This window comes from Apium graveolens, chromosome 10 (genome assembly GCF_009905375.1).
Source record: "Apium graveolens cultivar Ventura chromosome 10, ASM990537v1, whole genome shotgun sequence".
Classification (NCBI taxonomy): Eukaryota; Viridiplantae; Streptophyta; class Magnoliopsida; order Apiales; family Apiaceae; genus Apium; species Apium graveolens.
The window spans coordinates 168,590,690-168,662,778 of NC_133656.1; the positions used below are offsets into that span (position 1 = coordinate 168,590,690).

Here is a 72,089-nt window from a genome sequence, read left to right on the forward strand (position 1 = left end):
GATTCTGATGTCATGCAAATGGCCGCATTGCTGGTTAAGGGCTTCAGGAGGATGCAATTCAGGAAGTCTAAGAACAACAGAAGCTTCAGGAAGAAGTTCATTGGAGCTGAAAGGAAGCCAACTGTGAGAAAAGATGGAAAGGACTCTAAAGTTGGGAAGGTAGACTGGACAAAGATCAAGTGTTACAACTGTGACGAACCTGGTCACTTTGCCTCAGAGTGCAAGAAAAACAAAACATGATAAAAGAAAGAACAAGGCCTTGATCACCTCAAGCGAGAATTTGATGGACTCTTCTGATTCTGAAAATGATAACACATGCTATGCACTGATGGCTGGCTTTGATGATCCTGCTTCCTCTGAGTCTAAGGTACAAACGCATTTCTTCTCTTTTGATACTGAGAATATATCCGAGTTGAAATCTATTCTTAAATCTTTGCATGGTAATTTTAAGAATAAGACTCCAGAAAATGATAAACTTATAACTGAAATTAAGATCTTAAAATCTAGGAATGAACAGTTAGAGTCTGACTTAATAAATCAGATAGATTTGAAGGAAGAATTTGATAGAGCTAAAAATACAGTAAAAATTCTTGAGGCTAGATACAATATGTTAGAAGAAGATCTAGAAAATGAGAGAAAAACCATTAAAGCCTGACTAATTCAGGCAAAAAGGTTCATGAGATAATCTCAAAGAAAAACTGGAAAGAATGTCTAAGCTATAGAGATGGAGTTAAGGATGTTGACACTGAAAATAAAATTACTCTTAAAACTCCTATTAAGTTTATCTCTTCAGAAGCTGATGAACCCAAATCCACTTTTGAAAAGGGTTCTACATCAGTATCACAAGAAAAACTGGTAAGTGATAAAACTCAAAGAAAGGAAAGCAAGGAAACCATTAAGTCTGTTAAGAAAGAAAAGAACATAGGAATTTTGTCAGCAAGACAATTGAAAAAGAAATTATCTGAGGTTACTGACAAACCTCAAGTAAAAAGTCCTAAAAGAAACATGAATGGTGAGCAAGGTATTTCTAAGGATTCAAATTACAAGGTTGTTCCCAATGCTCCTAGAAAAACTTGTTTTAACTGTGGAACTACTAATCATCTTGCTATTGATTGCAGGAGGAATAAGAAAATGAAAACTGCTATTCCTGAGTCTGATGTTAGGGGTAGATCAGTATTTTATAAAATACAAAATCCTTGTTTTTATTGTGGTGGTAGATGACATTCGATTTATACTTGTAGTTCTTATCACAAGTTGTATTAAAATTATTATGAACATTTTCCTAAGTTTAATAAAGTTGCTTGTATGCTTATTTCTGTTGGTTTTACTAAATCTGCTTCTGACAAGACAAATCCTGACAAAGGAAAAACTGTCAAAAGTACCCCTGACACACAAAGGCTTAAGTTGTCCAAAAAGAGGGCCCAACAAGTGTGGATCCTTAAAAATCCTTCTAATTGATTATTAATCTAATTGCAGGATAACAAGAAAAATACACTTGTCTTGGATAAATCCCTGCTGTCAGAATTTGAGAAGAAGGATGGCCCAGATGTATCTTATGGAGATGGAAATGTAAGACACACTCTGGGATATGGCAACTTGATAATTGGAAAGGTAGAAATAGAGAATATAGCTCTGGTGGATGGACTGAAGCATAATCTTCTGAGCATCAGTCAAATCACTAACGGAGGTTATCATGTTGTATTCTATGACTCACACTGTGAAGTTGTTCATAACAAGTCAAAGAAAAATGTCTTGATAGGATACAGACTTGGTAACATTTATGAAGTAAGGCTACATGAAAGTCTTGAAAAGGAAGCTACTTGCCTTATATCTAAGACATTAGTAGATGAGAGCTGGAACTGGCATAAGAAGCTCTCACATCTCAACTTTAATTCAATCAATGAACTTGCCAAGAAGGAACTTGTAAGAGGATTGCCAAACATGTTATTCTCATCTGATGGTCTTTGTGATGCTTTCCAAAAGTCCAAACAAATAAGAGTATCTTTCAAAAGCAAAACTGAATTCTCCATTTCTGAGCCATATCACATGCTACATCTGGACCTCTTTGGTCCAGTGAACATAATGTCCATCAACAAGAAAAGGTATACACTTGTAATTGTTGATGATTTCACTAGATATACATGGGTTTATTTTCTACACAGGAAGGATGAAACTCCAGAAATTCTTCTACATCACATAAGGCAAATTGAAAATGGATCTACTCATAAAGTGAAAATCCCGAGAAGTGATAATGGCACTGAATTCAAGAACTCAAAGATGGAGGAATTCTGCAAGTACAAAGGCATAGAGCAACAATTCTCAGCTCCTGGTACACCTCAGCAAAATGGTGTTGTTGAGAGGAAGAAAAGAACCTTGATTGAAGCTGGCAGAACTCTGCTAGAAGAAGCATAACTACCAACTTACTTTTAGGCTGAAGCAGTAAACACGGCATGTTATACTCAGAATATCACTTTGATAAACAGACATGGTGTTACTCCTTATCAAATGCTAAAAGAAAATAAGCCCAGTCTCAAACATCTTCATGTATTTGGATGTAAGTGCTTTGTTTTGAGAACTCATATTGATCAGCTTGGAAAGTTTGAATCAAAGGCTGATGAAGGAATCTTTGTTGGATACTCACCATCAAAAGCATACAGAGTGTTCAATCTGAGAACTTACACTTTAGTAGTCTCCATAAACGTATCTTTTGATGATAAGAAGATTCCTGGTTTTGAAGAAGACAATCATGAAAGTTAATCTTTGCAAATGAAAGTGCTTTGTTGGAATCTGGATCAAACTCTAATGAACTGTCAAATCCTGACGATCCAAATCCTGACACTCCTTTAGATTCTAAAGAAAATCATTGTACTAACGAACCTGTACATGTTGAGGGGGAGCAATAGCAAGGGTCAACTGATGGTACTAACACTGAAGAATCATCTCAAGGAGATAACACAACAGATTCAGGGGGAGCCTCAAATGTATTTGATGAGGCATACAATTCAGGGGGAGCATCTAGCTCCAGAAGGACACTTCTCAGTGCCAGAAAATGGACTAAAGATCATACTCCTGATCTGATCATTGGAAATCCTGATGATGGTGTAAAGACAAGAAGTGCAACTCAGAATGAATTTTTATACCATAATCTACTTTCAAAAGAAGAACCAAAGAAAGTAGAAGATGCACTTAAGGATGCAGATTGGGTCATGGTTATGCAAGAAGAATTGAATGAGTTCTGAAGAAATGAAGTATGGAAGCTGGTGCCTAGACCTAAGAACAGGTCAATTGTAGGCACAAAGTGTGTCTTTAGACACAAGACTGATTCTGATGGAACAATCATCAGAAACAAGGAAAGGTTGGTGGCTAAAGGATATTCCCAACAGGAAGGTATTGACTATGATGAGACATTTGCTCCTATTGCTAGGCTGGAAGCAATTAGAATCTTCTTGGCATATGCTGCTCACAAGAAGTTTAAAGTCTTCCAGATGGATGTCAAGAGTGCATTTCTCAATGGAGAACTTGAAGAGGAAGTCTACGTTGAACAACCACCAGAATTTGTGAATCCCAAACATCCTGACTATGTTTACAGACTTGATAAAGCACTCTATGGACTGAAGCAAACACCTAGAGCATGGTATGAAACCCTTGCTCAGTTTCTACTTGAAAGTGGATTCAAAAGAGGTACAATAGATAAAACCTTATTTTATCTGAATAAAGGTAAAGATTTGCTTTTAGTCCAAATTTATGTGGATGATATCATTTTTGGATCAACTAATCAAACACTGTGTGATAAGTTTTCAAAATTGATGTAATCAAGATATCAAATGAGTATGATGGGTAAGATGGGCTACTTCCTAGGCTTGCATATTAAACAGATTGATAATGGCATCTATATCAATCAATCTAAGTACATAAGAAATCTACTGAAGAGGTTTAATATACAAGAAAGTGCAACTGCAAGTACTCCTATGGCAATTGCCACAAAACTTGATCCCAATGAAGGTACAACAGTTGATGTCACAACTTACAGAGGCATGATTGGGTGTCTATTATACCTAATTGCTAGCAGGCCAGACATTATGTTTGCCACGTGTTTGTGTGCAAAATTTCAGGCAAATCCAAGGGAGCCACATCTTATTGCAGTAAAGAGAATTTTCAGATACCTCAAGGGTACTGTTTCACTTGGACTTTGGTATGCAAGGGAAGCTGATTTTGCTTTATGTGGTTATTCAGATGCTGATTTTGCTGGATGCAAAATAGACAGGAAGAGTACATCAGGAAGCTGTCAGTACTTGGGAGGCAGATTAGTCTCATGGTTCAGCAAGAAGCAGAAATCTATTTCTACTTCAACTGCTGAGGCTGAATATATTGCAGCTGGAAGTTGTTGTGCTCAGTTGTTATGGATGAGAAATCAGCTCATGGACTATGGATTATCATTTTCAAATATTCCTATCTATTGTGATAATCAAATTGCTATTACTATGACAGGAAATATGGTTTAACACTCTCTTACAAAACACATCAGTATCAGATATCACTTCATAAAGGAGCATGTCATGGAAGGAACCATAGAACTTCATTTTATTCCTACTGATCAGCAGCTAGCTGATATCTTCACAAAGCCATTACCTGAAGCAACATTTATAAAGCTTGTGAATGAACTTGGTTTGGTCAATTGGGACAAGTAAATTTATATCAATTTATATTTGATCAAATCCTGATGTATACTGATCAAATCCTGATATGTCCTAAATGCTGTGTTTTTCGATAGTAATCCAGAAATATTTGATGTATTTCATTTTTATATGCATGATAAATTAAGTGAATTTATTTGCTAAATGTGCATGTATGAATAAATATATCACTGTCATTATTACACATCAGTCTTGAGAGACGCGCCTTCAAAAGACATCTTTTGGTTAATTCATTAAGTTAACTCTTCACTTAATAATTGGTCAATCTTTTAGTCTCTTGATATTCCTTCACTATCTCTCTCGGTTATTTAAATGACCTTTGATCCTTAAGTCATTTTACCTCCTCTCATACTCAACCAAATCTCTTCACTTGTGATTCTCACATACAATGGCGAATTCAAGCTGGTTTTACTGCTACGGCACAAGTAGTGTAACAATTTTTCGAAATAGAATCTGAACTCAATATCCTATCAACAACATTCCAAACGACATCTGGATTCAACTTCCAGACGTCATCAAAAATGAACTTCTGTTTTTCCAAAGAGAATTTCATCTCCACAATCTTAAACAGTAGGAGAAAATCATTCGTCTTGTTGTTCTCTTTGTTGAAAGTAGGAAGAAGAATTAAACATCCTCCATCCATTTCTCTTCACCATCAGCTTTTTCAGGCTTCTTAGACCAAGGCTGTTGATGTTCACCATCTTAGACTAGGACTTTCTTGTAATCTTTTACATGTAATCAACAAATTTCATGAAATGTACTCTTCTGATATATTAATGAAATTTCTTTTGATTGCAAGATTTATTCTATGCTTATCTCGTATTGTATGCATGTGAATGTTCTTGTTGAAGCCTGTTAATCTTTACATCATCTACTTAAATTGTATTTCTTGATGATTGTTTTGATTAAAATTGTGGTTTGCTAATAATTTGTGCTATCTTGATAATCAATTGTTGAATTCGAATTGACATATCCTGAGATTATCAAATCCTGACATAAGAAAGGTTTCAAATCCTGACGACAGGTCAGCATGTTCTAATTCAGATTATTAGTGTTAATTAATCTCAGAGTAAGTTTTATTGCTACAATTAAGTGTCTCACTTAATTAATGATTAGTGGTGGATTATCTAATAAACAAATTTCTACAGTTGTGTCTTAACATATCTGTATGTATTTTGTCTTTACTTCCGCAATTTACTCCATCGTTGAATTCTTTTACTCAGTAATTGTTCCATGTTCGAATTCAAATTCACTAAGTTACCTTCTTCATACGAGTGTGTTATACCTATTTCTGAATAGTGAAGCCATAAAACCAGAAGAAATTATGTGACACAATTCATCATACATGTAGTTTCACTGTGCACATCTCATGTTTACTCTCTCTCACAAGCTATACACATCATGTCAATGTCTGAAGTTTCACCACTCTTCAGCCAAACCACAATCATTCATGGAAACACATTTGGCACTAACAATTACTTAGCTCTGCTCACACATCAGCAGCTACCATCATCTTTTCATGATATTCAGGATTTTCTACTTCAAAGTTCATTTGGGTATGCGCTTACGAATCCTGTTAATGTGTCATGCAGGGTTGTCATGCAGGTCTGGAATACAGCTGTGGTAAATTCAACAAACATTGGCTTCTTCTTTGAATATAAGGGCCAAAGATATGAAGTTGATGCTGATATTCTGCTTCAAGCCTTGAGATTGGCTGCTCTTGATGGTGCTCCTGACACTCATACCACTGAGCAGCTGTTTAATATGCTAAGGACTTTAGGCTATCAAGAAAAAATCACAACCATTGGAAAATTGGCCAGGACTAAACTGAAAAGAGAGTGGAACTTTTTCTTTGACTGCATCAGTAGATGTTTCTTGAATAAGACAACAAACTTTGATGCTCTTCCATCCATTTATCTGAGAATTGGGTACTCTCATCTTTACTCTGGTAATTTTAATTATGGTAATACTATATTACAGTTCATAATTGCTAGGAGAGTAGATGCTTCAGGACTAATAGGGTATACTAGATTTTTACAACTGATTTTCAATTATCTATGCCCTAATGCTATTTTTGATGATGATGAGTTACTCCTTGTTTTTCAAATATCTGAAAAAACAATCACTGATCATATTAAAAGGGATGAAAAGAATAAATTTTCAGGACCGCCCTTTCTTCCTAGAGAGGTCAGGAAATTTCTGTTAAGAAATAGACCTACTCCTACACAAGTGCCTACAAATTCTGATGCTGGTACCTCTGTCACAGTTCCTGATGCTGAGAATCAAGAAACCACCCATCTTGTTTCTAACCCAAGCATTTTTTCTTCCAAACAGAAAACACATCAAGCTCATAAATTAGCCTCCTCTATTGTCTCTCAAAAGACATCAGTTGTAACAAAGAAAAGGCTGTTTAAGAAATCTGTCACATCTGGATAGAAAGCTAAACAAGCCTCACTGAGTGAGAGTGAGAAGAAAGAAGACTGCTTTCCAATTAGGAAAAGAAGACTGAAAATACAAAATAATTCTGACTCAGATGATTAGATGCCAATAGGATCCTTATCAACAATCTCCTGATGACTTGATTGACACTACTGGAACCAAGGAGCCAACCGCTGATGCTAGTGCTCTTCCTGACAAGCTTCCAGTAATTGAAGCAACTGTTGAACACAAGAAAACTGTAAAGAGCCAGTTGAAAAGAAGAAGTGAAGAAGTAGTTCGATATATCAGAAAGAAGAAGAAGACTCAACCTCTTGACATGGATGTTAGTACACAAGAACCTAGGTCTCAAAGGGATTTAGCAAATGCAACACATCTAGTCACATAAGAACCATCTTCTCAAAGGGAAGATGCAGACACTGAGGCTGCATAGATCATTACTAATATTGCTCAGAGTGATCTTCTTGCTGACTATGTTCAACTACTACAGGAAAATCAAACTCATCAGGAGATACTGTCACAGGTGGATGCAATCATCAATGATCCTATTTTTGAGAAGAGCACACAAGAACCTTCACCAAGCATTGCTGAAGCAGCTCACATGTCTCAGACTCCACAAGAACCATCAGTTCAAAGTACTGATGATGGTCTTTCACCTTCTCCTGACAAATCAAATCCTGATGTTGCAACAGCTCCTACTGAGAATCATCCTTCAACTACACTAGCTACGATTGATGATCCATTACTGGTTGCTAGTTTGAAAAAGCATCCTGATATGCTGTTTGTTCCTCCACTTTTATCACTTCCACTTGAGGACTCAACTTCAGGTATTGCTAACTTCTCATATATTCTCATGTTTGTATGATTATAAATAGTCTCTTCCTTGAGGTTACCTCTATTTATATGACAAGCATACAACTCTTCTCAGCCATCTCTTATTTCTTTGCTAAATGTGTGATTGAGACTTTCTGTGAGACTGTGTGAAAATATCAGATTAAAAAGAATTTTGAGTGGCAGTCTCCTGTACTGGCAAAAGGAGAGGTAGCTTTGAGACAAGAATCTTAGAAGTTTTTCTTTACTTATAAAGTTTCTTCTGTGAGAATAATATTACTCTTAAAAGTAATACATTGTGTGAGAAGTGATGAGATCACTTGAAAATAACAGAGAGATTTAGGTGTTACCTTATTTCTGTTTCAGGATCTCATCAGCCACAGGCATCTCTTGCAAAGAATATGGATAAAAAGCAAGGCAATTATGCCTGATTCTGCAAATTCTTCTGACGACTTGTCTGATTCTGATAATTATAGTGATCAAGATGATTCTGACACAGCTCAGCTTAAGACTGCGATTGATGCATCTAAGAAGTCCAATATTGGCTCTTTTTCGCAATTCAATGAGAATCCTTCTTATTACAATGCTGATGTTGAACACTTTAGACAGACAGAGTGGGAATATAAATGGAGACTTGCAAATACTTCTATCTCGTCTGCTGTTGGCCTGCAACATATTCATCGTGCCTATGATGAAATTCAAACTCCTGATCTGAAGTTGCATCTTAAGGCCACAACTATTTCTGTTAAAGGAATTCACTCTGATCTTGATGAAATGAAGAAGTCTCATTTTGGTGTCAAGGAGAAAATTGATGGATTTTTGCTGCACACACCTAACTCAGCTGAAATCAAAAGTGTGAAAAATACCATCATAGATGTTGTTAAATCTCAAGACAGCATGACCTCTAGACTTTCCTCCTTAGAAGATAAGGTTTCTTCTATAGATGACAAACTGGATGCTCTGTTTTCTCTTCTTTCAAATACTGATGCCAAAAAGGGGGAGAAGATAGTTGCTACAAAATGTACACCAGATTCTATCCAGACAAAAGATAAAGATATTGATGATGATGGTGATAAGAATAATCCAGTTACAGATGTTCAAATTGCTTCTACTGCTCAACAAACTCAACATTCCAAGAAGAATGATCCTTCAGGACAAAGGAAGTCTACTGGTGCTTATAAATCCAAGCACAAGACTACTGATGGTGCTCCTGAGAATGATGATGTTACAATCTCTAATTTAGCATATGCTAAGGGGTTGTTCTTTCCTTATAGGAATAAGGAAACAGGTGAAGAGATTTTCTTGTACTACGAAGACAAGAGGTTTGAGCAAAAGAATGCTAGGAGTACTCTTGGGTATATAACTGAAGAATTTCCTGATATAACACCTGAAGAAGCGGTTATGCAACAAAAGGAGCTTTTGTCTCAAATTGAAGCTGAAACTAACACTTCTAAGGGAAGAGGAAAAAGAGGTGGTAGATCTGCAAGAGCAAGAGGAAGAGGAGGAAGAACTTCTAAATCAAGTCAAATGACTGCATTCAACTCTACTTTTCTGAATTTTCTATCCAGAGAAGGTTATGTTCCCGTACAAGGAAATGAAGAAGATAAAGAAGTTCAGAATCCAGAAGAGTTGATTATACCAAGGAAGAAAAAATCAGCCACTGACATTGATCAAGCTGATACAACAAATTAGAATGTAACTCCTGATACAGACACAAATCCTGAGGTAAAAGCAGGTCCTGATGCTATGAACCTGATAACTGATTTTGACTCTGATGAAAAAGTGATCAAAACATTAAATAATTCAGCCCTTACTCCAGTAGTCACTCCTCATACTTCAGAGGTTGATGAAAAAGAAAAGGTTGATAGGAGGAAAGTTGATCAAACATGCAAGGAATATTTGCAGAGAATTTTAAAATCAAAGAGAGAGCTATGGCATAAAACAAAAGGGAAGACTAGTGAACTGTCTACAAGTTATGCTCCCCTCAGCAAGAAGGATAGAAGATGGAAATATATTCATACATTCGATTATCCTAAAGGGTTCAAGCATGTTGAATTTGTGTCAGCTGGAATAAGAGATTCTATTTCAGAACAAGAAGATGTTGATAAGTCCATCAAGAAGCCTTCTTGGGTGGAATACAATGAAAAACTGAAACTTATCAAATCTAGAACCAGAGGAGGCATTGGTCATTCTAATATGGAGATTTTAAGTTTTGATCTGCTGGATACAAATACTCTGATAGAAAATCTTGGTGAAAGAATTTCTCCTTCACATCTTGAGAAAGTTGAAGCTGTGAAGATTATTCTTAGAAAGATAAATGATAATGATGTTAGAAAAGAGATTCTGTACTTTTTCAGGGATGGTAAAGTAAAAAGCTTTACATTGCAGCAACTCTTAATGAAGACTGTGACAGAATTGAAATACATTCACTATCTTCTTAGAGTTGAGAACAGTGTCACCAGATGCTGGTCTTCTATGATACTTGAAGTCATCATAAGAAGAGTCATGACAAAAGGTGATAAATACAATGGTGATTATGTTCCTGAGTACAGAACTTATACTGGTCAAGAAATGCAGATGAAAAAGGGAGCTGCAGTACTACAAGTTTTTCTCAACAGTCCTCAGTTATCCTTCAGTCCTGATCATGAAGATGTCAGTTTAAGCTACTTGTTGATTGGTGATCTTGAGATAAGCAAAAGCTCAATTTCTAAGTTGAGATCAGCTATCTATCAGCTTGGAGAAGACACTGAAGAAAAGAGAGAGTTGAAGAAAAAGCTTGTTAAAGTCCTACGAAACAAGGAGGAAGAAAGATTGAAAAACTTTCTTTGAACAACTGTCAGTTATCTGAAGATACTGAAGTAAGCTTTACTCCTTGTATATTTTGTATATTGGTTTTGGCATCATTGAGAATGGAATTTATGCTTCATTACATTAAGCATAAATTGGGGGAGATTGTTACATATTGAATTCTTAATGATCGGAAGAAGCTCAGGATCTGGCTGTTCGGGTGTCATCAGGAACTGATGTGTCGTCAGGATTTGGCATGTCATCAGCATTTGGATGTCATCAGTATTTGAAGACAGTCTGCTTAAAGGATTTATTCTGTTCCTTGTAATGTAGAGCAGATATCTTTTACGTCTGAGTTATAGGACTTTATCTATTCAGTTGAAGATATGTATCAGTTTCAGTTAGCTTTTGATAATGCATATCTTAGATTGATTTGTTGTAGCTGTGTAGTATATAAACACAATTTAGGTCATCACTTAGTGTATCGATCTCGGGTATCATTCGACCTAGTAGCTCTCAAGAACATCAGTATTTCTTGAGAGGATTTTGTAACAGTTTTTATCAGAAATATAAAAAGCTGTTATATTTTATTACTTGTTCGAAACATTTATAGAATTGTATCCAACCCCCCTTAAATAATTGTATCTTCACTGAGCAACAATATTTTACACCAGTCATTGCAATCTTGCCATCAGACTTATAGACAATTTCACAATGTTCCTCATAAAAGTTTATGTGGTAACCTTTGTCACAGATCTGACTCACACTGATCAAGTTATGCTTGAGTCCTGCAACCAGAGATACATTTTCAATGATGACATTCCCAATTTTGATTTTTCCATATCCTAATATTTTTCCTAAGTTGCCATCTCCATAAGAAACACTTGGGCCAACCTTCTCCTTAAACTCTGATAGCATGGATTTATAACCAGTAATGCGTCCTGAGCATCCACTGTCCAAGACTAGAGAATTTCTCTTGTTACCCTGCAATCAGTATTTAAATCAGTTAGTGTTTTTAAGGACCCAGAATTGCTTGGATCATTTGGCCTTTTAAGTTTGTTAACATATGCAGCAGAATACTTCATATCAGACTTTATGTTAACATTCTTACTATCAGTATTTACACATGCAGAAATAGATTTTGCTTTATTTAAAGAGGGTTTTAGTTATAATAATCATAATATAAACTGTGATACTTTTTACATGTATGAATAGAATGCCACACACTATCACAATGAAAATAAGGATTCTGTGGTTTATATCTAATTGTTATACTCTTAAACTCTAATTTGGGAGGAACATTATTTATCTCTTTATTCTTCCTGCAAGAATTAGCAAGATGATTAGTACTGCCATAGTTCAAGCGTGCATTGGGAGCAGTTACATAATTACCATTTTTATTAACACATACTTTACCATTCCCGTTTGTCCTAGGCTTTTTCTCCTTGTCTTTCATGTGAATTTCTTTCAGCTTTTGCTTAAGCTGTTTCTGAGTCATTAAACCAATATTCACCGATTTTATGTGAACTTGTTCACTCTTATTAGTATTTAAGTTTGACTTAGGTGTTGAGCTTGAACATACCTCAAAAACTGACTTAACAGCATCATCACTTGAATTAAACTTAATAGGCTTCATCTGAACTTGTTCAGTATAACCTTAGTATCAGTATTTACTGGTTTAGTTCTCTCAGTTTCCTTTCCATTTTTCTTATCATAATTAGATCTATTCGCATATCCTAATTCTGATCCCAACAGCCATTTTCCAAATTTTCCTGAGTTGTTTTTCCTGAGTTAGACCAAAGCTTAATAACCTCTCTTTCTTTAGCTAACTCCTTTTCTAGATAAACATGCTTTTATAACAGTTTTTCTTCAACATAAACAACATTATCTCTTTATTTTTGAATTTTTAGCATGGAAAGTAACTCAATTTCTAGGTGATCAGTACCCCCTTTTATTATTCCAGCCTTTTCTTCGCTTCGGTAGTTAATCACCTACTAAAAAAAGGGGCAGGCCTGCACGCCGCGGAGTTCAGGAGCGAGAAAGACTATTTCCTCTTATCATAGTTTGAGAAACTGGAACCCTTCTTGGAAAACCTTTTCCCTTTCTTGAAGTTCTTATAGACCATATTCTTAAAGCTTTTAACCAGTAAAGCAGTCATTTGTTCCATGTCTTCATTGTTGTCATGATTACTATCAGTATCTGATTTATTATCAGTATTTGAATCATCATCAGAGTTTGATGACTCAGTATCAGACTTTGCAATCATAGCTTTTCCTTTGGAGTATCCTTTTCTCCTAACTTTCTCCTTTTGCTTCTCTTCAACTTTAAGTGCAACTGTTCTAGTCTTTGATCCTTTTCTCTTGCTTCTTTAATCCATATCTAATTCATAAGTCTTTAACATGCCGTATATCTCATCTAGAGATGTTTCATTAAGTTCATAATTATCCCTTATTGATGTGACCTTAAAGTCCCACTTTTCAGGGAGTGCAAGTAGAAACTTCAAGGTTGAGTCCTCCAAGTCATATTCCTTGTCAACCAGAGATAAGTCATTCAAAGGATTTTGAAATCTATCATAGATCTCAGTTAATGAATCATTGTCTCTTGAGTCAAAATGCTCATATTCCTGAGTAAGTATTGTCCTCTTGTTTTTCTTGATAACAGTAGTTCCTTGGCACTTTAATTCTAAAGCATCCCAAATTTCCTTTGTTATTTTATATCCAATAACCCTATTGGACATAACACTATCAAGACTGTTATGCAGTATATGTCTTACTTTTGCATCTTTTATAATGGATGAAAGATTTTCAGGAGTATAGTCCTTCTTATCCTTATCAACCATCTTTTATTATTCGCCTACAACAGCAACAACTACCTTCATTGGCCTATGTGGACCATCATAAATCCTGCTTAGATACTCAGGATCTCTTGATTTCAGACACATGGGCATCTTTAATTTCCAGATTGGATATTCATGAATCTTCTAGATTGGAACTTTGATAGCCTCATATCTACTCATATTATGTCTAATGGATTGATTGGTTGATGGAGGAGGTGGGGGATGATTTTGTTGTTCCTCTTTGTCTGCCATTAAAGATTGAATTTTCAGATCTTAAAGTGTTTGTATATCAACAACAAGCTTTGATACCAATTGTTAGGTCCGTAATACAACTGTAGAGAGGGCTGAATACAGTTTATGCAAAAAATTCGATAAAACTTAACAGAATCAACAGTTTTTTATATTAATCTGATAAAAACTGTTGCACAATTACTCTCTCAAAGGATGAACAATCATCCTTGAGAGATGCTAGGTTATATGAAAGATATAACAATTCGTAACACATATAGTGTAAACCTAATATGTGCTTATATAGTGCATAGTTACACGATCAATAAGGAATCATATTCTATTACAAAAAGAAAACCTAATACATATCCATGTATGATTGCTTCTGAAATAAGTTATTCACCGCCTTGAATTATGCAATCATTTTCTTTATCAAATATCTACTAAAGTGACTAAATCCCGATGATATCAAATGATGATTATCAAGTACTGATAAACAAGTACTGATGACGTCATCTTCAGTAAATACTGATATTAAGTCCTGATAATAAACTTTGATAGTTTATATCCTGATATCATCAATTATATCTAACAAAATAAATAAAATACACTAGTTTATAATTCGTATAATATATATATATATATATTCTTATTTTAATTTTTTAACTAAATATTTATATAAATCTAAATATATGCATGTAAGTTTAATTTAGTGCATGTTTGATAAATATTTTAAAAAATAAACTTGAAGCTTAATGAATAAGTGTCATATAAGTGAAGAGTGATAAGTGAATGAATGCTTATAAGTTAAAAAAGTATTTGGATAAGTTTACTTATAAGTTAGTAAAAAAAATTTATGAATTAAATTTAAAAATATTATTAAATATAATTATTTTAATTAATAACTTATATATCAAAGAAAACATTAACAAACATATATGTTAAATTTTAAATTATTAGAAAGTAAATAAAGTCGAGTAATAAAAAATAAGTTGGGACGAAGGTACTTTGTAATATCTCACGTCGAAAATTGATAATAATAAGAGAATATTTGTGGTATTTATAGAAACAAGTTAAATATAGTGGATTTTTGGTTCTGGTATACATTCGGTTGCTGGCTTGGATGTTATTAGAGCTCTACCCGATCGAAAGTGCAAAAGCATTGTATAGGTTCCGTATTGTGTTTATAAGCTCGACGAGGACGTCAACCCTATAACAGGTGATGTTTGTAACATCCCACATCGATAAAAATAAGAGTATTTACGGTTTTCATAGAAAAAGTTCATAAACAATATATACCAAATCGCTAATTTTTGCAGAATGACATGTGCGGCGTTGTTCGGTCATGTATATATTCATTTGTGCCTTGGATGTTTAGGCTTATAAGTTGGGTACATAAACACTCACAATAAGTTGTTATGTACTTATAAGTAGACATAACAATTCGGATAATCGGATCAGATTAATTTCAAATCGAAACCATTTTCATATCATGATATATCTAGAGATCATTCAAATCGAATTGGATGTGATTCATTTGGGGTCTAAATCGGATGAAATTTGGATTAAGATTGGACAAACTTTCATTCATATCAAATTAGGTTCAGATATTTTCAAATCATTACTTATTTATGTTTTTTAATTTGTGAGACTTAAAAAATATTTTTTATTAAATATAGTATTTTTAATATAATATAACATAGTGTTACACAAAATTATGATTAAATAATTATATTATCTTAACCTAAAATTATTTTAAGTAAGAATTTTGCTTATTTCAGGTCATATTGGATTTCGATAATATATTTTTTGATTGAACTTAGTATTTTGGATAATTTTTAGTTAAATTTTCAGTTTAGATAATTTTTAGTTTAGATAATTTTCAGATAAATTTTAATTAATTTTTGGATGATTATCAGATTATATGATTCGGATATAGAATCAAATTTTGATTTTATGAATTTCCGTTCTATTTTTTGGATTCATTTTGTCGGGTCACCTATAAGCCATAAGTTGAAAAATGGTAAAACAAACATGCCCTCGTGTTACTCCCAGAGTCCCAGTCCCAGTCCCAGTCCCAGTCACTCATTGAATGATCCATTGAAAGCAGCCTAATTATTTGAGAGAATACGTACGTGATGCATGAGGAAAGGGTAGGAAGTTTATACAAAATATGAATGGTAACACGATTCAACCAATCGTAACCATCCTGGTAAAGCTCTAGCACTGATATAACATGCTATTTTTGTCCATTCTCCCCTCTTTGGGATTTGTACTGGGAACTGCAGTGTGGGTTATTCCATAAATAATGACCAACCATAAATACAAATCGCTTGCTTCATCTAAATGCGCTCAAATCTTGGCCATTTTTAAAGGCCACCTTAAACACAACATTTCATACGAATGTGCAAAAATTATAACCACATTTACGGCCTCAGATGAAAGCTAAGTGAAGGCAAACACAAATAGAGTAATATGCTATCCCAAATTTGTTCCCAATTTTTTTTGAAGAAAATGGCAAGACATTTATCATATATTTATGAGTGCATATATATATATATAAGTGCTCAAATACAAATTAATATTAAAATAAAAATTAAAAACTAATAATGGGCACATGTTTAATTCTCTTTTCTCCTTACATGTGCACTATGTATTCGTGTATATATTTTTCCTCTTCATTTTTAATTTGACTTTTTTCCGTTAATTGGTTAATTTTTTTAAAAAAATAATTTCACCGTATTTTTCTCCATTTTCCACTCATCAATTTGCATAGCATATTTGCTATGTTTTAACAAAAAATCAGTATTTAAGCTTACCTGAATCACTAAACTGAAATCATTATTATTTCAGCAACCACTAGATTGTGATTCTCGTACAAATAATTAGTTATTTATCACCGAAATATATCAAATATGGTATTCATACTGATTGTTGGAGGACGTAGAAAAATATAGTGAAGTTAGATTTTAAAAAAAGTTCACCAATACGGAAAAAATTCAATTTGAAATATAAGGAGTTTGATAAAGTTGTATGTGGGAGAGTATATTTAAGTTAGGTATGGTATATTTTGTAATTTTTATTTTAATTTAATTTCTAATGGAGTAAGTCATACACACCAAGATTACACTTCATTATCAAGGAATATACGAAATTTGGGCCTTACGTATTTGTATTTGAAATTGATTTTATGTAGATTATGGCATTTCTCGTAATTAACAAGATTTTCATACATTTTTAAGAAAAAGGAGCAAATGCATAGCACTGAAAAAACATTATTACTTTTCATTTCAATACTTTATGCTGCATAAATTATACCTTCTCCCTTAAAACACAAAACAATGAAGTAAAAGATCCGAAAATGTACACCTTTTTCAAAATGATTATCCACGAACTTTTCCAGGTCAAATGAACACATTCGGTGTTAAAAATAATTGTTATATAATTTCAAAAAAACTGAAAAGTAAAGTTTACTGAAGTCTACATTATATTTTGATTGTATAAATATTAAAAAAAAATCAATCATAATATGTATATAAATTTCATTGAGGTGAATTTAACTTGAAAAACAGAGGAAGGAAGAAATATTTGTGTTTGGCATTTTCAGCTCTTTTTAACCGATATTCTGCGTTTAGGCAGGCAAATAATAAAAAAAATCTGTATATCAATATGCTATTGGATTTACGTACAAGCGAATGGCAAAACTACAATGCTCCTCAAGACTCCGATACACTAAGAACACTATATAACTAAACGGACTAGATCACTAAACGCGTTAGCATAAGTTTTGTCAAATGTTAAAAATAACTAATAACTGAGCTCCATCTTTTATGAATACGTTGTTGAGGAGAATACTAGTATATATATATATATATATATATATATATATATATATATTATATGATGAAACAATGAAAAGACTAAATAATTATAAGTGTTGGCATAAGATTTGTCAACTTATAGTAATAACTGAATCACATCTTTTATAAACACATTGCTTTGTCTTATGGACTTGTATGTATTGTTAAATTAGTATTACTTTCATTTCAACAGATGCACATATATAACAAACAACATAAGAAGATGATAGGGAACAACGCAGCTGAGAAAACCAGTGTCTAGGACTTGTATGTTTGGATTTGTGTTATACTGTTACAGACACATTCCATACGGTTAAACAAACCTTCTCGAAGAATTCTTGCCCAAGTTTATAAATACTGTTTTGTCAGTAATTTTATATTTTGAGTTCTGTTTGTTAGCCTGGTACCAAAATTTGAAGTCAATCCTGTATTTTATTTCCATCTCATTGTTTAGGTTATGTAATTTTCGTGCATTTGACTTGTGCCGCACATTCGTTCTGAGGTATATCCTTGCAGTATCAGTAGGCTCCTAGTCTTTTCCGATGATCAGCCACAATGGGACTAATACAAAAGGTCGACGGACTCTTCTAATCAACATGTTTAGACTTCAATTATCAAAACTTTACATTTGTGCAATGTAAAAACAGTTAATTAGCATTTTGATCTATAAATTAGAGAAGACATCAATGCTCAAATGATTTTAGATGATGGACTGATTACTATAGTCTAAGCTCGTGGTGGAACCTTTCTATGACACCTTAAGGTTTTGGATAGATTGGTTATTTAACATGGTATTACAACTCGGTTTAGGGAGTGGTTGGTTTTAGATTGGCCGTAAAATGCAGTTGCATGTCTGCAAATATTTAAGTACTGGATCCTCTAGTTTTCCTTTGTTCATTTCATTTTTCATCGAAGTTTTAGTGTAAAAACAAAATGAACCCACTATACTACTTTAACTGATCAACTGGTGATTAGATACAATTATAGGAATAAAATTAAAAGTAATTAATCATTATAATTAGCCGGCTTCTGACCCCTTCTTTGTAGAGACCGGTTAAACTATTGCATCACTTTTTCTGATTTTGAGAAACCAATGTAGGATGTTTTATACAATTGTGTTTAGTATAAAATAGGATTAAATATTTTGTATAAATACCTGCTCTGTTAGCCGCAGCCAACACAGAACCGAGAGCTGAAATTTTTTAACAACCTTTCAACATAATGGCTAGTCACATTTCTACTCTGCTATGGCTACTTGTGATCAGCTTCACTTGTACAATACTTATCGGCTGCAATGGAGCTTCTAATGATGATCAGAAGGCATACCTCTAACGCTGTTTTACTATGATTTTAAAAGCAAAATAGTTAACAGAACAAGATTTTATAAAAACGCATTGCAATTTTCTGGCTTGCTAAGTTATCTGCAACAATCGTCATTTCAGGTATACGTTGTGTACATGGGTGATCTTCCCAAGGCCAGAAGTTTCTCCGCAACTGCTTTCCACACAAACATGCTACAAAAAGTTGTGGGCAGGTTGTTTATATATTTAGATCATAATCGTGTAGTTCGTTTTATAACTCATCACTCATGGTTTCCTATCATACTTGGTTAACCTATTGGTAACTTAAAACTGTAACATCACACAATATATGACTTCCGTAAGGTGACCAAGATTGAGTTTAGTTATCAAGTTACCAGCATAAAATGTTTTTCGTCGTTGTTATTTACTAGCTAAATTAAAAAAATAATTTCCTGATCATATACTCTATGTGCAATCAGCAGTAGGGCATCCAAGTCTTTGGTCCACAGCTACAAGAGAAGTTTCAATGGTTTTGTTGCGAAGCTGACAGAGGAAGAGAGGAACAGACTATCTAGTAAGCACCAGATACAATTTGAACAGCATGAAGGATTTGATTAATTAAAATATTGAGTTTGTTATTTTTTTTTTGTTTGACTTCTAAACTAATTTCTACTTCTAATATTTCCCAGTCATGAAAGGTGTAGTGTCGGTGTTTCCTAGCACAAAGAAACAGCTGCATACAACAAGATCATGGGATTTCATTGGCTTTCCTCAAGAAGTTGTGCGTGCAAGTTTAGAAAGTGATATTATTGTTGGGATGCTAGACACTGGAGTTTGGCCTGAATCCAAAAGTTTCAGCGACGAAGGATTTGGTCCACCTCCAAGCAAATGGAAGGGCAGCTGTGCATCATCTTCTAACTTTACTTGCAACAAGTAAATATTTCAAAAAAATTCTTCAAATTTAAATTTTTAAAACATGCCTGACACTGGACCTTGCTTATTCAGCATTAATTAGTTATCAAACAATTTAGCCTTCATTCAGAAAGGCTAATCCGTATAAAGTTTTCTCCAAGTGCCTCCTTCATTTATTATTATTGGAATGCAGCAAAATTATAGGAGCCAAGTTCTACAGAACTGACGGGGATTTAGATGAAGCTGCTGATTTCAATTCGCCTAGAGACTCAGAAGGACATGGAACACACACAGCATCCACAGCAGCTGGAGGCGTAGTAAGCCAAGCAAGCTTGTTAGGCCTTGGCTTAGGAACAGCTCGTGGAGGGGTTCCCTCAGCGCGCCTTGCTGTGTACAAGATCTGTTGGTCTGACGGTTGTTCAGATGCTGATATCTTAGCTGCATTTGATGATGCTATTGCGGATGGAGTTGACATAATCTCTCTCTCGGTAGGGGGGTCATTTCCCATAGACTACTTTGATGATCCAATTGCTATTGGAGCTTTTCACTCCATGAAAAATGGGATCCTGACATCTAATTCTGCTGGAAACTCTGGTCCCGAAGCTGGATCAATTACCAACTTTTCGCCTTGGTCACTATCGGTTGCTGCAAGCACGATAGATAGAAAGTTCATAGCCAATGTACAATTGGGTAACAACAAAATTTATGAGGTGAGAATGTCTATCATATATTTTTTAAACATTAACCCCCATCGTTGTGTTTCATATGTTCCTGAGCATATATTTACATGTAGGGTTTTGCCATAAACACTTTCAATCTCAGTGGAACATACCCAATAGTTTACGGTGGGGATGTACCAAATAGTGCAGCAGGTTTCACTGGAGCTGACTCTAGGTACTTATAAAAATAAGAAGCTTATAATTGTGACAACTCAAATAATTAATGAAAAACTACTCGGTAAATTCAGGTACTGCTCACTTGATTCATTGGACGAAACTTTGGTTGATGGAAAAATTGTTCTTTGTGATGAGCTGAATGATGGGGAGGGCGCATTGCAATCAGGGGCAATTGGTACAATTATGCAAGATGGTGGATTTAAAGATGATGCTTTCTCCTTTCCTTTGTCAACTTCCTATCTAAGTTTAGAAGATGGCAAAGAAGTTTCAACCTTTATCAACACAACTAGGTAATGAACAATTCTCTATAGTTTCAGTTATCCCGAGCTTAAAAAAATAATACCTATATTTGAATGATCATGCAGTAACCCAATGGCAACCATTTTAAAGAGTGTTGGTGCTAAAGATTCATTAGCCCCTTTTGTAGTATCCTTTTCATCAAGAGGGCCAAACCCTATTACAGCTGATCTTCTCAAGGTATATATAGTATCATGATTACCTTCATTTTTTCTAATATGTTTTTTCTCCACTTCATCCCATTCTTTTCAATTGTACAGCCCGATTTAACAGCTCCCGGTGTAGAGATTGTGGCATCGTGGTCTGAAGCTACATCTGTCACAGGAATAACCGGAGACAAAAGGGTTGTTCCATACAACATAATATCTGGTACATCCATGTCCTGCCCTCATGCTACCGGTGCAGCTGCCTATGTCAAGTCATTTCACCCGACATGGTCACCAGCTGCAATTAAATCTGCACTTATGACAACAGGTACTTGTTTTTTTAGTTATGAACTCCCAAATATATAGCGGCATTGACACAGAAATGAAATGTCATTGAAGCATCAACTTTACTGTCTTCCTCTGCAGCCTCCACTTTAAGTGCTGCTAAAAACATTGATGTTGAGTTTGCGTATGGGTCAGGACAAATAGATCCAATAAAAGCTGCACAACCCGGTCTAATATATGATGCAGGAGTGGCAGATTATATCTCATTTTTATGTGGACAAGGTTATAGCTCCAAGTCTTTGCAACTCATAACTGGTGATAACAGTACATGTTCAGCAGCCAACAATGGCACAGTTTGGGACTTGAACTATCCTTCATTTGCTTTATCCAGTGTATCAGGCTCTTCCCTGCTCCGTACTTTCCACAGAACTGTAACAAATGTTGGGTCGCCAGCGTCCACTTACAAGGCCATTGTGAATGCTCCTTCAGGACTTAATATTACAGTTGAGCCTAGTGTGCTTTCGTTCAAATCCATGGGCCAAAAACAGAGTTTTACGGTAACAGTTGCTGCAACAGTTGGCACCAAAGTGTTGTCTGGTTCTTTAGTGTGGGATGATGGGGAATTTCAAGTGAGGAGTCCTGTTGTTGCGTATTCTGTTTCATCCTCCTAGTTTTACTCATCATTTACATTGATTTCTCGAAAGTTTGATATACATCATGTGATTAAATTACTACAACATTATACTTTGTAACTTGTTTCATTATAATTTTTATAAGAAATGATTTGATTTGAATCAAAACCATACAAATCAACTGCAGAAAGTGTTGTAGCTGATCTCAGCATCGTTTGTAGCATTGTGTATACCTCCATTCTTTTCATAACAAAGCGCTTGAGGATCTATGTAGGCATATTCAAATATCCGCAATTGGACATTACCAAGAAAGAATGAAGGAATGATGATATCAAAACAATTAAACTTCACACAGCTCACATATACAGAAAAATTCATCACTAGTAAATTTCAAGAAGGTAGAAATACAAAAAGTATCTAATTACACTTTAAACTTGTCTTCTTCTATCATTCATAGTTCTCAAGAGTGTTGCAATGGCAACCACAGCACCGTCATCGTGTTCTACTTTATTTCTGCAGTTGGGACAACTTTTATTCCTTTCAAACCAAGGTCCAATACAACTGCCATGAAAAATATGGGAGCATGGCAATCTATTAAACTCCATCCCTGAGGTCAAGTCTTCGAGACGCACAGAACAAGTAATGACTTCTTCTTTGCCATCTCCTCCACTATATCTCCCTTTCTCCACACCTTTAAACCTCGGATTCACCTCCTCATCATCCATATCATCCTCACCATCATTCATTTCATCAAATAGCCTGTATGGTGCAAGTTCCTCTTCATCCGCAACTCGAAAATATTATACATCTAATCTTGCATCGACAACAAAACCAAGATTAATATCATCTTCGCCGCATGAAGAAACCAGGTTCATCACGTGCTCAACTATTGTCTCTACCAAGTACTGTCTCGTAATAGGGTGCATACAAGGCTGCAAAACAAAAAGTCGTTGTTGGAACAAATGGTAGCACCTAGTCGAACGAAGGCTATCGAAAGACAAAACAATACTAGGAATCGAGTATTCTTCAGGGTAGGCTTCCATGTCGAGTAGTTGAAAATCTCCAGGAGACACCTCTGCTTGGATACTATAAGTTTCTGAGACTATAACATTCACTGCACACATTTGTGGGTGGCCTGGGACGGTGTATGTGAAATAGCGATTGAATGTTCCATATCCAAAGTACTAATGGAGGTGATTTGTGTATACAAACTAAACTACGGGCAGGTACTAATGTTTTATGTAATTTGTAGTGCAATCTTGTTGAATACATGGGTTTGTCTTGTGCAATGTAAAATATATACAGACAGGCAGCTTGAGTTACCAGTTTCAGAATCTGGTTAGGATTGAAAAATTAAGCTTATAGGTATCATCTACTTTCATCTTTTTGAATTTGAATCGAGTTAGGATGTCTAGTTTCGACCAAACAAAAAAAAAACTCATTATTTTTTAAGCAATCCCAATTTCGACTTGAATTCAAATAACGTGTAAAAATTAACCTTTAATTTCATAAAAAATGCTTTTAAAAAAATTCCATCAGTAACACTATCCTTTAATTTAAAAGAAATTCCATCGATAAAACTATCTATCTGGTGGGGGTCTTGTGAATCAAGTCTCTGCCTCTTTCATATGTCAAAACATATTGTTATCAACCTTGAGGACATCCAATATAAACTTGTCCATGTTTATGAATTCTACATTTCCAGCAGTTACGTTTGAGATTATCCAGCAAGCTTTCTTCTTCGTTCTCGTCTCGTCTTATAGTTTTACAGCTTTGTTAATCTACATTCCATCCTGCTGAATCAAAAACCAAGGGAACAAATACCTCACCATATTTCATAACCAGTCCAGGTGCCAATAAAATTAGTACTTCCCTGCAGTTTGGTCGGTTATATATACGAGTCAATTTGATGGCCCAAACTCCATTTGGTTGGTTTTGAAATTGTCAACATCGTTTTATACCATACCAAAAAATTTATTCACTGACACAGACACAATTCTTTGTTTTTGTTAAACACCAACTCCTTTCTATGTCTTGATTCCTTTTTTATTCAGTCCTCTGTCACTTACAGTTAACTTCTTCATTACGTTCCTCATACGCGGATTCTTTTCCCTTTTCCAAAGTTTTAAATCTTCAAAGATAATTATTTAAGCTTAAAACTAGCTGATACTGGAAACTCTAACTAGACAAAATAAGTATCAGACTCGCGTGTGAGTGTCTGAATAGAAACTTCCAAGAACAATGTTGTTTATCTGGATTACCATAGTGATAAGGAAAACAAAGAGGGAAAATTACTTGTTCTTGTACCTCTTGTATAGGATCACATTATAATTAAGCATACAATCAATTATTTTTTTAAGCCGGCTTCTATCAATTTCTATTTGGAGACGGGTAAAACATTGCATATTACATATCTAATCTTGAGAAACCAATGCACAATGCTATTTATACGACATGTGAATATATAATTGAACGAAAAACTTGGTATATATACCTCATCTGTTGGCTGCAAGTCTGCAACAAATACACAACTTAAAAACTGTCGTTCGTTATCCACTTCTTCCCTACACAATGGCTTGTCACATCTTTTCTCTACTGTTCTTACTTACCATCAGCTTCACACATACCATGCTTATCGGCTGCAGTGGAGCATCTGATGTCGATCAAAAGGCATACCTCTAACTCTTTTTTATTGTTTTGGAAAGAAAATATTTATCAGAGCATATACTAGTAAAGTTTATGAAAAAATCTAATAAAATAAGAGTTCTCATTTGTTATTCAGCTATTAATTTTTTTTATAACATACTAAACTGTCTGCAATACCAATCATCGTTTCAGATATATGTAGTGTACATGGGTGATCTTCCTAAGGCTAAAGGTTTCTCTGCAACTGCCTTCCACACCAACATGCTACAACAAGTTGTGGGCAGGTTGTTTACTAATTTAGTTTCGATTGTGTAGCTGGCATTCTTGGTAGTATTTTAATTTAATAGGTGCTTAACTGTTGACAGATTAAGTTAAGTGAACTTATGACTTGTCACTTAGAACTTAAACTAGTTATATTATCTGGCTGTAGAAATTTGTATTAATTATTATCAAAATATTTTGTCGTATTTATGGGTCAGCTTATATATAATTTCTCTAGTCTTATTCATCTAGCCTAATATGAATTTTGCATTGACCTGTAATCAGCAGTAGGGCATCTCAGTCTTTACTCCACAGCTACAAGAGGAGTTTCAACGGATTTGTTGCGAAGCTGACAGAGGAAGAGAGAAACAAAATGTCTAGTGAGTACTGCATACATTTAAACGACATAAAGGAGCTGATTACTATATGGCAATAACTATGTAATCTTTTGACTGTTCTAAAATCCAGTTTCTAATTTGTTTCCTCAGCAATGGATGGTGTAGTCTCAGTTTTCCTTAGCAGAAAGAAACAGCTACATACGACAAGATCATGGGATTTCATTGGCTTCCCACTAGAAGTTGTGCGTGCAAAGTTAGAAAGTGATATTATAGTTGGGATGCTAGACACTGGTGTTTGGCCTGAATCTAAAAGTTTCAGTGATGAAGGATTTGGTCCACCTCCAAGCAAATGGAAAGGCAGCTGCCAATCACCTTCTAATTTCACTTGTAACAAGTAATGTTCTTGCCACATTATCATTCAGAAAAAGAGATCATACCTGAGACTGACCCTATTGCTTCAACATACCAGTTAAAACAATTTAGTCTTTACTCATAATATTTTATCAGTCAGAAAGGCTAATAATCCACTATTCAGCATTCTTTATTCAGTTTAAGAAAAAACCTGCTTAGTTTATGATTATTGGAGTGCAGCAAAATCATAGGAGCCAAGTTCTACAGAAGTGATGGAGAAATAGGTGAAGGTGATTTCAGTTCACCTAGGGATTCAGAGGGACACGGAACACATACTGCATCCACAGCAGCCGGAGGCTTAGTAAGCCAAGCAAGCTTGTCAGGCCTTGGCTTAGGAACAGCTCGTGGAGGGGTTCCCTCAGCTCGCCTTGCTGTGTACAAGATCTGTTGGATTGATGGTTGTTTTGATGCTGATATTTTAGCTGCATTTGATGATGCTATTGCAGATGGGGTTGATATAATCTCTCTCTCAGTAGGGGGCTTTTCTGCTTTAGACTATTTCGATGATCCAATTGCAATTGGAGCTTTTCACTCCATGAAAAATGGGATACTCACATCTAATTCTGCGGGAAATTCTGGTCCTGAACCAGAAACAATTACCAACCTTTCACCTTGGTCTCTATCGGTTGCTGCCAGCACCATAGATAGAAAGTTCATAACCAATGTGCAATTGGGTAACAACAAAGTTTATGAGGTAACCATGTCTGTCCACCTCACGAATTCTCTAAATATTAATCATCATTTATTCTTTTTCATATTTTCCTAAATTTTTCTGTATGTGTAGGGCATTGCTGTGAACACTTTTAATCTCAGTGGAACATACCCAATAGTTTATGGTGGGGATATACCAAACAGCGCAGCAGGTTTCAGTGGAGAAGACTCTAGGTACTTATAAAGATGAGCAGTACTATTAACTGTGACATGTCTAAAATTAATGACAAAATTCTCGTAAATTCAGGTATTGTTCGCTTGATTCATTGGACAAAACTTTGGTAAATGGAAAGATAGTTCTTTGTGATGAGCTGAATGATGGTGAGGGTCAAATCCAAGCAGGAGCAGTTGGTACAATAATGCAAGATGGAGGCTTTAAAGATCATGCTTTCTCCTTTCCTTTGTCTACTTCCTATCTAAGTTTGGAAGATGGTGCAGAAGTTTCAACCTTCATTAATACAACTAGGTATGTATTAATTCTCTAAAGTTTCAGGTTATCTTAAACTTTAATTAAAAATACCAATTTCCGAATATTAATGCAGTAAACCAACTGCAACCATTTTCAAGAGTATCGGTGCCAAACAATCATTAGCCCCATTTGTAGTTTCATTTTCATCAAGAGGGCCAAATCCAATTACAAGGGATCTCCTCAAGGTAATTTATATAATGTTCAGTGATCACTTTCTTGTTGATCAACTGTCTGTTTTCACTGCTTCATCTGAATCTTTTCAATTATGCAGCCTGACTTAACAGCTCCTGGTGTGGATATTTTGGCATCTTGGTCAGAAGCTACAACAGTAACAGGATTAACCGGAGACAAAAGAGTTGTCCCGTACAACATAATATCTGGTACATCCATGTCATGCCCTCATGCTACTGGTGCAGCTGCTTATGTTAAATCATTTCACCCTACGTGGTCACCAGCAGCAATTAAGTCCGCTCTTATGACAACTGGTATTACATTTTAATTTTTTTTTGCTTTAAAGCCGAGATAGATAATGACATTGACCTGGAAACGACAATTTAGTAATGCATCAATTTCCTTGTCTTCCTCTGCAGCCTCAACTTTAAGTGCTGCTAAAAACACTGATGTTGAGTTTGCATACGGATCAGGTCAAATAGATCCAATTAAAGCTGCACAACCCGGTCTAATATACGATGCAGGAGAGGCAGATTTCGTCACATTTTTGTGCGGGCAAGGTTATAGCCCCAAATCACTGAAACTCGTTACTGGAGATAACAGCACTTGTACTTCAGCGAACAATGGAACAGTTTGGGACTTGAACTATCCTTCATTTGGTTTATCAGCGGAATCAGGCACTTCATTAATCCGCACCTTCCAAAGAACTGTAACAAATGTCGGATCACCAGTGTCAACTTATAAGTCCATAATAAGCGCTCCATCAGGACTTAATATTAAAGTCGAGCCTAGCGTGCTTTCGTTCAAAGCCATGGGACAAAAACAAAGTTTCACAGTTACAGTTGCTGCAACAGTTGGTACCAAAGTGTTGTCTGGTTCTTTGGTGTGGGATCAGTGGCGGACGCAGGAATTTTTTTAAGGGGGGTCCAAAAAAATTTTAGAAAATCATTCTAAGAAGATTTGTATCCATCAAGGGGTCACCATGATGCATCATCAACTGCTCCCCATGATTTATATACAGACTTGCATAAAAAAAGAAGAAGTAAATATAGAAGAGACATATAGGAAGGAAAGTTAGAAAGATAGGGTTCGAACCCTGGTTTTTCATTAGAACCAAAACAGCAACAACCAGCCAGGCTACAGTCACAAGTGATGAATTTTGCATACTACCAACTTATATTTGGAAATTTAGGGGGGGCCAGGGACCCCTCTGGACCCCCCCTAGATCCGCCTCTGTGTGGGATGATGGGGCATTCCAAGTGCGGAGTCCTGTTGTTGCATTTTCTACTTCCTCCTCCTAGTCGAATTCATCTTCTACATTCTTTTATCACGAAAAAAGTCCTATAAACGCGATGTAATTCAGGACACTAATGCATTTCCTTCTGTAATTTGATTTATGAAATTTGAATAAGACATGGTTTGTCCCAAGCATGCAAGTTAGCTAAGCCTGAAATGGTTAAAAATATAATATGATCCAATTAAGTCATCCTCGTAACACGTTAAGGTTTTCGAAAACGGACCATATTTCATCGTACGTGTCAAAATTGAAATCCTGCGAAGCCATTTTATATATCTTACCCTTTCGTAAGATAAAGGGTCATACGGCCCCCCAAAGTCTACTAGATATTATGTAGGACGCCGTGACCACCTTGCTGCATACATTGGTGGCCTTGGTATCATTGTACAAAACAAACTAGAGTCGTAAACAAATTGAACTTGTATGAACTTTTAACAAACTCGGGCAAAAATTTTAATGAATCGAACATTATTCGATAAATTTATCGGATTCGAACTCGAGTTCGGTAATATTCGAACCGAACACGAACTGTTCGCGAACATGTCGAAACGAACCGAACATGAACGAACATGAACTGTTCGCAAATATATCGAAGCGAACCGAACACGAACTGTTCGCGAACATCATTTGTATTTTTTTAAAAAAATAATTTTAAATTTTATTTTAGGTAAAAAAATTGTATCAAGCTATTAATTATATATTTTTCACAAATAAAATATTTATTTGAAATAACTATAAAATATAATTAATATATACTATTAATAATACATATATTATTTATACATATAATATTATAAATATACCATTTTTTTCAACCGAACTCGAGTTTAATGAACGAACCGAACTTGATCCGAATACGAATCGAACTCGAGTCGAACACCTTAAAAATTCGGTTCGTTAAGATTATCGGACAAAAAATGTTGTTCGAACTCGAGTTCGATAAGTTTATCGGACGAGTTTATCGAGATCGAATTCGAACGAACCGGACGAGTTTAACAAACAGTATGGTTCGTTTATAATTTGTTTGTAAAATATCTTCTTTTTTACATTTTGTTCGTAATTTTTGTTTTTGGCTTGTGTAGTTTAGATTCAGTAAAGAAAGTATTACGAGAAATTTATTAGTCTATATTTAGTATTAGTTTAGATTTAATCAAGAAACTACCACAGCAACTTCAAAGGCGGGGTTAAGAAGGGTGTCCACGCCATGTGACATGACGTGGCTTGGCACCTTGGTTAACGCTTCATTAGAGTTGTTGGGATATCATGGGATGCCAAGTGAGATGGCATGAGGTGCCAAGAGTGTCAAAATAAAGTAGGGTGTCAAATTCATTTGTGGTTTTAATGCTGAATAAACTATTATGACAATTTAACTTGTGATCCAAATAATGAATAATTTATTATATTTCTAATTTATTTGTATTACACATTTTTTTTTGTAATTTTAGTAAATTTGGCATCTATAGATGTCAATTATTGGATTGTTTTGTGAAAAGATTGCCAAAATTAACATGGAAGAGAGAGACAATTAAAAATAATATTTTTTATTATATATCTCTTCAAGGGTGCCAACTATTGGAGAAATTTATTTTAGTTTGTCTAATGTGTGTTTATGAATTGATTTATTGTGATTGATGTGAATTTTTTTCATGAAAAGAGTCCGTTATTATTAATGAGAGAGATAATCGTGAACTTACTCGTTAGTGTATGCTTGTAGGCGTAGATTAGAAAAATCAATATATAATTTAAAGCAAATTTTATATTCTTGTGAGAACAGTTGAAACTAATGTTTGTTAGCACGAAACCAGCAGTGTGAGGATGTTTGAATAATGAATCTCTAATAAACAGTTTTGGGCATATGGTTATCATGACTAATTATACAGCATTAGTAATTAAACAAGTTGGAATGTTGAATGAAGAGGGGTATAAAATGGGGTGGGGGGGGGCCATATCCGAATAATTTCAACTTGGCAGGGAGACAAAGACTACTGCCCCTTATCTATTTATCTCCTCCTCTTCTTTGGGAAAGGGACTATTCTTTGCGCCTTCCTCCTCCTGTGTGTGTATGTTGTTTGATGAGTTATTCTTTGTACATGAACTAGAAAAGCCTACATAAATACTTTCAATAATTTGAATTTTAGATAATGGGTATTTAACTTGGTTATCCATTCTCGATCCATATATCAAAAGTGTCGGTTAAATTTTTCACATTCGACCAGCTCAATATGTTTATAGTTTTATATCTCACATCAAAATTAATTTTAGCTGTACAATAATATGACATTGAAAATTTGAAAATATATATATGCAAAATGCACTCATTAAAAGAGTGCATAGTATTTGATATCACTTATAAATTGTTCTCAATCACGCGATCCTTGTTTAAGTTTCTAAATATAGATTCAGTTCTCATGTTCTCTTTTCATATTCTGGGAGCTTTGGTCAGGAATAGCGTGCTATTCCCGTTCCCGATTCCCGAATTTAAAATCGATCCCCGAACGGAAATTATTTTCCTCCCCGAACCCCGCCCCAAACGGGGAACAGATATCCCAATGGGAAATCAAAGAATTTTTTTACTTTTTTCATTTAATAAAATTAAATTGTAAATAATATTTTTCAATTAAAGTTCACATTGTAAATCATAATATATAGATTTTTTTTTTTAATTTAATATAATTTTTTAACCTTAATTTGAATTAATATTTATTTCTAGTATCAATAATAAACAAAAATAATATTATTGTAATGAAATAATACCACGATAAGTAAATTTAAATCATTTAGGAGATAAATATTGAAGGTAATAATAAATTATATATATTTCAATATTTATTTGTGGTACTTATATATATATAATATTATTTTTATTTAAAATACGATTCGGGATCAAGGATCGGGGCGGGGAGACACTAATCCACGACCCCGCTCCAATCACCGAATATTTCACAAATACCTCCTAATTCTCACCCTGTATTCGAAAAAATTTCAAATTCCCCGCCGGGTGGGGATCAGATCGGAATCGGACAGGGCGGTGCGGGGAAAATGCTCACCCTAGCCTTGACAATAATGCGTTGCTCATATTCAGAATGAAATGATCAACACATGCATGGTTGGAATTAGGTGTGATCGAGGTGAGTGTGGTACGTTTTTTTTAAACCGCATCTGCAACACGTAATTTCTAAAATCGCATGAATTATATCACGAAAATGCGGTGCGGTGCGGTTTGTGCGGTTTATTTATTTAAAAAAATAATATTTATATACAGATATAATAAAATAAAGCTAAAAATAATATATTTTTGATTGAAAATAAGAATATGTCGGTAATTTGTCATATGTAAACTAATATTTGTAACACAAAATTATAATAAACAAAAAATATGTTTATAATATATATATATATATATGAATATATATATATATTATAAATATTTTTTTATGTATATAAAATGTCAAACCGCAAACCGCACCTCGCGGTTTGTCAAAAACTCAAACTGCAACCTTATCATAAAAATTTAAAAATCACATTTTAAAATCCATTATGAAACAAAACAAACGGTTTATGTGATTTAAGTGATTTTATGATACCCGTGGTCGGAAATGAGAAAACCTTGAAATAAACCGCTCACGAACATAAATCTATATTGAATCTATTTCCCCCACAAGTTTCATATATCTACAAAACATATACAAGTTTCATATATCTACAAAACATATACGAGGCAACTTGCGGTATCCGAGAAGGACATATGGCATAAGTTGATTGGACCTAGAAATATGTGAATTTGACCAGCATCTGTATATTTGATGAAAAGTTAGTTATGGGGAGGTTGATGAACGCACATGGGTGAGTAGTGCACCATTCTTTTCAGTTACTACATCTTTTTCTTTGGATTATAAATACCCATCACACCTATTCATTTTTCTTCATAAAACAACCCCTGCAATCCTTCACGTGCTCTGTCTCTCTCAGTGTCTCTCTGCTCTCCTGCTTCTACCTCTGCCCTGCAAATCTTATCTTCATTTCTCATTTACTTTTGGTCGCTGTGTCGTTTGGTCGTTGGTTTGGTAGTTGCAAAATCTTTCTATAAATTTGAGGTAGTTTTGTTAGTTTATTGACACCACCACCACCACCACCACCACAACAACAACAAAGAAGAGAAAACTACTACTACTACTAGTACTATTATGGAGCATAACAAGAAGAAAGTTGGTAGTTCATCGTCTTCTTCCTCTTCTTTTACTATGGATCTTTTTGGTCCTAAAGATTCTTTACAATCTTCTTCCTCTACTGGAGGAGTCTTTGGCTCTGTTTTTGGACCACCTTCCTCAGTAAGTTCTCTACGTAGTCACGTTAAACTACGGATTCATTTAAAATCTTAAGGTGTTAGCAATTAGATAAACTTGGTTGTAGATTATGAGCATGGAAAAATAATTTTTCTTTAATTTATCAGGTGAAACAATGTCACATCATGTTAGTTATGTGTCTTTTTGTCTGGTTTAGTTTGCCCTATTTTTCTCAGTTATGATATCTTGTGTTATTTTATATAAGGGCTTGGGAAAAGATTCTTCTATTTCTGGACCAGCAAGAAAGCAGGATTATGGCAATGCCAGACAGGGAATTCAAGGTGTGTGGACATTTCTTGACATTATTGGCTTACTTTCAGATTCCCATAAACCCTAATTTCCACTTGATATGTATCCAAAAGAAAGAAATAAGAATCCAACTAGTGCTTAAAGAAGAATTTTAAACTTTTGGTTAACTTTTTCTGACCACTAACTTTGTGTTTATGTATATCCAGATTACAATAGTCAGAGAAGTTACAAAGGTGATCAAAGTGGTGGCAAACAAAGCAAAGACAGGACTAGTAATTCAACTTACAATCAAAATGAGTTATCAAACCCTTGCTACTATAGCTCATCTATTTACTATGGTGGCCAAGAAGTTTATTCTCCTAATACCTCAACCAAAACTTCTCACCATGCAGTAAGTGATGATGATAACCAATATTTAACAGTACATATATATATATATGTAACCTAATCTAATTACTTTGTTACTCTATATATTTGATCAGATCAAGAAAGATGGAGGAAGTGATGATTCTAATGGAAATAATTCAAATAGCGCTTCGCGTGGGAATTGGTGGGAAGGTAACTAACCTAACTCATTTGTAGCCTTAATTAACTGCTTGAAAAATGTTAGAGGTACCAGATTGGATACAAAAATATTTACCAAACATTTTCCGTCCTTGTTTGTGCAGGATCCTTGTACTACTAAACCCTTTGCCTTGATGACATCTGAATTATAATCCAAGATATCAAGAGTGTGCCTAATGTATTGTGCAACATATATGGGTAACATGAGATCGATGACAGTAGAGGATGTCTTTAACGTATACAGCCAATAGTAGGAAGCTTCGTGTACTTTTGTTTTTGTAGTGTTTCTTTCTCTTCTTCTTTTTTACATATTTACTCTAGCTCTGGTAAATCAAGTTAATCGTCTAAGCAAGTCATGTATATGAGATGGTTATCTAATGAACTTTGTAGCTTCGTTTTTATCCTTTGCCTATATTTACAGAATTAATTAATTAGTAAATATCTGTTCATATGGATGCATACACAAACAAGTGTTGTAGTTGGCTTGTCATAATCAAAGTTGGATCTCGAGAAAGTATATAAATCTACTGGTATAAGAACAATAAGACTTTTATCTTCATAAGATATGACGAAGAGAGTTTGATTCCTTTCCATGCATGCTGAACGGACTTCATCTGTGATATATATATTCCCAGATTCTCTCCACTTGTCCAAACACTAGGCTTTCCATGCAACTGTTATATGGTCAATTTCTTATTCTGTATGTTAGCCAGACTTGAACGGTCCACCTCTCGTTAATAATCGCATTTTCGTATCCAAAAATACATATATGGTATAATTTGGTTAAACGGTTATCCCATAGTTTTGGTTATTAAAAAAATAAATAAATAATATTATATATCTGTTAAACTACTAAATTATTAAACAATTACATACAAATGTTAACAAAATAAATAAAAAAATATTAAATATCTATATTATAATATAACGAAATAAATAAAAAAATTAAATATTAACAAAAACTCGTGCATCGCATAGGATTTAAGTTATTAAATTAAGCTATTAAATATGAAATACTGATACATAAAATAAACGGTAGATTGATATTCTGTTTTTTTTTGGAAATTATTGATATTATTGATATTCTCTTTTGAAAAATTTAAGTGACGGGAAGAGGACTTTGTTGGTGTCGCTAATATGTATGAGAGATAAGGGTTAAAATACCTCAATTTTAGGTGTAACGAATCTTAAACAATTTATGAGTTACTCGAACTTGACTTGTTACGGTTAAATAACGGAAGAAGCATAAATTGACTCTTAACTGTTAACCAACAAAAGAAACATAATTACAGAAATTTAAATCTTCATGGGCATCTAATTTGTCAACAGAGAACCGTGAACTCTTACTCCGGTACTGAGAGACATTTCATTGGAATAAAAGATAGGAATAGGATTGTGCCGTGAATTCAACTTATCAGAATCTCACATGCTTCAATTAAAGGAGATGAATGCATTGCACATGCTACACAACAATTGGGACAGTTCTCGCGTATATATTGCTGAACAGTTTAAAATTTGGTTGGGACTTCCGATCCTTTAAAAATGTTAGAGATTCAAATGTGTTTAAAGACTTTCTGTTCTCTATTTTTTATATTTTTTTGGCATTCTTCTTACAAAAATGTAATATTAGGAAAATTTTGTGACTGTAATTATGTGTTTAATGAATAAATACAAGTTTCATATTTATTTTCATTTTTTTGAATTATAAAAACACAATTTAAAATATCGTTATCGCTATAAGTTAAGTGTTATCCGTTATGTAGCATGTTACGTGATCTATCCTGTTTAATAATTATTTTCAGAGTTTATTATTAATTTAAAAAATATTATATTTTACAAAAGTTTATAGAAACAGACCCTTATCGAGATGTCAAAACCCACAAAATTCATGTTTTTTTATAAAATCATGGGTATTTCAAAGATATGTTATTTTTGCGGTTTTGAAACATTCATAATTTGTGGGAAATTTTGACAAAAATATTTTATTTATTTAAAAATGATATTTTTAAAATTAATCTCCATAAAATTAATTTTTGGGCTAATTATTGTAATTAGGAGATAAAAACACCCTTAATTAATTTTTATTTTTGGAGTTCGAGTAATCAAACCGATCGTTTGCTACGAATCCTCGATCGTTTTTCGGTCGAATCCTCGATCGTTTGCTACGGATAATTGAATATTTAGAATCTTTATGTAATTGTATTGTTTGTTCGTTAAGTTTAATCGAGTTTTAGGGTTTATTGTGGTTTGTCGGAAATTTCTTCATTAGTTATCGGGTTTTGCTTCGGTTTTCACCGGAGATGGCAGGAATTGATGCTACTGTGGTCCTCAGGTTTCTCGATTGATTTGGTGTTCAATCGGAATGAAGCCAGACTGGAATTGCGGCGTTTGAGGCTTGAACGCGGCTTGCCGAAAAATCGGGCAATGACGAATTTTCGCAAATAATCTGGCGGGTTCCTGAGATTCTTGGCGACCCGTTTCGTGACCCTATAACCCAATTCTCTGACCCGATTTGACCCGGATTTGATCCACCAAACCCCAACCCCTGTTTTGTAAAACTGTTTCTCGATTAAACATTTTGCAAAAAAATCTAAAATCCTATTTTTAATTCAAACTATTATTTAGTTTATTATTTTTGATAACTAACTAAATTGTTTTTAAATCCATATGTCAAATTTCTTTATTAAAATTTAATTTTAATTCTTTTCAATTTATTTTATTTAATCATTTAAATAATCTAATTAGTTGATTAAATTATTTTAATCAATTAATTCTATCAATAAATGATTAAATTAAATATAATTAATTATAACTGATTTAAATAAAATAAAAATATATAAATTTATTGAATAATAAATTAATATTATTATTAATTAAATTTCTCGTATTTTATTGATATTAAATTGAAGAACATATGTCCGTTTGAAACTTAATGAACGCGTGTAGACTCAGAAAATTAATATGCTTTCATTTAAAATACTTTCGAGACATAAATTATTTTGTCTCAAAGGTTGCTCATCTTATAAATCTTTATAAGTCGGATAATTATCGAAAAATCATAAAGTTGGCCTAATTTACGTGCTCTGAGACATACGTGTTATCAGTTTAATTGTTTAATGTCATGACTAGACATAACGATCTGGTAGACGTTAGTTGTTGAGAGTATAGTTACGTCGACTAAGTTTTGTCTGATTTATTAAAATAGTACTTTTGTTTATAGAATCGAGTGACCACGAGTTTCAGTCATGGGTTAGGAAAAACTAGAAAGCAGGTTGTGCATCCTAGGCAAGTAATAGCTTTATGCTCGTGCAATGCACGGGATTTTATTAATTTTTTATGTGCTTTTTGGTGTTTTTTTTTAGTTTTTATAAAAAAAATTAAGTGAATGGTTTATAATTTCTGTATGATTATATTTAATGATTTTGATTTTTAATTATTCATATGCATATTTTTAGTATAAACATGAATGATATAATTGATTATTTAATAAATTATTTTCACTTGTATTAATATTATTTTTAAATGGTGTTATCGAATTTAATACATTACTTTCGATTGTATTAATAATAATTTTTATTTAATACTTGAAATTTAATTTTGCGTTATATTTTTAATTGTATTATACTTTCAATATGTGTAAACATAAACAATGTAATTGATTATATAATAATTTATATTCCATGTATTAATATTATTTTTAAATGGTGTTACTGAATTTAATATATTATTTTTGATTTGATATTATTATTTTTTATTTATTACATTATTTTCACCTGCATTTAACATAAATTATGTTATTTATTTTAATCTATTTTTATAAAACTTTCTAGTTAATATTTATTTATTAGAAATGATAATATCATATTATTTATGATATATAATACATTTATTTTTTTGGAAACCGTATTATTTTTTTCAAATTTTAAAAGTTTAACTTTAATGAAAAGAAGTTAACAAATTAATAGAAATTTTCCTCTAGAACTATTGACGTATGTGATTTCAAATATTACTACGCTAGTTAGGTGTTACTTTGTTTTGCCGGCATATGTATTTTGTAGGTTTAGTTGTTTAAGTGTTAGTAGGACTGTGACGACCAAACCATGCCTTACCGTACCATATTATCTGCTTTACTCTAATTATATATAAGGATATAATTTCTACCTTGACTCGATATTTTGGCAATTGCATTTCAATATTGCTTTCAGTACAATTTTCCTTATGATACAGATTGACATATACTTCTAATAATTATTCTCCTAAAATCCATTATTGTTGTTTAAATAGTGATCCCGTTGTTATTTCCTGGACAGTAAGATATATTATTGCTATTAAAGTTGAATTTATGGTTATTCCTGATATATAGGAATATGAATTATTTTTGAATAAGAATTCCATTTATACCGAATTCTTATATTAAAGATTTGATAGTTTGCGTAAGAGGTTGTGGCGCCGGTCCAACGTGTGTATATATTACAACATACTGTAATATAAAATAGGCCAATGCGTGCCTAATCAACCCTAGCTGTTAGATATGCTTCGGCCTACCGGTGTTGTATCGAGACTAATCATCAGGTGCAATGCTGAGAGATTTCAATCTAATTAATTTTAATCATAAAATACTAAATAAAAATTTAGTTCTTAACTCGTAAATAGAATTTGGTTACGGATTTGTGAGAAATATTCTTTCACTTATTACAGGCTTTATGATCCAGATTCTTTTTGTTGTTTCGTATTGATTTCCTGATATATATTGTTGTTGCTTGTTTATGAGATTGTATACCTGCTGAGCATTTATTTGGCTCATACTTATTTTATTATTCTGATTCTTCAGCTAGATCAGAGTAGGATTCTTATCCACCACCCTAGGAAGGGTTTTGAACTAAGATCGTGAGAAGATCTTTAGTTCTGTTATGCTTATACAAGTAGATGTTTTGAGACGTATGAACTAGTACAATAGTGTGTTGTAATAAAATTTGAATAGTTTGTAGTGTGTTGTAATAAAATTTGAATAGTTTGTAAAACTAAATAGACACTTGGATTGTAATAAATTATGGTTTGTAGTAGTGCATGTTTCATACTATAACATGTGATTGATCCAGTTGCATGAAGGGTCATATTTAGTATTTTATTATGTTGTGCATATCATGTTATTGTTTATCAATTTAGTGACTCCCAAATCTAGATCCCTAATTTGTAGGGCGTCACAAAAAATGCTTCAACAATTTGATATGTCAACTTTACTAATTTAACAAAAAAATGCATTAAATAGAAATAGAGAAATTAAATTTTATGTATCATTGATACCAGAAATAAAGTTTGCACCATATTTTATGGAATCCGAAGTTGGCATCTCAAACCAACTCACTTGACACCCCACTATCAACTCACACCTACAATAAAGTGTTAAGAGCTCTCTAATGGTTGACACCCTTTAAGAGGTGCTAACTTTGTTGCCTATTTAAAAATAATATATTTTTTTCTCCCTTCAAAAACCATTTTTAGCACGCTTTTTTCCATAAACATTTTGATGATTTGCAACTACTTTATCAAGTCTCGTACTCGGCTCAAATTCATATGCTAGTCGTACTTGAAAATGATTTCGAACTCATTTAGTTGAAAAACCTATCTGAGTATGCACATACAGTTAAAACTTCTTTAAAGTAATTGGGTTTGGGATCAAGAAAAAATATTATTTTAACTGGTTTATTTTTTTATCGGAAGGAAAAATACATTGTGTCAGTTATATTGGAACTGGAGAAAATTATTATTATAGTTAGTTTATTATTTTATTGATTATTGATTTATCAAGTTTCAGCTGTATAGAGCTCGATTCAGACTCGTAAACTCGCATCGGCTTCACTCGAACTCATTTATAATTTCAGATAAATAATTATCAAATTTAGTTTTATTATTTAAATATTAAAAATGTAATTTTTTATGTCTTTAATTATCGAACAATCTGAATCGAATTCATTTATCGAGGCTTGACCCGGCTCGAGCTCGTATACAAGTCGAGTTCAATTATAATTCTGAACTCGTTAAATTAAGCCAGTTGTATCAAGTATGTGCTGAATTCGAGTAAAATTTATCTCTACTCGAACTAGTTTATAATTTTAATTTAATATTTATTAAAATTTAATTTTACTATTCAAATATTGAAAAATGGTTTAAAATTTTAATGTTTTGAGTTGTTGAGCTCACGAGTAAACATGGCTCGACTTGTTCAGCTCACGAGTAAACTCAACTCGACTTGTTCATTAAACAAGTTGAGATGGATAGAGGTTTGAGCTCCTTTAACTTAATCGAGTAGTTTGACTCGGCTCGTTTGTTAGACAACTCAAACTCGTTTAGTTTAAATTTTGCTTTCATCGAATTACAATCCTAGTCTATTTATTAGCACGTGAATAAACAAATAAAAAAATTTATTTATTATTTACATAAAAAATAGTTTTATACATGTGATGAACTTATAGGATTTTGCAATTTTTTATGATATCATATAACCTAATTTTTTTTTATTTAGCAAAAAAATATATTTTGTTTCTTATACTATCTACATTAAACTTTACTTTCATATTAAAAACTCATTTATCATTATTCTTCATTAATAAGAAAATACATTATTTCGGTAACACATAATTATATCAAATTATCAAATTTTGATTATCACTTTATAATTTAATTAATTATTTTTACTTGAAACTCATGTTTGATTAGTTGCATATATATAATTATATAAAAAAATATTTATTTAACTTTAAATATTTATCTGTTATGGATTTTCTTCCTTATTTCGGGGTTATATTATGTACAAATACATATTTAAAGAATATTATTAATTATATTTAGAGTAAAGTGTATTTTGTGTACTCGTAGTTTGGTTGTCAAACCACTTGGAATATACTGACTTTCAAAAACTATCACGTGTTATATACCGATGTTCAGATTTCTTACAATTTGTTGTTTTCCTTCAAATCCATCCAACTTCGTTAATTCTGTCGAGGTATTCCAGTCTTCTAATTCCTGGGATTATTATAGAGACGGTTCATTTCATAATTTCATATCTACCTGCACTATACTCTAATACACACATATCCCGGTCATTCATCATCGTGTTAGTTCATTGTGTTGCTGCAATAACGTAGATCATCATTCCCGAAGGACAAAGAGGTATTTAAACCAATAGAGGATCCTAATTATGGAGATAAATAAATATATACTTTAATTAGGATTTGTAATTGTAATTGTATAAATTAGAGGTTTGTAGTGATGTATATGAATTAGGGGTTTATCTGTGTGAATTAGAGTTTAACTGAGACAAATTATCATGTGTGTAAAGTTTTTTTCGCCAATTAGTATATTGCATGTGATATGAACTTTACATGTGTACGTGATTCCTTGTATTTTTTATGTTTAATAAAATGTCGTAAATTACTAGGATTTATCTTTACCAAAATGATACAAATAAATTCTAGATGGATGGAAAATTATTATGATAATTATATAAGGATGAATAATATGTGAGATTTGCAATCATTTTTGTGAAAAGCACTTAATGATAGAAATTGCCACGTTTCTATCTATGCAATAGCTAGAGATAAGAGAAAGGTCTGGGAGAAGATTAGTGGTAAGCATGTTGATCAATATCGTAAGATGTGTGGGTATTGTAATGAGCTGTTGAAGGTTATGCCTAACATTACTATACTCCTTATTACTAAAGAGCACTAAGTCGAGATGGAAGAAAGAAATTTAAGAGATGTTGTACATGTTTTCCCTATTGAAGAAAGTCTTTAGAGTTGAATGCAGACTTTTGGTTGATTTAGATGGATGTCACTTGAAGAGGCCATATGGGGGCAACTATTAGCAACTATTAGTACAGATGTCAATGATGGCATTGACACGGAACTGAAGTGAAGGAAAAGTAAACGTTAATCCTCGTAGGGACTCTCAAACAATAAATCCTTAAACACCTTAAATCCAAAAGGCAAACATCGAATCCACGAGAAAGAATTCTTGAATTCACAAGAAAATAAGTGAAACTCTTAGGGTTTAATTTAATCAAATATTCTCATTAATACATCATATCATTGTTTATATAGAGATAATAAACCCTAAAATAAAACAAAATAATATCATAATTAAATTGAAATATTTATTATAACGTAGCATGATTGTAATATCCGGAAAAATTATGTGAATATTTTGTGATAAATAAATAAATATTATGTGTTTACATGAGTTTAAAATTATTATTGTTATATTATGACATGTTATAGTTGTTATATGTGGCTCCGCAAGGACCAGAAATTTTTTCGATTAATTGTTCTGTGTTTTAAAATACATTTACATGAATCGATCTGCAATCTGGATGCATGTTAATTAGCGTCTTTATCGAGGTACTTGCTTTATCTTGTTTTATGTGCGTTTACATGCATTTTTTTGTGTTTTCGGGGTTTTCGGTTAATTTAGGAATTGTTTCGGTTTATCAAAAATCAACGGACCGGGACCCCACCGGGACGTCAAAGCCCATAAAATTCATATTTTTATTTTTATAAAATCATGCATATTTAAATGTCCATTATTTTTGTATTTTTGAATTATTCATAATTTTTGGGGAATTTTGACATAAATTTTTATATTTATTTGATTTAAAAATTATTACCCATAATTATTATTTTTGGGCCTAATTATTTTAATTAAGGTATTAAAATACCCTTAATTGATTTTGGGGTATTTATTTTTAAAAAAATATAAATAGCTGCAAAATTCATTTTATTCATTTTTTTTATCAAAAATTCAGAAAAAAAGAAAATAGAAAATCAAAATTTTTGAGGGTATAATTCGTTCTTGAACAAAGAATCAATGATTTTGGGAACTACAGGGATCCGTTCTTGATGCTCTTTTAACCAAATTAAAGCTTGTTTCAATGCCTTCATTGTGATACCAAAATCACGATATGATGTTAAGTATTTAGTAAAATCGAATTTTGATGTTCTTGAGCTTGAAAATCAATTTTTGATTTCTGATGATTATTGATTGATTTTGATGATTTGAATAGATTCCAGGGATCATTTACAGTCGATTCATGTATTCATATGAATTATTTGAGTTCCGGAATGATATAATCGAATTTTGGTTTTATGGCTTTTATCTCTTTGATATTCCGGATTATAGAAGTAGATAGATTGATTTTGATTGCATCAACGTGTTGTGTGTAATTGTAGCTATAATTTTGTTTTTAATTGTGCTCCTGGAATGTTTTGGATTTTTTTGTACTGGAAACGGGTTGAAAAGAAGTCGATTTAGCTTCGACGGAACCTCGCAGGGAAAAACTGTAGTCGCCGGAAACTGCAGAAAAAACCGGTTGTTTTTGATGTTATCTGGCAACCCGTTTAAGTTGCTGCTGACCCGGTTGGGTTTAATCCTGACCCGGATTTTGATCTTCCTAAACCATAACCCGCAATTTCAAACATGTTACACGGAATATTGTTTTAAAAATAATTCAAAATTCAGTTTCTGTTTTTAAAAATCATTTCTTTTAAATTCCAAAATTATTTAGTTAATATTTAAAATTCTAAAAATCATATAATTAATTATTTCAAATTTCAAAAAAAAATCTTTTATTATTTTCAAAAATAAAAAAAATTGATTTAATTATTTATAATTTATTTTAAGTAATTATTTATGAATGTAATTAATTGATTAATTCATTTAGTCAATTAATTTTATTTATAAATAGTTAAATAAAGTATAATTATTTATAATTAACTCAAATAATTCCTAAAAATTATATTTAGCTTTTAAAAATTATATTTAAGTATTTAATAGTCAATTAATTGATTTATTCTTATTTTATTCATAATAAATAAACCGTGTGCCCGTTTAATACGAAACGAACGCGTCTAGACTCATGAAAATATTCTGCTTCCAATAAAAATAATTTTGAGACCTAAGTTCTTTTGTATCAAAAGTTCGCTTGATTTGGGAATCGTTCTGAGCCAATTATTGATCAGTGATTTCTGTTTTTGACCTGATTTCAGTTCTAAACGTACCGAGTCCTATCTTTTGAAGACCTGAGTTATGTGTTACATGAATTATGTGATTACGTGTTATGACATGATTACGTGTTATATAATACGCATGTTACCTGTTTATATTTATAAAATTTCATGATTAGTTACAAACGATCGGGTAAATGTCAAGACGTATAGTTACGTCGATTGAGTTTGAATCTGTTAATTGAGATTGTCCTTTTGTTTATAGAATCGAGTATCAAGGAGCGAAGTCAAGTGTTAGACGGAGTTGGTAGCCAGCAGATATAAGCCAATATAGTGAGAAGTTATCGAACATTCCAGGCAAGTATTCCTGAACTTTCTTATGGTATAATTGCAAGTATCCTTATCTTCACTTATCATTCAAATGATGTTTATTTTGAACTATATTATGCAAGTTTCTATACTATTCTAATTTTATAATAGTTTATCAGTTTATATATCAGATTGTTTAATTATAATCATGCAAGTATATCTTCCCTATTCTAAGTTCAGAATAGTTACACGTTTTAAATTTCGATGCAATTACTATATACAGTGAAACTTTGAGATGAGATTAGCGAATAACTAATTGTTCTAGTTATTCCACCATCAGTTGGTGAGATGACTCTGGACCACGTGAAATGGAGAGTTATATTATTAAGGATTTCGTTTGATTCTGCTCCTTTGATTAAAAATGTTTTTTTATGGATTGGATGGTTGCGTAAGAGGCCGTGGTGGCGGTCCAGTGTGAGCTATGTATTATACTTGGATATAATACTTTACTAGGCCAATGTGTGCCTTGGGTACCCTTTGTTTAGTTGGATATGCTTCGGCATACCGGTGTTGCTCCGCGGCTGATCACCGGCGGCAACACACCGTCGTTCGAGGATTCTAATCCAAAAATATAAATATATATATAAGTGTTGTTTATCATTAAAGCTCATATTAGCTTTTGATATTGCTTAGGTATTGTTGTTTGGTTTTATTCTTCAGATATATTGTTGTTATTTTAATCAGAAGCTATATACTGTTTGCTGAGCATTTCTTTTGCTCATACTTGTTTATTATTCTGATCTTTCAGCTAGGCCAGAGCAGTCCTGAGTTCCCGGTTTAAGCAGGAGTCATGTACTTGTAAATAGTTTCTTGTGTCTTCCAAGTAGACTGTTTTGGGACGCTTGATTAGTCTAGAGGTTTGTAATAAAAATTTGAATAGTCTATAAAACTAAATAGACTTATGGGTTGTAATAATATTTGGTTTGCATTAGTGCATGTTTCATACTATAACCTGTAATCGATCCAGTTGCATGCAAGAGGTCATATTTATTATTTTATTCTGTTGTGTCTATTATATTATGGTTTATCGGTCAGTAACTCCCAAGTCTAGACCCTGGATTTGAGGGCGTTACAATGATCATACAGTATTGTGTATGCTCATGCACCATAATCTCAACCTACTGGAATATTTTCCTCTTTTGGCATGATCATGCAGCTCGTCAGCATGATCATGTTGTTGTCTTTCCTTACTTCCTTTCAACTCTATTCATGATAAGATTCGTTCCTTACTTTTAATATTTATGTAGTTAATAAGATCATACTTTAGCTTTATTATGCAAGTATTATACATACATATATATATATATAAATATATTTTAATTGCATTAATCTTCCTATAATTTATTTCTTTGTAGGTTGTTACAAGGTTGAAAAGGAAAAATACACAAGTGAAATGTACCTACTCCAGTGAGTATAGTCACAACAGAAGGACATGTTAAGCTAGGGTAAACCATCTAATTACTTCCTTATATGTACAAAGCATTTTTGTTGTTAAAATCTGATAGTTACATTGTTTGTTTTCATAGGCATTTGACTTTGTCAATTATGAGAAAGTGATATAGACTGTTAAGAAGAATACAAACAAGGACAAGGTTGTTGAGATAAATGATAGTGTTGATCATCAAACCAAGAAGCACAAACATTCTAGCATCCAATTCTAGTTGTTTCTTCTTCACTTTAAGCATCTCACCTTCATGTCAATCTTCAGTCTTAACTTCCCTTCCATGTCGAATGCACGCTCTTGAAGCTCCTTAATAATCTCCAAGGTACGAGGTCCAAGTGGTTCTTTGTCGACCCACTCATGGTACCCGCACATATTGTTCCAAGAAGCCCTAAAACGCTTCTAGCATTTGGCTTAAATCATTGACTCTCCGTGATAAATATATGCTCACAGTATCACGCAAGATCCAGAATTGCTTTGATTTCATTATCTATTCAAGACATTCTTTGTTTGTGAGTAAGCTCAATTTGGTAGTTAGGGCTTGTAAAGAAATACAATAATGAAATGGAGCTGATATAATGTACATATAGCTCAAAGATTTGATTGCAAGGAATTCACATGGTCTAGCAACAGTTTGGACGTATCAAAGAAAGGGTAAAAAAGGAAAAACATGAGGGGGCTAAAATAAATAAATAAATAAATGAATAAGTAAAAGGGAAGAGGCACGTGACAAGCACGAGGATAAATAGATAAGGATTAGAGTTACCAGGGTATGCGTTAGATTATCTTGTGAGTATTTTCTTTTTTTAGAGGCAGCCTCTCCTCGAATTGGGGCAACTTGTAACCCTAGTTTTATATCGTAATCAATTGAAGTAGCAAATTTGTGTTTTGTAATAGCAATTGAACTTGGTTTGTGCTTAATCTTATTAGTAAGTCGTAACACCGATATAATAATGAACTTTCACAAATATCCTTGATAGAACTAAGAACTAACAGAGTTGGATAGATTTGACGGAAAACAAAAAATTATAAAAATTCTGAAACGTTGGTGTAGCACGTGATAGTTTTGGAAAGTCATTATCACGAGTGGACTGACAGTCAAACTAAAAGTCAACGAAGTATAGTTTAATATTATATTTATTCTCAATCATTCAAAAAATTTAATTTCTCGATATTATATTTTAATCTCAATCCGTATTTCGCGTAATTTATCAATTACTATCTATTTTAAAAATAAAGTATTGATTATATCTAATACTACGGAATACTTCAATTATTATTATTGTTATATTCTTATTATATAATATGCATAATGGAGATCTTATCCAAATTTTTGATAGTTATAGTCCAACTACTATCAATTTAATATAAATCGTTAGATCTTTAAACAAATTGGCCATAGCCGCAGGATATAAAATAAAGTAATATTATATAACCAACGATAAGTTGGTATTCTAAATTGAATAAAATATCCTACCATTTCAATGATTTAAACCAAAAAAAAGTATGCATACTAAATCGAATAAAATAATAATGTAAAATTCGTAATTATTTTTTTTCTTCAAATTCTGGATAATATTTTTTGGACAATTTTTTTAAAATATCACTAAATTAAATATTAATTCGTGAGATTCGTGTGGCTGTAAAATCGTCAAAATCAGATTTACTGAACTCAAGATAAAGCCAAAATAAAATCAAGCGAAATTCGACAATTTTTTTGTTTGCTTGAACTTTAATTTGATTTTTTTAACTATTTCAAATTAATAGATATTTATTAAATAAAAATAAAAACGTTCGTGCATTCCACGTCGAAATATTAAAAACTTTGTAGTATGCTAGTCGGTACTGTATTTGGTTTTATATAATACGTGGGTTTATATAATACACGGAATTGCTTTTGTACATATGTTATTCGTGATTTTTTTTCAAATCTTAAATAGAGATAGTTCATTTTCGGTGTAATGACATTGAAATAAGATAAAATACTAAACGATATTCATCTTCACTAAAACAAAATTATAATACTGGTAGAGGTTTAAATATATTTTTTTAAAAAAATATAATAAGTTGAATTTAGACGGTGCAATGAATTTCGGGCTAAAAAATAATAACTACTATTTATTCGGCTAAAAATAATTTTATTGAACAAATAATTCGTCGATCGAAATAATAGCGTCGGGTTAAAAAAATTATACTCTTCATTCAGGCTAAAAAATTATAGAACTAATTTTACAAAATTAGAATCAAAATAAAATTCGACCCATTAAAAAAAATATACATTGTTCATGTGAGTTAAACAAAAGTATATATTTATTCGGATTTAAACAAAATTAAATCACATAAACATTATTAGTTGGATTTGATCTGTACAATTGGATGTGATTAGTATAATAGGTCTCTGGATAAAAAAAAATTAGAATAAAAGTAAATGTGATTCATATACCGTTGAATCCGGATAAAAATTTATCGTTTAGATTTAAAAATAATTATATTTTATATAGACACATAGAAATAATGATAATAATATATATTTCAATTATTAATATTTTTTTCAAATTTAAATAACTCTAAATAAAAATATCAAATTGTATCCTTATTATATAATATATGCATCTTGGGAATCTTGTCCTAATTTTTGTTTTTACGGTCCATGTACTACCAATTAAATATGGACTGTTACATCTTTTGCAAATATATGTGTATATGAATAATTATTATCAAATTGTATCATATATAAAAATTATAAAATAAACAAATTTCGCATTTTAAAAGTAGCAATTAATTTATTTTTAAAAAATTATATAATATTAAAAATAATATGTGAATCGCACGTATTAACAATAATAATAATAATAATTTCTATTAATATTATTATTATTATTATTACCTTTATTTAAAACATAACGCTTTTATATGATGGTCAGTTATAATGGAATCGAATAAATTAAAAAACAAATTCTATTGCTCCTAGAAACTTATAGTTTAGGTTTCTTGAAACACAAGTATATCCAGTTTTGAGGCTTCATTGTATACTTTCTTTTGTAAAATCCAATCCCTACTATAATCTGGAAATCAAAATTAAGTCTCTATAAATAATGTTTTTCTATGTATTCAGATGTGAACCACTTAGTATTGTTATTAAAATTTATTCTCCGATCGGTGGGTAAGCTTGAGATAATGGACAAGGTTGTGTGCGATTATGCAACATGCAAAAAGGATCAACAGTTGGATCCTTGTAAACAGAGATTGGAAGAGGAAGCAAACAAGGGCTGTGAAAAACAGGTGAAAGCTTATCAACATATTTTGAAGAGTGGGTTTAAAGTGAGGCACATGATGTTGTCTGAAATCATGATGGGCTTTTTCAGATAGCTATTGGGCCGGATTCTTTGTTCTTAGACTTAGTTGTACTTTTATTTATGTTTTATGTTATTGCAAATTTATAAAGCGAACCGAACTTTTCTCGGTTAACCGAAACCAAATTACTCAGCTGCTCCGTCAATATTGATTCTGCTGCTGCTGCTGCTGCAAGGAGCCAAGGAGACTTAAGAAATATAGAAAAATTGCGAGCAATACAATTCATAAAACAAAAAACATTTGCTGCAGCCAGCACTCTGCAAAATAGACTTGCATTTTAAGGTGCAAAATAGAGTTATTTATACAGGATTGAGCCCAGATTAAAATGGACTTGAATTTCACATTATGCACAAGGTGAATTTGAATTTGAACGCTTGGTAGTTGGTACTTTTTGTAGTAGAACTTGCTTAGCTTTGTTATATGGATCCTCCAAGTACACAGCTAACGTTAGTTGTGACCTATTATCAGTATTTATTAAATACCGAAAGCATAACAACATTCTCCACATAATAATTAATTAAAAATTGTGTGAAGACGAAAAAAATAAACTTGTGATCTAGAGCGATTGTATTTCTACTACTGCCAGCAAAATCTGCTGAATATAAGGTCAAAGTTTGTTAAGGACTTGTACTTTGTCTATTAATCTGGTCCTGATGTAGTGTCATTACTTTGAAGTGGTAGCATTTGCGTGTGTCTGATGAATCGGGTTTAATATACAGTTCTCACTTTAATACAAGGTCTTATATATTTTCATTCAAGAACATAATGTATCGGCAACTTCACATTAACTGCATATGAAACTTAAAAATATGAAGAGATGGGAAGATATGATATACAGAGTTATATATATGTAATCGATCTGCTTATTCTTAATAACACACAATCACACACTTAAGGAGAGAAAGATGGAGAGGGGGGAGAGAGAGAGAGAGAGAGAGAGAGAGAGAGAGAGAGAGAGATTGAGATTATCACTCTCACTACACGTTACTGCTCGCTACCGCATAAGTTTGTCCCTTGCTACTTGCAGCATCTTAATAGCAACACTAATGTCAATGCGTTCTTGTGGTCTTTCAACTGAACACAAAACCCCGACTTCAAATACGGAAGCCAAGCAAACTTCCATCCTACTAGATATGCTGCTCCTGCTACCCAATTCAAGCCTCAGGGATTCACTATCCGCTTCTAGTGTAATCCTGGGATCAGCAATCTCCATAATCCTTTGGGGAAGCGCGTTCCTCACGTAACCATGAAGATTATCAGCATCCTCCATCAGCATGCCGCTACCTCTAGGTCTCTGCGCTGTGAACATTTCCAGTAACAGAATTCCATAGCTATACACATCTCCCTCTGCAGATATCCTCCCGCCCATTCCATACTCTGTATAAAGAAAGTGCCGTCTACAAATGTTAGCTTAGCTTGATAACACTCATTAATGTATCCAATAGCAATTTTATACTTGTACCCAAATGCAAATTTTAAATATGAAGTAGAATCGGTACTTTTACTTACCTGGGGGAACATATCCAACAGTTCCTCCAACAGCAGTTGTACTCGATTGTGCTTGATTGATATCACTTGCACTAGTTTGGAAAAATCTGGCCAAACCAAAATCACCAACACGAGCAACGAAGTCCTCATCGAGAAGAACATTGCTTGGCTTTATGTCACAGTGAATTACTTTTGTGTGGCATTGATGCTGCATGTAATCCACCGCCAATGCAACATCAATGGAAATATTTAGCCTCTGGAACAGAGTCAAATTGCGTTCATTCCCTTGATCAGATGGACTAGGATGTAACCAGTTGTCTAGGCTCCCGTTTGTCATGAACTCAAGAACCAATGCCTTGAAGTCGTTACCCTTAAAATCAGTGCTAGAGCAAACTGTGATTATCTTGATGATATTTCGGTGGCGAATATTTCTCAACATATGGCATTCTGACAAGAAATTCTTGTCGGATCCCTGTACTACAACATTTAGTACTTTCACAGCAACAATCTGTTGCAATGATTCAAGATTTCCTTTGAACACCGAACCATATCTTCCCTCCCCTAGTAAATTTTCTGGGGAAAAATTATTTGTTGCAAGTAGCAGATCTTGATAAGAAATCCTAGGGTACTGGTCTCCTTGCAAAACTAACGCTTCAACTTCTTTCTTCTTGGACTTCATTCGATAAAAAACAAAGGTAAAACATGCTAACAAGGTAGCAAGAGGTAGAAGAACTAAAAGGAGTATCATTCTCAACGGAAGATGATTGTTCTTAGCCTCAGAGATGTTTGTAGGACAAGCAGGTAATTTCAATGCTTGAATACCTCCACAAAGCTGAAAATTTCCAACCACTGAAAAAGCACTGACATTTGAGAACTTGCCTTTTTTAGACACCTCGCCCTCAAATTTATTGTACGACAGATTGAGGAATTGAATTTGAACTAGCTCTCCGAGAAAGTTAGGAATATTTCCTGACATAGTGTTATTTGAAAGATCTAAAAACGCAAGATTTTTTAAATGTTTGAAAGAATTTGGAATCTTACCATTGAAAAGGTTTCCATCCATGAGTAGTTCCTCCAACATTACACAATCACCCAGACTGGTGGGTATGTCTCCAATTAGTTTGTTATTTGAAAGTCTTAGGGTGGTAAGATGCTTAAAGCTTCCAATGTTGGATGGCAGTGGCCCAGTCAGTAGATTTTGATCCAAGTAAAGTGCAAAACATTGTGAAGAAAGTCCTATCCCGGAAATCACGCCATTGAGGTAGTTGTTAAAAAGGTTAATCCCTAGCAACGCTGTCATATTAAACAGTGCAGTAGGTATGCTTCCATGGAGCAAGTTCTGGCCCATGCTGAAAATAAGTAATCCAGTAATGTTGCTTATGCAAGCTGGAATTACTCCTGAAATGTTGTTATGAGATAGAAACAACTTTTCTAACTTGGATAACTTACAAATTGATTCTGGAATATCTCTTGTTAACATGTTTACATCCATGGAAAGATAATTTAAGTTAAAGAGTTTCCCAATTTCTTTGGGTATGCTTCCGTAGATGTAATTTCCACTGAAGCCTAGATAATTTAATGTTGTTGAGAAATTCGCAATGGAATTAGGGATCTTCCCGATCAAACCTGCAGAAAATAGACCTAATTGTTTAAGACGTGTACAGTTTGCCAAAGAGCTGAGGAAACGCAAATCACCAGGTTGTTGATTATATCCAAGTTGATTATTTCCCAGGCCCAGCCGTTCAAGACTCAAAAGGCCACCGAGATTTATTGGTAGTGGACCAGTAAAATTGTTACCACCAATGTCAAAACCAACAAGCTTTGAAGCATTGATTATGGATGGTGGCAAAGGCCCTGAAAATTGATTATCAGAAGCGAAAAATGACTTCATCTTGAAAAGGGAGGAAAATAAATCTGCTGGGAGCCTTCCTTGTAAACCATTTCCAGTGAGGCTAACAAAAGTGAGAGATGAGATATTGTAAATTTGCGGGGGAACGGTACCTAACAGATTGTTTAATGCCAATTGAAGATGTTGTAATTTCAAAAGTTGAGCAATTTCCAAAGGTATGTTCCCCGTTATATTATTTCTAGCTATATCAAAGGAAGTAAGGGATGACATATTACCAATTGACGATGGGATATCTCCAGTGAAAGAATTTATCCTTGTACTGAACACTACAAGTTTAGACCACAATGTAAAATCAGCAGGTAATTTACCTCCGAGATTGTTTCCTGCTAGATGGATATGCCTGATATCTGTACAGTGGGTTAAATTCATTGGAAAACCACCTTGGAAAGAATTACTTCCCAAGTAAAGATACCGTAGGCGAAACAGTTTACCAATTTCTCCAGGAATTGAGCCGCGGAAGTTATTTACATCAAGGTAAAGTACTCTAAGAAAGGAGAAGTTCCCAATATACGGAGACATGGTTCCGTCCAGTTTTTGAGATGAAAGGTCTAACTTTGTTACTCTCTCATGTCTGTGGCTGCATGTTATGCCTTTCCACTCACAGAAATGGATGGAATGGTTCCAAGAGCTCAGCACACCATTTGGATCACCTGTTATGTAAGCCTTGACAGAAAGCAAGGCTTGCTGGTCTGTAACATTATTCAAGCCAGTAGCTGCACCACTGTTTCTACAAGTAGAAGATGCTGCTAATGTTGAAATGAAGAGAATTATATATCTCAACATAATCTTGTTTTGTTTTACAGAATGAATATAGTACATTTCACTATGTGCCACACCCCTATGCTATACTGGCATCCCATTTCTCCAACCTCAAGTTGGTCAACATAGCTAAACGTATCTCCGACCGAGTGCCTACAAAAACTGGCCTCTTAATACTAATGATAAATTTATATTATTATCTATAGGAAGTTTCATAAAAACTAATCACTTTGATCAGCCAAAGTTTGTTAACAAATAAGATAAATTAATACAGTAGAATTGCATGATTTCAAAAATCTCCTACCAATTAGTCACGGTAATTAATTGTTGAAATCCGATTAATTATACCTATTTTTCCTTAAATTAAAATATAAAACTTAATAAATTAATTATTATTATATAATTTTAAAAAAATCTTATTAATATTTCAATTAATCATTGATTTTTTCAAAATTCACATCACCGATATATGACATATGTATTATATCTAAGACTTTTAAGATTACTAAAATTGTACGGATTATTCAATTAATTAATATAAGATATTTTTATTGATTAATATTGATTCTCGTTTTTTAGAATACCGGTAAACTATATTATATAAATATAAATTGGAATAATATTTTATCCCAGTAATTGTTATAAGAATGTTATGATTGAATTGCTTTAAAACGAATAGTTAACGTCACAGTATTTGATATCACCATGGTAGAGAAAAGTCTTTTTTCCCGCGTGATGATTACTCATTTATTTTTTCTGGCTTGTATAAATATTTCCGAAAGTTGGCATTTTGAAGAGGAATAGGTGTCGATTTTACCGCATATTCGAAAATATTATTTTTAAAATATTTTATTTTTATATCAACTTTGTCACTTTATTTATATAAACACTCCAAGAATCACAAGATGCCGACTTCTCTAAACATAATTAAAATTCATAAAAAAAAAATCATAAAAGAGGTTGACACCCCATTTCATGAGATATTAATTTTTGACATTCTAAACTTAACACTTCATACTATTTTACTTAACAGTTAACACCCACCAAAATTTCAATAATTATAATAAAATGTTAATAAAGACGTCCCAAAAATTTCCTTATCCAGACAAAAACAGCAAACATTTTCCCTTGGAGTCGAAATGGATGTGGCCAAAACATGTGACTAGTGGGCCTCTTTGATCAACTTGGACCTGTCTTTCTTGCCTCCCCCTGTCTCTTGCTAAGAATAATAGACTAGATCTCTTGCTAAGAATAATAGACTAGATGCATGAAAAAGGGTCAATTCTGAAACATAATTAATATATATAGAAGTGAGTATTTTCTGATTCAAAATCGTGAATCGAATGAAATTGTGGTTTTAATTCGAGTCTTTATTAATTCAGCTCTGATTCTGTTTTTAATCTTTTAAAAATTTCGGTTCACTGTTCAATCCGGTTCTTAACAACAGTAGGTATATACATAAAAAAGCTTGAATCTCGTATAATGCATGATTCCCGATAATATAACAACTTTAACTTCAATATATTTATATAAATACTAGCTTAAAACCCATCCGATACACGGATCACACGTTTTTTTTAATATTATATAATTTTTTTAAAAAGTTTTGAAGTCAATTTTTAATTTTGTTCATTTAAAACTTTAAATGATATGATTTCATAATAATTATATTAGGAGACGTATTGTAACACCGTATTTTCATAACAATAAAACTACACAATATAAACAAGTCTAAATCATATTAAAATGCAATAGTGTAGTAAAACCGAATAACATAATCAAATCCATGGTTTAAACCTCCAACAATAATAATAGAAATAGGATATAAAATTCACTAAAAGAAGTTTTTGAATTTATTAAATCCACTGAGTTGAATCTCAACTAAATACTAGGTGTCACTCATCACTATGCCCGCTTTACCACCCCCTAGTTGCCTGCAGAAAGTAAACAATAACGAGTGAGCCAAATGCTCAGTACGAATATAATCTAAACAAATGATAAAATATAAATACGAATAGATTGTGTTCTACCAACACAGAGATTAAACTGAAAATGACAAAAAGGTCGACAATGTAGTTTCGAAACAATTTATCAATATTCATAGAATCAGTAGGATAGCAAATTAAAGCAATTGGCTAACATTGGATCATAAAGTAAGGCTGAATAGAAAATAAGGTGGGTACAAATAAGGGTCTCTTATATAAAACTATATCCGTCAAACTCCAATCACCGGCAAAGTATAGGTTAATGGTTCCTTCGTTGGTAATCCAGATGAAAAAAATAAGGAATGTAAAATACATCCCAACAATAAAATAACGATCATGATCTATCACATATCATATCCCAGAGACGCGCTCGTATACTCACCCACCGATACGAGTGGGTGCCTAGTTCACCTTTACTCCGAACTCCATATTAACATTGTCCGTGATTATCCCACACATATTGGTCTAAGAGCCCAACAATAAGGTTCCAAAGGTTGCTTGACTCGTTACACGAAATAAAATAAAGTAAAATAGTGTCGCAAGAAAAATAGAAAAAACAATATAAACGAGTCAAAGAAACAATAAACTCAAGAATAGGGAATTCGAAATGAAAATTAGGATGCGTACAGTTAGATACATGTTGAGTACAATAAGCTCACAATGTTAGAAAATGAATTAACAATAAATTAACAAATATTTTATTATTTAAAATGAGAGAAAAAAAGAAATTCGTACCTGATATTAATATTGAACTAACTTTATAATATCCGAAATCAGGTGTACCGTTAATCTCCCTTATTTAAACGCATGTCAGTCTTAAACATAACTTGTTTACGAGTCCAAAGTTACACAATATACCACACTCTCGTCTACAAAATAATAGTAATAAATGATTATACACAAGATATCAAATACTCTGCTCGAACATCCAAAAATACAATGCTCTAGTATTTAACATCGTGATTTGGAACTTAGTGCCAAGCATGCTGTCACATACAGCCAAATTCAAATAATGAACATGTTAAGTAATTTATAACCAAGTGCAGCCATTAGCAAAAATAATTAAATATCAAAAGAAAATTAATTCGAAATCCATATATAACTTATTTATAAAACAATTATTACTAGCATTAATTCTAGTAATAGTACAAAATTATACGATATGTACCATTATTTAAAAAAATATGAACTCAAGACCTTTAAATAACAAATAAATTAAATAATATATAAATACAATTATGTAATATATCAAAATTTTGGTACACCTCTACGCCACCTCCAAGTCACAAAATGAATGTGTAGTGCACTAGTACTACCATATACTAATAATAACTCCATTAAATAAGTTATAAGTCTTATTATGAGTACCGGAAATATGTACTAAAATATTTAAATACTTATCAAAGTTTCATAACAATCAGGTATGATAGAATTATTTGTGAATACAATCTGCGATTACTACATATAAATCAAATAAGTGTGTGCGTGAGTAAACGAAATCAAACAGAGAAGGGAAGAATATAACCAAATGGAAAACCTCGAGTCCAGTTGAAACTGTCTCCTTAAAGCTATTTCGCCTCTCACCGTATGTGCGAGTCGATAGCCTCCCAGGATAAAACGAGATACTAGTATAATCGATAGATCGAATATACTCTCAGCGAACTTGAACTAAGCCCGAGAACTATCACCGGAGTATTGGAAAATTTAAGACTAAAGAGACCGAGAATGAAAGAGAGGACTCTTATTCCCTTGACTTAATAAAACTGATGCCCTAAGACTCTATTTATAAAGAGAGGCTTGAAAGGACTTGTTTTTCTTTTCGATGTGGTACATGGTATTTATAAGAAAAACTAAGGAATAGGTTTGTACTACTCTCGATGTGGTACAAAACCACTTTTCATATTAAAAGGTAAAACTTTGGAACATCAGTTCTCATTCACCTTTTACTCATTTTGAGCGTGTAAATATGCGTTGGAATCCCCTCGAAGAGGAGAATACGTTCCAATAAATACACACCACTAACACATAATGTGTCTCACTCATATAGAGTCTCAAAATGATTCACAACTTAGTCTAAAATACTAAGTTTGTCCAGCAATCCCCCACAAATGAGATTGATGGTCCAGTAGCACGCACCACATAGACAGAAAGACGCGGAGCTTGACTTGGTGATAGTTCCGGCGGTCAGATATAGCATACGATAGGTAGAGAATGCTCCTTGAACCTTCGCTCGAATAAGTATATCGACTTTACTGGTAGACAGTATGACGCGATGTCCTTGAACTGTTCGACTGTTTGTGTAAACGATGACATACTCATCACTATATCTTTCCTGACTCATTCAGTTCTCATGATTATGTCCATTTTGGCCATGGAACATCGTCCTGGTTCTGCAGGAGTTTTTAAAGAATTGTGCCTCGCAATTCTTCTTTGAAGCGGCCCTACTTCTCTTCCACATAGGTGATCTTTATCTTATAGAGTAACCCGCGTTTACTCAACTGAATTCCATGCGTTCACTCCTGAACTCCATGTATTCATCAAAGATCATTAAAAGCTCAAAACAAAACCTCGTACCTTACGGGTCTCACTGTTTCCTCATCATAGGAACAGGCCAGGGGTTACCCTCACAGTGATTTGGTAATCATGATTTAGTTGTCCCATTGAACCAAGTTCTTGGGATCTCCAGTCAGCAATGGTTGGGTGTCCACCATGATGCCGTTAAGCAATAGGCTTAAGGCCCATCCCTCTCGATGATTTCTCAACCACTTCTTTTGATAACCCTTTGGTTAGTGGATCCGCGATATTATCTTTTGACGGTATATAATCAATAGTGATAATTCCGGTTGAGATCAATTGTCTAATGGAACTGTGTCGTCGTCGTATATGACGAGACTTTCCATTATACATCGTGCTCTGCGCTCTGCCAATAGCGGATTGACTATCACAATGAATCCCTATTGCAGTTACAGGCTTTGGCCATCTTGGAATATCCTCCAGAAACTGACGTAGATATTCAGCCTCTTCGGCGCATTTATCTAGTGCCACAAACTCAGCTTCCATCGTGGAATGAGTTATCACCGTTTGTTTTGAGGATTTCTATGATATTGCCGCTACAGCTAATGTAAACACATAGCCGCTCGTAGACTTAAGTGCTTTCTTGCTAGATATCCAATTTGCGTCAGTATATCCTTCTAATACTGCTGGGTATCTGCCATAGTGCAGTCCATAGTCTCGAGTTCCCCTCAAGTACCTTAGTACCCTTATGATCGCTTTCCAGTGATCAGCTCCCGGATTACTCGTAAACCTACTCAACTTGCTAATTGAGTATGCAATGTCTGGTCTTGTACAGCTCATGAGGTACATCAGACTACCAATTATCCTCGAGTATTCCAATTGGGAAACAGCTACACCATTGTTCTTGGATAGGTGCAAAGTCATATCCACAGGTGTCCTAGCTTTCTCAAAGTCATCCTTAAGTAACTTCTCAAGGATCTTGTCAATATAATGTGGTTGACTTAATGCGAGACCCTCTGATGTTCTAGAAATTTGAATTCCCAGAATTACATTTGCTAGTCCCATGTCTTTCATGTCGAATCTTGATTTCAACATGTCCTTGGTAGATTTGATCACTTTATCATTGCTTCCGGCAATAAGTAGATTATCTACATATAGCGTCATCATGACATAGCCACTCTCGTTATCCTCGTAATAGGCACAGCTATCACATTCATTGACTTTGAAGCCATTAGCCAACACGACCTTGTCAAATTTTTCATGCCATTTCATAGGCGCTTGCTTCAAACCATACAATGATTTCACCAATCTACAAACTTTCCTTTCTTGTCCTGGGACAACAAACCCTTCGGGTTGTTCCATATAGATTTCCTCATCTATGTCCCCATTTAGGAAGGCTGTTTTCACATCCATTTGATGTACAGTTAGATTACGCATTGCAGCAATAGCAAACATCATCCTTACGGACGTTATTCTCGTTACAGGAGAATATGTATCAAAATAATCCAGGCCTTTTTGTTGCTTGTATCCTTTAATCACAAGTTTGGCCTTATACTTATCAATAGTGCCATCAGTTTTCAACTTCTTCTTGAAAACCCACTTGCTACCTAATGGTTTGCAACCAGTTGGCAAGTCCACTAGTTCCCAAGTATGATTCTGCATAATTGAATCAACTTCATTCTTAATGGCCTCTTTCCACATAGGTCCATCAGGTGAGGTAACCGCCTCCTTATAGGTTTTTGGGTCACCTTCTTCGAGCAAATAGGTCATAAAATCAGACCCATAGGATTTCTCCGTTCGTTGTCTTTTGCTCCTTCTCACTACCCCCACATTTTCGTCTTCACTTTCGTCACTCTCATTATCGTCATCTACAGACTCATGAGATCGTTTAGACGTCGTAGGTTGTTGGTTTCCTGGATTACAGGGAAACATCGTCTCAAAGAATGAGGCATTCCTTAATTCCATAATGGTATTCTTTTGAATATCAGGAATCTTGGATTCATGAACAAGAAACCGATATGCAGTACTATGTGGAGGATATCCGATGAAAATACAATCCACAGTCTTAGGACCTATCTTCACCTTCTTCGGTGTAGGGATCAGTACCTTTAAAAGGCACCCCCACACTTTCAGGTGTTGGTAACTTGGTTTCTTTTTCTTCCACATTTCATAAGGACTTACATCCTTATTCTTGCGCATCATAATATTTAAAATATTATTTGCGCTTAAGATGGCTTCTCCCCACATCGATTGTGGAAGCCCAGAGCTTAACAACATCACATTCATCATTTCTTTCAGAGTGCGATTCTTCCTTTCAGCCACACCATTTGACTGAGGGGAGTATGGTGCAGTGACCTCATGGATTATACCATGTTGTGAACATAATTCTCCAAATGGTTCAACATATTCACCTCCACGATCACTTCGTATCGTTTTGATTTTCTCAGTCTGTTGTGTCTCAACTTCTTCCTTATAGATTTTAAATTTATCTATAGCTTCGTCTTTGCTTTTCAACAAATATATATAGCAGTATTTTGTACAATCATCAATGAATGTAATAAAATACTTGTTTCCTCCTCTTGTTGGAGCGAATTTTAAATCACATATGTCACTATATATTAGGTCTAGCACTTTGGTGTTCCTTTCCACACGTTTAAATGATGATCTCGTTAATTTTGCCTCAACACAAGTCTCACGCTTATGTTTTGAATCGATAGTAAGTTTAGGTATGTATTCTTTTGCACTTAAACGTCGTAAAGTGTCATAATTTACATGTCCTAATCTAGCATGCCATAAATTAGGAGACTCAAGCAAGTAAGCAGAAGAATTCTTCATTTCATTATCGTCCTTAACGGACATTACATTGAGCTTAAAACGCCCATCGGTTAAATAACCTTTGCCTACAAACATACCACTCTTAGACAAAATTACTTTATCTGACTCTATTACAATGCGAAAGCCATGCTTACTCAACAGAGAACCAGACACAAGGTTCTTGTAAATATCAGGCACATAAAGTACATTCTTCAAAGTCAGATTCTTCCCAGAGGTCATCTTCAGGATCACCGTGCCTTCACCCTCAATGGTAGAAGTTGCTGAATTCCCCATGTAGAGCTTCTCACCAGCATCAGAAGCTTTGAGGCTAGAAAAAATTGCCTTGTCTGAGCAAACATGCCTAGTAGCACCAGTATCAATCCACCATTCACGTGGATTAGAACCGACCAGGTTCACTTCAGAGACCGTAGCACAGAGGTCTATATCACCCATATCCTTGGAGATATTCTCTACCATGTTTGCTTCTTTCTTCTTGTTGGGCTTCTTGGGCTTCTTGCAGTCAGAAGACCTATGACCAACTTTATCACAGTTGTAGCACTTCCCCTGAAATTTCGACTTCGAAATCCCTCCTTTGGGTGCCAACTTTGCCCCTTTACTAGAATTAGTCTTCTTGGGCTTGGAGCTTTGAGCGTGCTCCACCATGTTTGCCTTCTCAGTGGCAACATTAACTTTCTTCTCGGACCCTCTGTTGTCTTCTTCAATACGAAGTCTAACAATAAGATCCTCCATAGACATCTCCTTTCGCTTGTGCTTAAGGTAGTTCTTAAAATCTTTCCATCCAGGTGGAAACTTTTCAATAACAACAGCAACTTGGAAAGACTCACTTATGACCATTCCCTCAGCATGAATGTCATGAATGATCACCTGCAGTTCCTGCACCTGACTGACCACAGTCTTAGAGTCTGCCATATTATAATCAAGAAAGCGGCCAACAATCCACTTCTTTGCCCCAGCGTCCTCGGTTTTATACTTATGGTCAAGTGACTCCCATAAGACCTTAGCTGTTGGCTTCGCGCTGTATACGTTATACAACGAGTCAGACAAACAATTTAACACATAGTTCCGACAGATGTAGTCAGAGTGCTTCCAAGCATCAGCAGCATACACAGTCTGCATGTTACTCTCAGCAGTGAGCAACGGTGGTTCTTCCTTAAGGAAGCGATCCATATGCAACGTGGTCAGATAAAAGTGCATCTTTTGTTGCCAATGTTTGAAGTTCGTTCCGTTGAACTTCTCAGGTTTTTCAGCATGTGCAGCAGGCACAGTTGGCATAACAGGTGCAGCAGGCACCACAGGTGGAACAGATGGTACGTGCGTCTGTACTACAGGTGTATGCACACCAGTAGGCACCGCATGTATGATCGGAGGAGTGAATCCTGCCGATATCTGTCCAAGAGGAACACTAAACTGTCCAATGACAGTGTGTCCCACAGGCACATGTCCCGAAGGCACATGTCCAACAGGCGTTTGACCCCATCAGATCGTACGATCCGTGCGTTAGGGTTAATCGGCTGCTGGTGAACCCCATCAGATCCAGTGATCTGTGCGTTGGGATCAGCCGTCATGTTCATCGAATCGTTCACAGTTTGGTTCTCCATCGATCTGTTACTCAACAAAACAAGCAGATACAGATGTATCAGTCACAGATGTATATAAAATAAATAGCTTTAAGATTGTGAATACAATCTGCGATTAATACATATAAATCAAATAAGTGTGTGCGTGAGTAAACGAAATCAAACAGAGAAAGGAAGAATATAACCAAATGGAAAACCTCGAGTCCAGTTGAAACTGTCTCCTTAAAGCTATTTCGCCTCTCACCGTATGTGCAAGTCGATAGCCTTCCAGGATAAAACGAGATACTAGTATAATCGATAGATCGAATATACTCTCAGCGAACTTGAACTAAGCCCGAGAACTATCACCGGAGTATTGGAAAATTTAAGACTAAAGAGACCGAGAATGAAAGAGAGGACTCTTATTCCCTTGACTTGATAAAACTGATGCCCTATGACTCTATTTATAAAGAGAGGCTTGAAAGGACTTGTTTTTCTTTTCGATGTGGTACATGGTATTTATAAGAAAAACTAAGGAATATGTTTGTGCTACTCTCGATGTGGTACAAAACCACTTTTCATATTAAAAGGTAAAACTTTGGAACATCAGTTCTCATTCACCTTTTACTCATTTTGAGCGTGTAAATATGCGTTGGAATCTCCTCGAAGAGGAGAATACGTTCCAATAAATACACACCACAAACACATAATGTGTCTCACTCATATAGAGTCTTAAAATGATTCACAACTTAGTCTAAAATACTAAGTTTGTCCAACATTATTAAAATCTTTTATTACATTACTAGGTTGAAAATTAATAAAATATAGATGTCAATAATTTTTTCATACTAAATCCAAACTAGAAAATGGAAACAATTAAAAAACGGAACCATGTTATACTAGTACTATGCACGTAGTTCAAAATGTCTTAAGTAAAAAATTTGAAAAGATTACAGGCAATATACAAGTTTATAGAATTGAAAATCAAGGCTCTTATGTACAAAAGTAAGTATACTCCCGATGGTCACAAATTAAAAGTGATACTTAACAATTATACAAAAGAGTAACTAAAATCAATATCATGATTCAATAAATATATATATAGGGGCTACTCCAATAGAAACCAATTTAGAATAAAAACTAGAAATCAAATAATTTTTTTAAAAAAATTAATTTGAAATATAACACATATGGTATGCAAATCGATCGTTGAGAGATGTAGAAAAATACAGTGAAATCGGATTTTAAAAAAAACTTACGGTTTGACGGGAAAAATCAAATTAAAAATGGAGGGGAAAAGTTGAAATTGGGTGTGGGAGGGTGCAGGATAGTTGGGTGATGTGATTTAGGGGGACCATTTGATTAGGTAAATTTAATGGCTTAGATTAGTTCTAAGTTTCTATTTTAATTTTAGTTTATATTTGATCATTCCCCTATATATATATATATTAAATTTTATTAAATCTCGTTATACCATCAAATTTCAAGCAAGATATATTTAATAACATATATATAAGGTATGGTCAAGGAATTACAGATAATAAAGTAATGGCTTACATTATTTTGATCCGAGGAGTTTTGCATGTAAGAAAAGGACGAATAGACCGGAAAACTGAGAGGCTGAAAATATAAATAAAAAACAACTATCTTAAAATAAATTATATAACATAATTGTATAAATAACACTATTTAATATTATATAATCACGTGTACCTTTTATCTATAAAGGTACCGAAACTGGAGCCTAGTTATGGCTTAGACCTGAGGGTGCTTCCCTGTATTGGTATCATAAACACGCTGCATAAACATATATCCACTAATTTAACTCATTGTATAAATAAATAACTAACTCACTTACCGAGATTACTGCCACTTCTGTGTACCACTTCTGTGCATGCGACGCAGCTGTGCACCCATAAAAGTGCGTATAACCATATATTTACAGGCCTATGAGATAAGTTTAGTCTAACCTAGATAAGACTACTGAGGTATAATTTAATATGACTTGGCCTTATCACTTTATTTCCCAGAACTCAATTAGGACTCTGTTGCTAATTTCTAGATGTTCTAGAATTCCAAATATACATATATAATTTAACACATATTTAATTTGATTTAAGTTTTGATGATTAAATAATAAAATAATAATAAAAATATTGGGGTATTAAATTCTTCCCTCCTTAAAATAATTTTGTCCTCGAAATTCAAATAACGCACCTGGTTCGAAAAGATAAGGATATTTTATGCGAACTGAATCTTCCATTTCCCACGTAGTCTCTCGAGTATCGTGATTTTTCCAAAGGAACTTTACAAAAGGAATAGTCTTTTAACGCATAACTCTTTCCTCTCTCTCAAATATAGCTTCAGCTTCCTCCTCACAAGATAGATCTTCGTCAAATGTGTCTAAAGGATATTGAACTATATGTTGTCGATGATATACATACTTCCTCAAAACTGATGCGTGAAATATGTTGTGTACTCGTGACAACTGAGGTGGCAATGCAACTCTATATGCTACTACTCCAACCTTCTCGAGAATCTCAAATGGACCAATATATCTCGGACTCAATTTACCTTTCTGACCAAAACGCTGAATACCCTTCATCGAAGATACTTTAAGAAAGACCTTATCTCCAACATTGAACTCATACTCTCGTCTACCCTTATCTGCATAACTCTTTTGTCTAGATCGAGCTTGTCTAAGTTATTCCAAAGTAAATGTTACTTATCAGTAGTGACCTGAACTAAGTCGGGACCTTCCAAAAATTTCTCTCCCACTTCATTCTAACAAGTCGGTGTCCTGCATCTGCGTCCATACAACGCCTCAAAAGGTGCCATACCAATGCTCGCCTGCCAACTATTGTTGTACGCAAATTCAATCAATGGTAAATACTCATCCCAATTTCCAAAACATTCTAAAGCACAAGCTCGTAATATATCCTCCAAGGTTTGAATCGTCCGCTTTGACTGTCCATCTGACTGCGGATGAAAAGCTATACTATAGTTCAATGTGGTACCCCATGCCTTTTGAAATCCCTGCCAAATTTTTGAAGTGAATCTCGGATCTTTGTCGACGGATCTCTGTCGGACACAATCAAAACTGGAATACAATGAAGTCTAACAATCTCATTCTTGTATGTTAGTGTTAAACTCTCCAAAGACATGTTCCCGCGAATCGCCAAAAAGTGAACATATTTAGTAAGCCTATCCACAATCATCCATACCGCATCATTCTTCTTCAAAGTTTTTGGTAGTCCAATTACGAAATCCATGAAATTTTTTTCCATTTCCAAGTAGGAAATTACAGAGGCTATAACAATCCACTCCTTCTCTGATGTTCAATCTTTACCTGCTGACAAGTCAAGCACTTTGAAACGAACTCAGCTATGTCACGCTTCATACCGCTCCACCAAAAGTGTTCCTTCACATCATGATAAATCTTCATCTCACCTATATGAATTAAGAATGGAGATCGATGGGATTCCTCCAGTAATTCCTCTTTAAGTTGCTTATCATCAGGCACACACAATCAGTTACCCTTCCAAACAATACCATGTTGGTCAATGCGAATTTCTGGTTGTTTCCCTAATTGCATGCTCTGTATAAGATACCATATGTCTCCATCACCATCCTGAGCTGCCTTTATCCTAGAGATAAGACTAGGCTCGACATGCATACTAGCTAACATACCATCTGCGCCTTCACGATAAAACTCCAAGCCAAACCTTTCAATCTCATGCAGAAGAGGTCGTTGATGTGTCATCAATGCTGCCAAATTTCCAGAATTCTTCCCACTCAATGCGTCTGCAACCTTGTTAGCTTTTACAGGGTGATATGAATGCTCACATCATAGTCTTTCAAAAGTTTAATTCATCGATTTTGTCTCATATTAAGCTCCTTCTGTGTAAAGATATACTTCAAGCTCTTATGGTTAGTAAAGATCTCACATTGATCACCATACAAGTAATGTCGCCATATCTTCAATGCAAATATAAAAGCAGCAAGCTCCAAGTCGTGTGTCGGATAGTTCACCTCGTAAGGCTTCAGTTGCCTCGAAGCATAGGCAATCACCTTTCCATGCTGCATCAGTACACATCCAAGTCCCTTCTTTGAAGCATCACTATAAATCACATAACCACCCATTCTTGATGGTAGTATCAACACTGGAGATGTCACAAGTCTGTTCATCAACTCTTGAAAGCTAGCCTCACATTCCTCGGTCCATATGAACTTGTTACTTTTACGAGTCAATTGTGTCAATGGCATGGCACTAGTCGAGAAACCCTCAACAAAGCAACGTTAATAACCAGCAAGTCCCAAGAAACTTCTCACCTCAGTCACAGTGCTAGGTCTTGGCCAATCGGTAATAACCTCAACCTTAGCTGGATCTACTTTAATTCCATCTGCTGATACAATATGTCCCAAAAAGGCAACCTAATCAAGTCAAAATTCACACTTCTTGTACTTTGCAAACAACCTATTTTTCCTCAATACCTTCAATACAACTCGTAGATGCTCCTCATGCTCTTCTTTAGGCTTCGAATACACCAAAATATCATCGATGAATACAATCACAAACTTCTCGAGAAAATCTTTGAATGCCCTATTCATCAAGTTCATGAAAACTGATGGTGCATTTGTCAACCCAAAAGATATGACAAGAAACTCATAATGCCCATAATGAGTCCTAAATGCAGTCTTCGGAATATCTCTTTCCTTCACTCTCAATTGATGGTAGCCGGAACGCAGATCAATCTTTGAAAAATATTTTGCTCCTTGCAGCTGATCAAATAAGTCATCGATCCTCGGAAATGGATACTTATTCTTCACCGTGATTCTGTTCAACTCCCGATAATCAATACAGAGCCTCATTGAACCATCCTTCTTCTTCACAAACAAGACAGGTGCACCCCAAGGTGAAACACTATGCCTGATGAAACCTTTCTCAAGAAGTTCCTGCAGTTGTTCCTTTAACTCTTGCGATTCCAATGGAGCCATGCGATACGGAGCCTTAGAAATCTGTTGCGCACCGGGAAATAGGTCAATAGAAAATTCCATCTCTCTTTGTGGTGGTAGTCCATCCAAGTCCTCTAGAAACACATCTGGAAACTCACAAACTACTTTGACATCCACAAGTCCCGGCGATTCCATATAAGAATCAATCACATGAGCTAAATATCCTTCACATCCATGTGTAAGCATCCTCTTAGCCTTGATGGCCGAAATAAATTTCCCCAAACCACTAGGCGTAGAACCCTGGAACTCCAACTCGGGTGAATTTGAATCACCAAAAATTATTTTCTTCCTTTGACAATCAATAATGACCTTATGCCGCTTTAACCAATCCATCCCCATGATGACATCAAAATCTTGCATCGGAATAGGTAAAAGATCCAAAAATAATTTCATATCATCAACTATGACTACAGAATCATGGTATAGAGAGTTCACATATGTATCTACCCCAATAGGGTTACCAACAGAAAATTATGATAAAAGTGTAGTAGGTGCAATGCATAAGTGTTTAACATAAGATGTAGAGACAAATGAGTGTGTAGCACCAGTGTCAAATAAGACCGTAACATTCCTATTGCCAAGCAAAAGTGTTCTCGTAATGGTACCTGGGGTATTTGCAGCATCCTTTGCGGTAATTGATTAGACACATCCACCAGTCTTCTGATTATTTCTCCCATTCTGATCGTCCTGGTCCCCAAAATTCTTCAATGGCTACTTACAATCTCGAATAGTGTGGCCCTTCTGGCCGTAATTAAACCATGATCTAGTAATCCAATAAAAAACACCATTGTGCATCTTTCCGCAGTTCTCACAAGATTTTCCTCTATTCTGGTTTTCAACTTGTGTCCCTAAATTGTTCAGCTGATTACCTTGATTTTGATTTCTCTGCTGAAAACTGCGAGTGTTGTAACTTTGTTCATTCAGTTTAAATTTGCCTACAGATCTGCCAATTTTTTGAAACTTAGAGGAATCATCTCTCTTCCTTTTCTGATTCTGCATGTCTCGCTGTTTATGAAAATCAGTTTGATGAAATTCTTGGTCTCTGGCACTGTCCACTAAACTGTCCATCGTAGTGTAGCGATTAGCTATGATATGGTTACGAATAGAAGTCTTCAAAGCCCACTTGAATTTCATGATCTTATCCTCCTTAGTACCAGCAACAGATCGAGCATACCCAGTCAATCTCTGAATCCTGACCTGAAAGTCCGCCACAGACTCATCCTCTTTCTGAGCTATACTCTGATATTCTCGAGCATACTCCTCATGAAAACTGGCAGGAAAGTACCGCTGATCAAACTGTGCCTTGAACACATCCCAAGTGACAGTATTCTCATATCCAGCTGCGTCCAAATGCTAGCATCCTCCTCAAAATGGTATATACCAAAATGAGCCTTTTCCCGCTCAGAACAATTCAGAGCCCGAAATATTTTCTCCATGTGATCAATCCACGCTTCAGTATCCATCGGGATCTTAGCTTCCTTAAAACAATTAGGACTTTGCTTCATGAACCGATCAAACATAGTCTGGCCCTCATGGTTCTACCCATTATTATTAGCACGAGAATTATGTTGTTGTCGGGCTGCAACTTCCTGTACTATGTCCATAAAAGTAGCTCGATCCATCACAATTTGATGATGGGCATTTCCAGCATTATTTTAACTTGTACTACCTCGCGTCATCCGGTAAAACTTTTACATAAGTGCACAAATAACACACATAAGTATTAGATATTTTAATCTACCCATGCGAAGTCAACCCAAAACTCACAGGTCAATGCCCAAAAGATAGTCTACATAATCTATAACTGTAGCTCGGATACCAACTATAACACCCTATTTTTAAAACAATAAAAGTACACAATATAAACAAGTCTAAATCATATTAGAATGCAATGGTGTAGCAAAACCGAATAACATAATCAAATCCATGGTTTAAACCTCCAACAATTATAATAGAAATAGGATATAAAATCCACTAAAAGAAGTTTTCGAATTTATTAAATCCACTAAGTGGAATCTCAAGTAAATATTGGGTGTCACTCATCACTATGCCCACTTTACCCCCTAGTTGCCTGGAGAAAAAATATAATAACGAGTGAGCCAAATGCTCTGTACGAATATAATCTAAACAAATGATAAAATATAAATACGAATAGATTGTGTCCTACCAACACAGAGATTGAAACTGAAAATGACAAAAAGGTTAACAATGTAGTTTCGAAACAATTTATCAATATTTATAGAATCAGTAGGATACTAAATTAAAGCAATTGGCTAACAATGGATCATAAGGATGAATAGCAAATAAGGTGGGTACAAATATGGGTCTTTTACACAAAACTATACCCGCCAAACTCCAATCACTGGCAAAGTACAGGACAATGGTTCCTTCCTCGGTAATCCAGAAGAAGAAATAAGGAATGTAAAATACATCCCAACAATAAAATAACGATCATGATCTATCACATCTCATACCCCAGAGACGCGCTCGTATACTCATCCACCGATACGAGTTAGTGCCTAATTCACCTTTACACTGAACTCCATATGAACATTGTCTGTGATTAACCCACACAGATCGGTCTAAGAGCCCAACAATAAGGTTCCAAAGGTTTCTTGACTCGTTGCATGAAATAAAATAAAGTAAAATAGTGTCGCAAGAAAAATGTGAAATAACAATATAAACGAGTCAAGTCAACAATAAACTCAAGAATAGGAAATTCGAAACGAAAATTAGGATGCGTACAATTAGGTACATGTTGAGTACAATAAGCTCACAATGTTAGAAAATGAATTAACAATAAATTAACAAATATTTTAGTATTTAAAACAAGAGAAAAAAATAAAGAATTCGTACCTGATATTAATATTGAGCTAACTTTATAATATCCGAAATCAGGGTACCGCTAATCTCCCTTATTTAAATCTAAAAATAAATAATATAGCTGCATGTCAGTCTTAAACATAACTTGTTTACTAGTCCAAAGTTACACAATATACCACACTCTCGTCTATTAAATAATAGTAATAAATTATTATACACAAGATATGAAATACTGATGCTTGAACATCCAAAATACAATGCTCTAGTATTTAACAGTGTGATTTGGAACTCAGAGCCAAGCATGCTATCACATACAGCCAAATTCAAATAATGAACATGTTAAGTAATTTATAACCAAGTGCAGCCATTAGCAAAAATAATTAAATATCAAAAGAAAATTAATTCGAAATCCATAAATAACTTATTTATAAAACAATTATTACTAGCATTTACTCTAGTAATAGTACAAAATTATACGATATGTACCATTATTTAAAAATATATAAACTCAATACCTTGAAATAACATATAAATCAAATAATATATAAATACAATTATGTAATTTATCGAAATTTTGGTACACCTCTACACCACCTCCAAATCAAAAAATGAATGTGTAGTGCACTAGTACTACCATATACTAATAATAACTCCATTAAATAAGTTATAAAAGTCTTATTATGAGTACTGGAAATATGTACTAAAATATTTAAATACTTATCAAAGTTTCATAACCATCAAGTATGATAGAATTATTATAATCTTTTATAACATTACTAGGTTGATAAATTAATAAAATATAGATGTCAATAATTTTTTCATACTAAATGGAGTTTTTGTCGTAGTCGACCTTTCGGATTCAGAAGCTCGACCGGTGAGAAAAAGTCTTTCGCCGATTTGAAGTCCGCGGACCATTTAACGAATCTGAGCTAGCGATAGTTTTTACATCTCGCCTAGCCTCATCTCAAAACTAGCAAATGGAAACAATTCAAAAACAGAACCATGCTATACTAGTACTATGCACGTAGTTCAAAATGTCTAAGTAAAAAATCTGAAAAGATTACAGGCAATTTACAAGTTTATAAAATAGAAAATCAAGGCTCTTATGTACAAAAGTAAGTATACTCCCGATAGTCACAAATAAAAAGTGACACTTAACAATTATACAAAAGAGTAACTAAAATCAATATCATGATTCAATAAATATATATATATATATATTAAATTTTACTAAGTCTCGTTATACCATCAAATTACAAGCAAGATACATTTAGTATCATATATATAAGGTATGGTCAAAGAATTACGAATAATAAAGTAATGGCTTAAAATAATTTGATCCGGGGAGTTTTGCACGTAAGAAAAGGACGAATTGACCGGAAAACCGAGAGGCTGAAAATATAAACCAAACACAACTATCTTAAAATAAATTATATAACATAATTCTGGCAAAAAAAAATTTATATAACATAATTGCATAAATAACACTATTTAATATTATATATAATCACGTGTACCTTTTATCTATAAAGGGACCGATACTGGAGCCTAGCTATGGCTTAGATCTGAGGGTGTTTCCCTGTATTGGTATCATAAACACAGTGCATAAACATATATCCACTACTTTAACTCATTATATAAATAAATAAATAACTAACTCACTGTCACTTATGTGTACCACTTGACGCAACTCTGCACCCATAAAAGTGCGTATAACCATATATTTATAGGCCTATGAGATAAGTTTAGTCTAACCTAGATAAGACTAGTGAGGTATAATTTAAAATAACTTGGCCTTGTCATTTTATTTCCTAGAACTCAATTAGGACTTGTTGCTAATTTCTAGATGATTTTAGAATTCCAAATATACATATATAATTTAACACATATTTAATTTGATTTAAGTTTTGATAATTAAATAATGAAATAATAAAAAAATATTGGGGTATTAAACGTATATGTTCATAACTTTTTAGAACATTTAAATTTATTTAAAGTGATAGCATTGGTAAGGAGTGAAATGTTATTGTAACGAAATTATTATTTTGTTTAGGGTAAAAATATAATGTCTCCATTATGTTGGGATCTTAAAAAATATTAATTTAGCATGTTGATTACTTAATCGATTAACTATAACTCTATAAAAGATATTTGAAAAAGACAATATTAGTGATTGAACGATATAGTTTTATTGATAATTCTATGTGTATTTTATAAAAAAAATATTTATGTTTTAATTAAAATTTGATTTTTTAGTTCACATCAATAGGACACGAATTATACTTAGTCTGATATTAATTTGATTTATCTCGGATTAGTGGTTTACATTATTTTATTTTAGTCAGATGCACAATACACCAACCAAATCAAACTAATTATTTTTAGTTTAATTTTATTTTTTTTAAAGTCTGGATCAATAAGATAATTTCGTTTTAGACTGA

The 72,089-nt window shown here is 33.7% G+C and overlaps 4 protein-coding genes and 1 long non-coding RNA gene across 5 annotated transcripts; 3 read left to right on the forward strand and 2 right to left on the reverse strand.

Moving 5' to 3' along the window:
- The first annotated feature begins 19,123 nt into the window (after nt 1–19,123).
- On the forward strand, nt 19,124–22,218 carry LOC141693537 (cucumisin-like). Its single transcript, XM_074498677.1, has 9 exons — nt 19,124–19,206; nt 19,456–19,547; nt 19,663–19,906; nt 20,079–20,595; nt 20,679–20,779; nt 20,853–21,071; nt 21,147–21,258; nt 21,339–21,552; nt 21,651–22,218. The coding sequence occupies exons 1-9, from the start codon at nt 19,130–19,132 to the stop codon at nt 22,178–22,180; spliced, it is 2,106 nt and encodes a 701-aa protein (XP_074354778.1). The 5' UTR covers nt 19,124–19,129; the 3' UTR covers nt 22,181–22,218.
- Nucleotides 22,219–24,687: 2,469 nt separating this feature from the next.
- LOC141689295 (uncharacterized) lies at nt 24,688–26,179 on the reverse strand. The gene is made up of 3 exons (XR_012562331.1): nt 26,043–26,179; nt 25,324–25,397; nt 24,688–24,825 (listed from the first exon to the last, which is right to left on the reverse strand). It is a non-coding gene; the product is annotated as an uncharacterized LOC141689295 (long non-coding RNA).
- Nucleotides 24,881–28,572, forward strand: LOC141689294 (cucumisin-like). The gene is made up of 9 exons (XM_074493548.1): nt 24,881–25,071; nt 25,337–25,428; nt 25,537–25,780; nt 25,978–26,491; nt 26,582–26,682; nt 26,756–26,974; nt 27,051–27,162; nt 27,249–27,462; nt 27,568–28,572. Exons 1-9 carry the CDS (start codon nt 24,881–24,883, stop codon nt 28,065–28,067), a joined length of 2,187 nt encoding a protein of 728 aa, XP_074349649.1. The 3' UTR covers nt 28,068–28,572.
- Nucleotides 28,573–32,313: 3,741 nt separating this feature from the next.
- On the forward strand, nt 32,314–34,002 carry LOC141693858 (uncharacterized). The gene is made up of 5 exons (XM_074499042.1): nt 32,314–32,773; nt 32,994–33,069; nt 33,244–33,428; nt 33,520–33,595; nt 33,706–34,002. The coding sequence occupies exons 1-5, from the start codon at nt 32,630–32,632 to the stop codon at nt 33,720–33,722; spliced, it is 498 nt and encodes a 165-aa protein (XP_074355143.1). The 5' UTR covers nt 32,314–32,629; the 3' UTR covers nt 33,723–34,002.
- A 15,520-nt stretch (nt 34,003–49,522) lies between these two features.
- LOC141693951 (uncharacterized) lies at nt 49,523–53,059 on the reverse strand. Its single transcript, XM_074499140.1, has 2 exons — nt 50,273–53,059; nt 49,523–50,140 (listed from the first exon to the last, which is right to left on the reverse strand). The coding sequence occupies exons 1-2, from the start codon at nt 52,977–52,979 to the stop codon at nt 49,758–49,760; spliced, it is 3,090 nt and encodes a 1,029-aa protein (XP_074355241.1). The 5' UTR covers nt 52,980–53,059; the 3' UTR covers nt 49,523–49,757.
- Between the last annotated feature and the right edge of the window lie 19,030 nt (nt 53,060–72,089).

Bases quoted from the DNA above. Each gene is read 5' to 3' on its own strand.
- LOC141689294 (XM_074493548.1), top strand. From the start codon at position 24,881: ATGAAAAAATCTAATAAAATAAGAGTTCTCATTTGTTATTCAGCTATT. The intron at 25,072-25,336 runs GTTGTTTACTAA...TGTAATCAGCAG, and splicing joins CTACAACAAGTTGTGGGCAG to TAGGGCATCTCAGTCTTTAC. The intron at 25,781-25,977 runs GTAATGTTCTTG...ATTGGAGTGCAG, and splicing joins TCTAATTTCACTTGTAACAA to CAAAATCATAGGAGCCAAGT.
- LOC141693951 (XM_074499140.1), bottom strand. From the start codon at position 52,979: ATGTACTATATTCATTCTGTAAAACAAAACAAGATTATGTTGAGATAT. The intron at 50,141-50,272 runs GTAAGTAAAAGT...TTCTTTATACAG, and splicing joins TGTTGGATATGTTCCCCCAG to AGTATGGAATGGGCGGGAGG.
- LOC141693858 (XM_074499042.1), top strand. From the start codon at position 32,630: ATGGAGCATAACAAGAAGAAAGTTGGTAGTTCATCGTCTTCTTCCTCT. The intron at 32,774-32,993 runs GTAAGTTCTCTA...ATTTTATATAAG, and splicing joins TTTTTGGACCACCTTCCTCA to GGCTTGGGAAAAGATTCTTC. The intron at 33,070-33,243 runs GTGTGTGGACAT...ATGTATATCCAG, and splicing joins TGCCAGACAGGGAATTCAAG to ATTACAATAGTCAGAGAAGT.
- LOC141693537 (XM_074498677.1), top strand. From the start codon at position 19,130: ATGGGTGATCTTCCCAAGGCCAGAAGTTTCTCCGCAACTGCTTTCCAC. The intron at 20,596-20,678 runs GTGAGAATGTCT...ATTTACATGTAG, and splicing joins GTAACAACAAAATTTATGAG to GGTTTTGCCATAAACACTTT. The intron at 21,553-21,650 runs GTACTTGTTTTT...CTTCCTCTGCAG, and splicing joins ATCTGCACTTATGACAACAG to CCTCCACTTTAAGTGCTGCT.